The sequence below is a fragment of the Malania oleifera genome, chromosome 13 (assembly GCF_029873635.1).
Source record: "Malania oleifera isolate guangnan ecotype guangnan chromosome 13, ASM2987363v1, whole genome shotgun sequence".
In the NCBI taxonomy this organism is placed as follows: Eukaryota; Viridiplantae; Streptophyta; class Magnoliopsida; order Santalales; family Ximeniaceae; genus Malania; species Malania oleifera.
The window spans coordinates 79,261,964-79,334,039 of NC_080429.1; the positions used below are offsets into that span (position 1 = coordinate 79,261,964).

Below are 72,076 nucleotides of genomic sequence, written 5' to 3' on the forward strand. Positions count from 1 at the left end.
AAAATTAAATTGATCCTGAAGCTTCCCAGCTTTAGGATCCTTTACATATATATATATATATATATATTATGATAATATATTATATTATATTAACATATATTAATATGTTATATTATATATTTTAATTAATGATTATTATTATTTAATTAAACATTCAATTTAGTTAATTATTTAATTAAATTAAATTAAATTTTAATTTAATCTTTTAATTTTATTGCTGAATTCGTGAAATAGTGTTTGACGTGCCAACAGATAAAGGCTAAGTACCAAAGACCGGTAGGGTAGATGCAGCCACTTTACATCCCTGAGTGGAAATGAGATCATGTTTCCATGGACTTCGTGACAAGGCTACCACCAGCGTGGCAGGGACCAAACGCTATATGGGTGGTTATAGATCGGTTGACGATGACTGTTCACTTTATCCTTATCAAAGTCAACTATTCTATGGACAAACAAGCAGAGTTATACATTCAGGAGATAGTGCGCTCCCATGGTGTGCCAATATCTATAGTCTCAGATTGAGACCCCCGATTTACTAAACAATTTTGGAGGAGCTTTCAGGAGGCTATGGGGTCGCAATTAGCATTCAACACTACTTTTCATTCTTAGACAGATGGGCAAAAAGAAAGGACGATCCAAATACTTGAGGATATGTTGCAAGCGTGCGCGCTGAATTTTGGGGATAGTTGGACCCTGTATTTGTCGTTGGTCGAGTTTGCGTACAATAACAACTATCGGGCTAACATTGGGATGGCACTGTACGAGACTTTATATGGTAGGAGGTTCCGTTCTCCATTATATTGGGATGAAGTGGGAGAAAGGTGAGTACTGGGACTAGAGTTGGTGCAACAGACATACGATAAAGTCTGTCTTATTAAGACAGAATCAGTGCAGCTCAGAGTCGCAGAAAAGTTTCATGGATACTCGCCATCTAGAGTTAGAGTTTGACGTGGGAGATAAGGTATTTTTGAAGGTAGCTCCACTGAGAGGAGTTATGAGATTTGGGAAGAAGTGTAAGCTGAGCCCTAGGTACATTGGCCCATTTGAGATACTTGAGAGAGTGGGGTTAGTTGCCTACATGCTAACTTTACCACAAGCTTTATCTAGAATTCATGATATATTTTATGTTTCCATGTTAAGGAAATACATTCCAAACCCTTCCCACATGATAAGTTATACAGAGATAGAGCTTCAAGACTCACTGTCATATGAGGAAGCACTAGTACAAATCCTAGACAGGAAGGAACAGGAATTGTGCACTAAGAAAATTCATACCATAGAGGAAGTTTCGTGGGAGCTTAATGAGGAAATAAGACAGAAATACCCACCCTTATTTAGTAGATACAATAATTGTTGACCTTATTGGTCACGCCCAGTTTTGATTATGACAAATACTCATTGTATCTAATGAGTGTTTGAGTTTTTGTGCAGGAATCAAGAATGTTAAAATAAAGATGTGCACAAAGTCAAGTAAAGCCCGAAGACCAAAGTTTTATTCCATATTGTAATATATTTAATTGGTCTGTAATAGTAAGTAGGTACTTGGTTTGTAATAAGCTCACACACATCACATGTATGATTTACTACGTAAGCTTAAACAAACCATGAATAAGAAAAGACCTTAGGGTGCCCTTCGGTCGACCGACACCGAACTTTTTCGGTGTTTCTATTTTAGACCCAAGTGACCCTAAGACACAAACATGTACACATATGATTGTTAGGCACTTGAATAGGGCTTGTTTGTTTCAAAAAGGGACCGAAATGCACACATGATGCACTTTCGATCGATCAGCCAAGCCAGTACATTTTGTCCTCGTCGACCGAAACCGATCCGGGTCAACTATTGACCAAGGCCCTGGTCGACCGAGCCCTTACAGTTCATTTGACCCCGGTAGACCGAACCACCTGGGAGTCAACATTTTGACCTCTCGGTCGACCGACCAACTTTGTACTCTAACTACTTGGTCGACCGGAGGGTCCTCGGGAAAAATTCCCAGCTGTCTGGGGGACCGAACCAACCAGTTCAAAATGGCCTGGTCGACCGAACCTCAGAAATTTGGAAAATCGCCTTGCCCCAGTCGATTGACCACTCAGTTCAAAATACCCCTTGTTGATCGTACCACTTGAGTCCTGGTCGATCGAGACATTTCTGGTCGACCGGACCTCTCGGGTTGCCCTGATTTTTTTACCGCAGTTAATATTTTTAAATAGGGTTAAAATGCTTTAAACATCATTAAAATTTTCTAATAATACCCAATAGGTCCCCAACGGTCATATTTTCTTCCTTGCCTATATATATGAGTTCATTTGAGAAAATTAACATGGATTAGCCACTTTGATTAAGTGAAAATTCTCTGAAAATCCAAAAGCCCATACTACTCATTCTTAAGCCTCCTACACTCATACTTACCTTCTCATACAAATTAAACCCTTTGTAAGTTGATTGAGTGCTAGTCTAAATAGGTTTGCTCTCCGACTCTTGATTGATTGATTCGGTTTTTATGAGAACTAAACCTAAGTGTTCTTAGGGGGCTTTTACTAATAAGCCTATCCTAAGAAGACTTGGTAAAGCTCCTGAGTATTGCACTTGTGTTGCAATTTCTTAAGAAGCTTGTATTTGTCTTCGGGTTGCAAAATCACTTTCAAAGCATACTCAAATATCTTGTGTGATTTATATTGATATATTTGTGAAAAGATATTTGTGTTTTTGATTGTGATCTTTGTTGCAATATTCACTCACTCATATATTAAGTGCGTCGTCCTGTTAAGGCGTGTAGGTTGAGGTCAACCCAGCTAATTGACCTGGTTAAGGTTGAGGTCAGCTCTGTGTTAATTTGACCTGATTGTAAACGATGCAGCTCCACCCTTAAGTGAGCTATTAGTGAAATCCTCCTACTTGTAAGCTTGAGGCGGGGACGTAGGCACAGTTGGCCGAACCCTGATAACATATCGTGTGTTCATTTATATTTCAGCACTTTATATTTACTGCACATGTATGTTATGGGTGAATGATGCGTATGACTTAAATTCCACATTATATTTATCTACGCATTTTGAAATTGAATAGACTGACCCTAGGTTGTGTATGTACTGTTGTAGGATAGATTAACCTAAGAGAAAAAGTTTTAAATTCCAATTCACCCCCCCTCTTGGGAATACACCAATTCTAACAGTAATAGTCAGTATTGTTCAAATAACGACAATTTTATTTTATTCAGTACAGAGTGATAAATGTATAATTGTATTTTAGATTATAGGATTGATAGTATTTTGGTTTTAGGAGAATTTTTTTTATGGGTATATTTGTAATCTTCCAGAACCATGAATGTAGCCATGGTATTCCTCCGCCATAAGTGAAGGTAATTAACAAAATAAGTAACCCGTTTTCCTCAATGGATAGTGTTCAATACAGATAGCAAATTTCGAGGACGAAATTTTATAAGGAGGGGAGAATGTTGATGTAATAATCCTGAAAAAAAATTAATTAATTAATAAATTAGAATTATTAATCAATTAATTGGTTAAACATTATTAAAATAATGTATTAAATAAACAAATAAAAAGAAATAGTAGGAAAAAAATTAAGAGTAATTATTAATTAATTAATTAGTTAATTAAATATTATTAAATTGACTTAATTAAGTTAAGTAAAATGATGTATATATATATATAATAAGTATATAATATAATATTATTATAATATATAATAAAGTTAAAAAAAAAAAAAGAATGAAGAAAGCTTATGGGCGGATTTCAATTGAAATCCATGCCCAAATTGAAACTGAGAGGCCTAGACGCCTCTCCTACTCTCTGTCCACTCCTCTGTATCCGCTTTCTCTCTCTCCCCTCATTCTTGACGGATATTCGACTGATCGGGAAACCGAAGGTGCCATTGACTTCCTAGTTTCGCCTCCGACATTTCTACTAGAGCAGATTTGTCATGGGAGCGGTATAGACACCATTCCTGGGAGAAGGTAACTTTTCCTTAGTTTCTCAATTTCTTGTTAAATCTGCTATTAAATCGACGATCAGGTACCACCACGGGGTCCTAGTCGTGATCGTCGTCATTTTAACATAAGTAAATTTCCAATTGAGGTTTTCTAGGCCCCACTCCAAAGTGAGAGTGGTATTTAAAAATTTTGGTAAATTAGTTATATTTGAGGATATAACCATTTATTTGGTATCTAAGGGCCTAAGAAATATTAAAATAATATTTTATTTAGGATTGATTTAATGAAATTAGGATTTTTGATTCAGGGTCTGGGTGAGTACCGCAGGTATTTTTCGGGGTCCCTGTTGGCGTAGTTTAAGAAATTAGGTAAGGGAAGATTATATATTAAATTAGATTTTATGAAATTAAAGGTAATAATTTATGTCATATTATATGTATGTTTTGGTGTGAATTATTAAAATGTCAACCATGTAAAACTATGATTTCTGAGCCTAGGACCCCTTATTTAGTTATGTATTTATGGAAATGAACTGAAGAAAGTGAAAGGAATTTTCTGGATAATTATGTAAGGAATGAAAATTGTATTTGCAGCATATAAATGTTAAATGTGGGTTGACCTATTTTATAGGAATATGTATAAATTTTGCTGTTAAATTGTGTGACATGAGATTCTGTGCAAATATATGTTAAATGTATGAGATATAGGTTAAGTAAATAAAGTATTGAGAATAAAATATGTTATGAACTATGTTGCTTGTGTATGCTAAATGCAACTATGTAAATGTAAGACAGCTGAAAGACAATCATGTTAGCAGATCTAGCACATTTCTACGTAGACTAACTAATGATAGGTAAAAGGAGCTGTAGTAATGACAGCTAAAAGAAGCTATAGACTAATTGATGATAGCTAAAGACCAGCTGTAGTACGAAGGAAATGAAATGAAAATGTTATGCAATGAAAATGAAATGAAAATGACAAATGTGAATGATGTAATGTAGAAGACCATGTAAAGTGAAATGCAATGCGATGTTTAAGTTATGAACATGAATAGAAAAATATAATTGATTAATGAAAAAGAGAATAATGTATTATGATATCAGAAGTACCTATGTACGTAGAATATGTTATGATTGGGCGAGGCGTACTCTTCGCCTGAGGGCTTGCTGAGAAAGGCGAGTGTACTAGTAGCTTCAGATGTAGCAGTAGTTGCATAACGTACTGGGGCAGAGGGAACATACTTGTATGGGCGGGTAAATTTCCCTATCCTTATGGCTCTTGTTGGTAAGCTATTGTTAAATTGTGTGAGTACGAGATCAATCTAATACTTGAAGGCTTACTGAGAAGGGTGAGTGCCCTGATATGCTTTAGTTGTGACCTTAAGGTTGCCTAGTATCAGAGCAGAAGGGTGCTACTTGTATGAGCGGGTAATCACCCCTATCCTTGGGTAATCTCGTGGATTAAACCTTTGCATGTGATTGGTAGGTTCAGAGAATGATTTCAATATTATATTAATGGTTTGCAAATGATATTAAAATGATATTTATATACCTCATATTAGCCACACACTATTTTAATATATTGTTTCTTCCCTTATTGAGATGTGTCTCACCCGAATATAAATGTATCTTTTTCAAGATTTCCTCGAGATCAAGCTTAGAGAGCTCGATGTTTTGTAGCATTTTTGGAAAATAGAAAGAGAGAAGGGTATATATTTTTATGTTAATTTTTAGATGTATAGATTTATGTTTTTTTGTCTTATGTTTTGAGTTTTCTGAGATAGGAATGATTGTGAATACTAGATGTTTTTGGGGATATTTATATATGTTGAATACAGATGGATGTATGATGTATGTTAGAATGTAGATGGATGTAAAAAACTCTGGTATTATATTTGTTGGAAGATTATAGTTATGTTTTCCGTTGCATAAATGATATTAGAATGTGGATTATCAGGTAAATGAATGGATTAGTAGCACTCCGGGCCCACGTAGAGGGTCAGGGCATTACAGATGGTATCAGAGCAATGTCCAGTCGGAAGTGTGATTAGAATCACATCGCCTGGATATGGAAATATTAGAGTATTAGGCTAGAGATGATTTATACCAGAGTATAAGATTGAGTTGCGATAAAGGTAGGAATGGGTAGATTTAGATACCATTAGGAATTCTGAGTTGTGTTTCGTAAGTTTGGGGGCAGAAATCCCTTGATGGTCTTCTGTGTTTTTCTAAAGAAGTAGCTAGCTTTAGAAAATCATGGTAAATCCATCAATGGTGATGTTTCCGAGTTGAGAAATTAGAACTTGGAATTTGAACTCAAAAGTTAGGTTGATTGATTTGTAGGGGAAAATCTTTGAAGGAGAATAATTTAAGTGATGTGATTTAATGGTTTGTGGTCAAGTTGGGTGTTTGATATTTAAATTGGAATATATGGAAATGTGCGGTATGAGGTCGGTTAGTTGATTTCAGAAGTTAAAGAAATGATTGATTAACTAGCAAAATTTCGAGGACAAAATTTCTTAAAGGAGGGAAGAATGTAATAACTCGGGAAAAAAATTAATTAATTAATAAATTAAAATTATTAATCAATTAATTAGTTAAAAATTATTAAATTAATGTATTAAATAAACAAATAAAAATAAATAGTAGGAAAAAATTAAGAGTAATTATTAATTAATTAATTAGTTAATTAAATATTATTAAATTGAATTAATTAAGTTAAGTAAAATGATGGTTATATATATATACATATATATATATATATATATATATATAAGTATATAATATAATATTATTATAATATATAATAAAGTTAAAAAAAAAAGAAGAAAGAAAAACAAAGAATAAAGAAAGCTTATGGGCGAATTTCAATTGAAATCCATGCCCAAATTGAAACTGAGAGGCCCAGACGGCTCTCCCACTCTCCGTCCACTCCTTCGTCTCCTCTCTCTCTCTCACCCCTCATTCTCGATGGATATTCGACCAATCGGGAAACGGAAGGTGCCATTGGATTTCTAATTTCGCCACCGACATTTCTACTGAAGCGAATTTGTCGTGGGAGCGGCATAAGCACAATTCTTGGGGTAAGGTAAATTTTCCCTAATTTCTCAATTTCTTGTTAAATTGATGATCAGGTACCACCATGGGGTCCTAGTCGCAATCGTCACCATTTTTACATGAGTAAATTTTCAATTGAGGTTTTCTAGGCCCCACTCCAAAGTGAGAGTGGTATTTGAGAAATTTGGTAAATTGATTATATTTGAGGGTATAACCATTTATTTGGTATTTAAGGGTCTAGAAAATATTAAAATAATATTTTATTTAGGATTGATTTAATGAAATTAGGATTTTTGATTCAGGGTCCGGGTGAGTACCGCATGTATTTTTCGGGGTCCCTGTTGGCGTAGTTCAAGAAACCAGGTAAGGAAAAATTATATATTAAGTCAAATTTTATGAAATTAAAGGTAATAATTTATGTTATATTATATGTATGTTTTGGTGTGAATTATTAAAATGTCAACCATGTAAAACTATGATTTCTGAGCCTAGGACCCCTTATTTAGTTATGTATTTGTGGAAATGAATTGAAAAAAGTAAAAGGAATTTTCTGGATAATTATGTAAGGAATAGAAATTGTATTTTCAGTATATAAATGTTAAATGTGGGTTGACCTATTTTATAGGAATATGTGTGAATTTTACTATTAAATTGTGTGGCATGAGATTTTGTGCAAATATATGTTAAATGTATTAGATGGAGGCTAAGTAAGTAAAGTATTGAGAATAAAATATGTTATGAACTATATTGCTTGTGTATGCTAAATGCAACCATGTAAATGTAAGACAGCTGAAAGACAGCCATGTTAGCAGATCTAGCACGTTTCTACGTAGACTAACTGATGATAGCTAAAAGGAGCTATAGTAATGACAACTAAATGGAGATGTAGACTAACTGATGATGGCTAAAGACCAGATGTAGTACGGAGGAAATGAAATGAAAATGTTATGTAATGGCAATGAAACGATAATGGAATGAAAATGACAAATGTGAACGATGTAATGTAGAAGATCACGTAAAGTGAAATGCAATGCAATGTTTAAGCTATGAACATAAACAGAAAAGTATAATTGATTAATGACAAAGAGAATAATGTATTATGATATCAGAAGTACCTATGTACGTAGAACATGTTATGATTGGGCGAAGCGTACTCTTTGCCTGAGAGCTTGCTAAGAAAGGCAAGTGCACTAGTAGCTTCAGATGTGACAGTGGCTGCATAACGTACTAGGGCAGAGAGAACCTACTTATATGTGCGGGTAGATTTATCTATCCTTAAGGCCTTTTCCGGTAAACTATTGTTGAATTGTGTGAGTACGAGATCAATCTAATACTTGAGGGCTTACTGAGAAAGGTGAGTGCCCTGAAATGCTTTAGTTGTGACCTTAGGGTTGCCTAGTATCAGAGCAGAGAGGTGATACTTGCATGGGCGGGTAATCACCCCTATCGTTGGGTAATCTCATAGATTAAACCTTTGTATGTGATTGGTAGGTTTAGATAATGATTTTAGTATTAAATTAATGGTTTGCAAATGATATTAAAATGATATTTATATACTTCATATTAGCCACACACTGTTTTAATATATTGTTTCTTCCCTTACTGAGATGTGTCTTACCCGAATATAAATGTATCTTTTTCAGGATTTCCTCGAGATCGAACTTAGAGAGCTTGAGGTTTTGTAGCATTTTTGGAAAATAGAAAGAGAGAAGGGTATATATTTTTATGCTAATTTTTAGATGTATAAATTTATGTTTTTTTGTATTATGTTTTGAGTTTTCTGAGATAGGAATGATTGTGAATACTGGATGTTTTTGGGGATATTTATATATTTTGAATACATGTGGATGTATGATGTATGTTAGAATATAGATGGATGTAGAAAACTTTGGTATTATATTTTTTGGAAGATTATAGTTATGTTTTCCGTTGCATAAATGATATTAGAATGTGGATTATCAGGTAAATGAATGGATTAGTAGCACTCCGGGTAGACATAGAGGGTCGGGGTGTTACAATAGAGATCTGAAGAATTATAGTAATTAAATAATAAAAGAAAAGAGAGAAAAAGAAAAATTTCAAAAGGGACTCATAGGCTCTCCTCGACATGGACACGTGTCTCATTGACGGAAACTTTCCGAAAGGGGTTTACTAGAGCTTAAAGTTCGTTGATAAGGGTTACAAGTTCCTCGACGAACTCCCTTCATGGACTCGTCAACGAGGTGACATGTCTCGTCAATGAATCCGCATTTTATAAATATGCTTAACCTGGGTTTGCAGCGAGAAATTCATGCAAAAGTTCTCTCTCTCTCTCTCTCTCTCTCTCTCTCTCTCTCTCTCTCTCTCTTTTTCTCTCTCTCTCTAAAAACCGTTCCTCTCACCTTCTCTCTAGATTTATGGCTCCATTTCTCCCCGTTTCGACGATCAGAAGCTGCCAAGCTACTTTTGGGAAGATTCTGTTCAAGTTTACTGGAGTAGATTGTTGGTTAGGCCAACTTGGACACCATCCCAAAACCAGGGTAAGTTGATTATTTGGGTATTTTCAGTATTACCAGGCTTATTTGAGTTTATTATGTGTTGTATGGGAATATACTGGTGTTTTGTGGAGTAAAACTAGAGTATTATATTTTCAGGATTAGGGTGTTTTTGGGACCCTGCAGATATGGGTTGAGGACCCCAGCGGGTATCTTTCCAAGAGTTTATGTAAATTATTGTTTAGAAATGCTGGATATATGGAGTTGGGGAAAATATGAATGTGATAATTATTATGATAAATTTAGTTATGTGACTGGGGATTATATGGGTGTTATTTCAGGTGTTGAAAATTATAAACGCCGCATGCATGAAATTATAAATAGTATTTAAAGCCTAGATAGTTAGGTAAAGGGAATACATGTTATGCCATAGGTAAAGGGAATACATGTTATGCTGGTCTTATTAGACATTCTATCAGTATAATATAGTATTTGATCAGAGTATGAAAATTATACAGTTTTATAGAACATATTTATTGAGTTTTATTGAATTGTGTGGCATGAGAAATACTGGAATATTATAGAACATGTTATACAGTTTTACAGAAGCATGATTAGATAGCCTACAGAGTTATGAAACATAGCTTATACAATTTTATATACAGAGCTACAACTATACATAATTATACAGAAATACAGTTTATACGATATACAATATTTTACAAAATCATGCCTAAACAGTATTTTACTGAGTGATTATACAGTGTTTTTGTTACCATGATATACAGAATATAGAACCATGACTATAAATAAATATACAAAACCATGATTATACAGAATTTTATAGAACCATGATATACAGAAATACAGTTTATACATAGCATAGAGCCATGACATACATAATATAGAATTACAGCTACAGAATATACAGATATATAGTTATTATAGTGCCATGGCTATATAGTTGATACAGAATCATGGTTATACAGAAATACATAATCATGGTAAAATAACTAAATTTATATAGAAATATTATCATATAGTATTAGACCCTGATGGAACACAACAGTTTATAGAGCACGGTACCGTTGCGATACAGTATAGATAGTGCAACCATACATCTCAAATAGAGTATGGTACAACCGATTGTGCCCTTGAGTAGAGTTGTTAGCTCCTTGGCGTCTGGACTAGGTGGAGCAGGCCTTTCGTGCTATAGGCATTTAGATATGTATACAGTTAGGCTAGCACTGGAGGGCCAACCAGTGTTTAGCCCTGCCTACGGGCCGCACAATCTAGTCATAAGAGGGTAAGTCATGACGTATAGCCATTAAGGGGGAAGTTCACAGATATATGGTTATATATAGTACACACATAAAACAAAGATAACATATTATAGATAGAAGTACTTTTAAATAGATAACTCAAAAAATTTTCATATTCTATATGATATAAGCATGTGTTATTATACAAATGTTTTTCTTGATGTATACCGTATACAGTATTAATTAAATGATATGTTGCCAACTAACTCATATGTCACACATTGGTAATAACATGTTTTTCCTCACTAAGAGGTGTCTCACCCCAAAATTATTAAATATTTCAGGTAATCTAGAGAGGCAAGCAGGGCCGACTCAAAGGTAAAGTTGGTGTAGAGTCGGCGTAGTCTTTGGGGTGAGTTTTGGGCTAGTTTGTGGAGCCCACAGTATTTTGGGATTTTTGGGAAATGTTATGTATATGTGTGTATGTGTACAACTAGGTTTATAGTACTCTGGTATTGTATTTTGGAATATGTTGGATATGTATGTATTTCTGCTGCTTAGGTGTTATATAAAATGCACAAGATACCACGGTCCCACTTCGGGCCTTGATGATGTCAGCTATGCTTGTGCAAGGTATCAGAAATCATATATTAATATATAAAGGAAAAAAAAATGGATGGAAATTTCAGGTCGTTACATTAATAATCCAATTCACCCCCCTCATGGGACTACACCTTAACTTTCAGGTTTTAGTAAAGAAGTGGGCTTGGGGGGGTTAACTTTGGAAATTGGGCTGATTCAAAGATGAAATTGGGTTCAGTGGGGGTCAAATTTGGGCTTAGGTTATGAAATAGGCTTGCATTGCGGGTTAACAGGGATTGGATAAAAAGTTTTTGGGTTTTCAAAACAGTGGGTTCGATTTTGAAACCTGAAGGGAGGTATCTGCATTCATACTTGCACAACTATCACATAGATTGAACAATTTTAGGAGTAGGATTTTAGTCTTTTACCCTCTTACTCTCCTCCTCCGGTTTTCTTTTCCAACTTCCTGGGTCTGTCTGGGTGTCTAGTTGAAGCCCTGAGTCTCTGAATGGATTGCTCCTTCTTTTGAATTGCTGTTCCTTTGTTCTGTTCTCTCCAACTCTCTACAGAGTTCCTACAAAGCTTCCTTCCCTAACTCCCTCTTTTCTCAATCTCAACAAGGATTTCTTGTTGATTGTCTCTAAATTTCTGCAACGTGGCTCTATGCTCTTTTTTTCATATGGGCAGAACCTCCCCTCTATTTTATAATTTCTTTTTATCTCAATTCTTGCAGGGTCTCTATACTATTTGTGGGGGTGTGGTGCATTGGGCGAGCCTCCCTATTTATAGGGAGGCTTGGAGGGTATTTGGCGCCAAAAATCCCCTATCCTAACAGAATTCCCTTGAGCTGGCGCGGGAATATTTCCTTAACAGTTTTATTCTTGCTTATGTGATTTTACTTTCTAAGATTTTTTTTTTAGTGGATTTTCTATTGCTAACCAACTGTGTGATTTTTTGTGCACAGGTAAACCTGGTAATCCATGTGGCAGCTAGGGAGTGGAGGGCAAGACATCTTCCTCTTTTTGCATTTCCTTTTAATTTCTTTGTTTTTTGTAATTTCCCTTTTTTGCTGTATTTTGATGTACCCACGTCACTTTTGTCCTGCAACATATTTTTGTACCATCTTTAATTTCCCTACTTTCATTTACTTTGCACTGTTATTTTCTGTTTCTTATATTTTCGCATCCCCTCATGTGCATGTGTCCCTCTCCTCCTTTTGCAATAAAATGTGACATCATGTCTGTTTTTTCCCTTTTTGAATTTTGACTAGCAACTCAATTCCATACTTGACCATCTTGACCTTATGAAGCGACTGGTTAACAAAATGTGACCTTAAGACCTCCCTGGTTTTAAAATTAACACTCACTCTAGCAATTAAAAGGCTAAGCTCAAAACTCTTGACAAACTACAATTTTAACTTAAGATTCAACTTAATAATTTCTTGACTCAAAATTTGGAAAACCTAGTTTTAGTAAATGGACTAAATTTTGAAAACTATAGAATTGAAGAAAATACTTTTCAAGACTAATATTAAGGACTCAATTTTTTTGGATTTCAGGACTTAATATAAAAGCAATTACGGGGGGCACCAATAGAACAACCTGATTTTAAAATGAAAGTTAAAATGGATTTAAAATAGAAAGACAATTTTGGAATAAACCAAGACTAACATGACTTAATAGAAAAATGAAAAAAAAACTAATTTTGAAATTAAGTAATAGTTAAGGAACCCTATTCTAACAGGGATCAATGATTGACTCAAATTTGGATCATAATGCCCAACCCAAGGAAAATGCGTTAAAAAATTTGGTCTTGACGAATAATTTTACGGTTAGAAAGACTCTTACTAGGATTAAAAAAAATCTGACAACTCATGGCGGACTCATAAAAATTGTAAACTTCGGTTGTCATCAAAGGGACTCAAATTTGGACACTACGGGGGCTTTGGGTCTTAATTTTAAAACTCAGGATCACGCAGGTTTCAGAGTCGAACTTTGTTCTTGGGAGGGTCTGGTTAAAATTGGGGTGAAATTTTGGACAACAAATTATTGTACTTCAGCCTACAATTTCTACTACTACTAATTATGAGTTTTAATTTATTACGTAAATAATTGGAAAAAATATACTTACGCTCGCTAAACTATATCATCCATAAGAAATGTCCCCTTAAATTTTAAAAAAGTGACACTTACATCCCCAAACAATAAGTTGCAAAATACCCCTTCTGTTAGTAAAACACTGTTGAGTCTAGCGGATTAGTATAATCTATATGTCACATGAATGATTGGTAATATTTTTAGACAAATATTACCTTTATAGGTCTAAGGAATATTATTATTAATAAATTCTACCTTATACAAGAATGTTGCAAAGATGCCCCTAAAGAAAAAGACAAAAAAATTATTTTGTGCTTTAAGGACCAAAAAAGAAAAAGAAAAAGAAAACAAATGAAATAACTTGTTAAAACATAGAAAAGATTAATTGAATTGTAGGAATAAAAAAATGAGATATAATTTTGAGAAACTGAATAATTAATTCTATAAAATAAAAATATACTACATCGGGCAACATAATATACATGAATAAAAAAGCATATACTATATATTGCAATCTTTACCTATTCAAATAACATATATCTTATTGATCGATGTAGGGTGGGTATGGTTGGCCTAGTCCTATGGTCAACCCTCAAGCAAACACATACACGTAAACACTTTAGTTTAAGAATTGAATCAACCAAACATAAACATCTTAAATTATGTTACAATTCACATGTTGCAAGACTTTTGAAGATGTGTATGATTTTATCTAAAAATTAAGTCCCAAGTGTTCGTTTATCAAAGAATCAAGTTTTATGCTGAAAGATGTTATTTCAAAATCCAAGAATGCAAGTTCTACGTTAACAATGCAATATTCCAACGATTGATATTAGTAAGTAAAAATATTTAAATCTAAGGAATCAAGTGGGCTCCTCTAATATGGGATTCTAGACTTCAAGCAATGGTTCTCACAATAAAACAAGGATTCAAAATAAGTAACGAATTTACCACAAGAGAATCTTTGGATGATTTGACGTTATTCAACACGAATTTAGACCACGTCAAAAGTCCTTCGAACAAGCTTTGAAACACCAAAATAAAAGTAGCTATGGGGTGTAGGGCGAGGAGGTCGTGTGGGTGTATAAGGGGGAGGCCATATGGGTGTTTAGAGGGGAGGTTGTGTGGGTGAGAGAGTGAGGAGGGGGTGATGGTGGTATTGGATAGAGTGGTCTCTCACCACTTGATCTTGGGCAAGAACAATGTAGTCTCATGCTACGCAATCACAAGATTGGAAAAGAAACTTCAAGTTTTAACAATGAAGTTTTCTTTTTAATATTAAAAAATATAGGCTGCCCTAGAGTTCTTACAATAAGAAGAATTTAAAGATTAGCATGGGAGACAACACATTGAACATTCTCACAACTCACACACAAGCATGAGAGACAAAACATTAAACACTCTTACTTATTCTAGCACAATTAATACTTTCCAACTTACTATACACAAACTTATGCTTAGTTGCCTTAAACTATTACAATTCAAATTGGAGACCCAAACATGTGCCAAAAGGGAGGCCAAAACCGTGTGGCCTATAGAGCATAAAATTGTGAGGGGCCCACATGGCCATGTGAGGCCCACGTGGGTCTTGGGCTTCATCTTACTTTAACATTTTCACTTGGGTCTTCATGCACTTAATAGACTTCAAGATTAATTATTTAAGTTTTCAAATCTTCAATCCACGAGTCCACAAAATGTCCAAGTGCCAAATTAAATGCCCATGCAAAATATAAAGTCCAACATAGAATATTATCTTCAAGAATACATCTACAAATAATAAAGTCTTCAAAAGTCTTTCATCAAAATGTAGATGATCTTTAAATAATTCCATGTGTACCTACAAAACAATTATGAGTAATAGTGGACATCGGAAGGTCATCCATGTGTTACCATATTGGCAAAGGAGATAGTCAAAGCATGTTGTTTCCCATCACTTATGAAATTACATTTTTAATTACTACCCAAAAATTAATAAAACCATTGGTTGAATTTTGAGGAATAGAATGTTGAGTAGTTGAAGTATATATAAATGATATTTGAAACTTGGCAATAGATGTTCTATTATAATATTATAAATTAACAACATTTGTGCACTATTTTAAAATCATTGATTTGACTTTCAACCACAAGAGTGCTTTTTCTGGAACTTTTACTCAAAAAAAATAAAAATAAAGAAGAACATCCTCGTATTAAGGTTCCAAAAGTTATAAAGATTAAGAAATAAAAAATAAAAATTTGAGACTTTTTTCTAGAGTATGTAGTGAACTAAGTGAAGTGACATTCAAGAGAAGAAATATCATATTGATAAACATGTGAATGTAAAAGAATGTTAATTAAAAGAAAAGGTTTAATATATTTTTAATATTTTAATTATCAGATGTTAACTCCATTATCCCCTTAATAATTTAGGGAATATTAGTGACATTTTTAAAAATTTTGAGAAAATATTTGTAATAAAATGTATAATTTAGAGAGCTCAAATGTGTTTTTTTCCTAATTTATTTTTATTTATGAATATTAGTATACCCATTGTGCTCAATATTGTAATAATTTCTAACACTTTCTTCACTAGAATTATGGTGTGTGAACAATTTGATTTTATACAAATATATGTGACATGATTTTAGTGAAGGGGCAACTTGTGGGACCTAATTAGACTTTTCTTTTTTCTTAAAGCACTGGTTTTGGTTTTAAAATTTCCATAAAATACAATAAGCAATTCATAAATGTTGGCTTAGGATCGAAAAACTATATATATATATATATATATATATATATATATATATTCAAATAATTGAAGTAACAAATCACACTATGTTGAAAAATTAAAATCTACTTTAGGTTGATCATAGTAATGACATTCTCTAATTAAACTATTGTGTCGGGGAAAGACTACCTTCACAATCATGCAGCTTGCCAAACAAGATACAATTCATCAATTCCAAACTTACACATGAGTAACATTGCATTATTCTAAATTAAAGTACCCAATAATTAACTACTAAAATTGAGATACGTACGTAGAACAACTTAATTCAAGGGGAATCACAACTTGGAGCAGTCGGTGGTAGAGGTGAGCATAATTCGGTGAAAACCGAATTAACCGGATTAACCGGCCGAAATTGACCGGTTCAGGTCGGGTAAAAAATCCGGTTCAGTTGGTTCGGTTAAAAATCTATAAATTTTCGGTTAATCGGTTTCGGTTAACGGTTAAAAAAATATCGGTTAACCAATTAACCGAATTACTAATACTTTATATTTTTAATATAATTTATAATAGGGCAGTTGGGGCCGTCGGCGTCGGGCTCGGGCGACTTGGGCGACTCGGTTTCTCAATTTCTCTGCACTCTGCCGAGTACCGATCTGCCCCGCACGGCGCACAGCCACAGGCCGGAACTCTCAGGCCTCTCCATCGGAGTCATCGACTCATCGGATCACCTCTCGGAGAGTCGGAGTCAACAAATCCCCTCTGGCCTCTTTGTCGTCTTCGGCAGCTCGGTGCCTCGGCTCTCCAGAGTCCTCAGCGTCTCAGACTCTTAGCCACCGGCCCACCAGCTCGCCGTGCAAACCCGGACGGCCGGACCCTAGTAACTTAGTAAGTCTTCCTCTTCTCCTCCTCCTCGAGTCCTCGGTTCCTCCTCCTCCTCCTCTTCTTCTTCTTCTTCTTCTTCCAATTTTGTATAATAATCAATTTTAAATAAAATCGGTTAAAATCAGTTTAAATGGTTAATCGAATTACCCGTTCGGGTAATTCAGTCGGGTCCGGTTCGGTTTCTGTGACCAATTCGGTCGGTTCGGTTAATGCTTTTATTTAACCAAATTTTTCAGTTAATTCGGTTAATTACCCGAATTTGACCGAACCGACCGTTTGCTCTCCCCTAGCCGGTGGGCTTAAACAACACCGTCCTGGCATCCAAATCATACCCCACCAGAAAATTCATCTGCGCCAAGTTCCCGAATATCGCCAGCGACGAAGTCGAAACAAAACTCAAGCACACCGTGTCCTTTGCCAGCCTCATAAACGTGTTCAAGGCATTCAACTTCACGTCGGCGCCGGCGAAGTGTACTGTTATCACCGGCACATCAATGTCCTTCTCACTCTTGTAGCACAGCAGCCCTTCCGTATTCTCCAGCGGTTCCAAATCAATCGACGCCTTCACCGCGTTCTCAAAATTCTCGTACATCTCCTCAGGCAAAAACGTGAAAGTCGTACCGGAGTCTATGATTATGTTCCCCTCCTCCCCCGCCGTCAAGATCGAATTCGAAACGAAGTACACCTTTTCGCTTCCCACGCTGATGGATTCCAAAGTCAGGTAGTAGTAAGTGTCCGGTGACTTCGAAACCAAGTCGGTGGAAACAGTCCCGACGCCGGAGACGGCCGCGTCGGCACCGAAGTTCATTTTGCTGGACCCTTTCGAGCAGATGGGCATGAGGCAGTACGAGAACTTGCCGCCGATAATGGAGCTCATCTGGGCGATGGCAGAGTAAGAGCCTCCGCCGAGGCCGACGATGCCCGACCCGTTCTCGTCGAAAGTACCGTTGTTGTTGTACCCGCACCCGAATATGGTGTTGGGCAGCGAAACCGGTTTCCCGCCGGCGGTGCCCACGTTGACGGTGTCGGTGGAGAGGACGCCGATGTTGTAGGACTGGTCGCCGTACTGGGTGGAGTACTCGCAGCCGTTGCTGGTGCCGCACCGGTGGGAGTTGTAGTTCGTGCAGGCGGTGGTGATGCATGAGATGGTTTTGTACGTGGAGGAGTTTTTGGGGGAGAAGAGCGGCGCGTTTTGCTTGTAGCAGTTTGTGCATGGGGCGCACTGCGTCCGGATGAGGTCGCTACCGGTGTCCGCGATTGCGAGGATTTGGGTTGGCGGCGTGCCGATGGATATGTTGAGGAGGTAATCACCGTTGTTGGGGGTGACCTGGGAGAGTCTGCCGCCGTTGGAGGTGGCCAGCGGCTTCGAGACCGCTGCGGCGAAGCGGTTGGCGCGCTCGATGGAGCGGCGCAGGGCAGCGTGGACGCGGGCATAGGGAGTTTCGGAGGGTTTGTAGAAGGGAGATTGCGGCGAGTCGCGCCGGATGAGGTCGACTACAAAGCCACCAGTCGCCGTGGCGGCTTCCGTGAGAGAGGCGGCGGAGATCATTAGGATGAAGAGAGCTGCTATGATTGCTTTGGACTCCATGCTGGGTAGCTATAGAAGCCAGCAAGCGAGGGTTGAAGAAGAAGATGATGATATGAGTCCAGCCACATATTCTCAAATCTAAAAGGTGCAAGACCCCAAGACACCTTTCTAGATTGAGGATTGGAAAATGGTTAGACGTGGTCCAACGAAGAACACAATGAGAAAAGTTTGAAAATTCAGTCTTCCACTTGCTGCAAAACAGAAGCCTATCTAGTCTACTAGCCACTGCTCTGGCCCCCAACAATAAACCAAGTAAAGGGAGCATTCCCCGAAAAGAATCAACCTCCCTCTTGTAAATTCTTTTCTATTAGTGATATGAAAAAAATTAGAAAGTAGAATTAGATACAATAAAGGAGAACAAAATCTAATTTCGTTTTCACTTGATTTTGTTACTTTTCTATCAACCAAATGAGTAGTAAGTGATTCATGTATTAGGAATATTCAACCATGCATTGGTTTTTATCCAGAGTCTCAAGCTCACTGTTTATGTAACATTTAAAAAAATTATTTAATTTTCTTTGTTTATGTATTCACAATCTTCAGTGCATGAATATGTGCATATATATATATATATATATATATAGAGAGAGAGAGAGAGAGAGAGAGAGAGAGAGAGAGAGAGAGAGAGAGAGAGGAGGCCATCTGGCCGTGATAAAATTAAAGCTAGTAATTAAGTAAATGAGGTATTTTCTTCTTTTTCTCCTTATTATTATTATTATTATTATTGCCTTTAAAAGCAAGTTTATAAATATTACTAAGAAAAATAATGAACTTTTATGAATTTAATCCAATAGAACTCACAATTGGATTATGCACGCACACACACATGCGCATATATATATAGCAGCAATTTATTTTAATAAATTCATGAATAATTTTCTTTGAATAAGAAATTCCTTTACATACTAAAGAATGATAATCTGGAAATTAGATAAATTATAGTTGTAATTTCATAATTAAAGAGAGAGGCACAATATCCTCTCCACCTCTTCTGAGTTACCATATTAATTATTACTCTTTGTAATTAGTTATTGATTCATAAGTTCATATCTATTTATACATTATAATAAATTATTAAGATGTCTTTATTATGAAATACCCAAATAATTTTTTTTTCATTCTCTATTTTTTTTTTTAAAAAAAAAAACACGTGTTTAGTAATTTTACTTCTATTTTATTTTATTTTATAATTTTCTAATTATTTAAGTGTGCAACTTACTAGTAGCAAAGGTATCATAAGGTCATTGAGCATTTTGTTTGGGACCCCCAAATTTGTTCTAATGTTAACATTATTTATGATGTCATCTCTTCCCATACTCTTTTCTCTCAATGACGATTGACTTTCCCATTATCTCAAAAGTAAATGAAATTGTATTTTAAAAAGTAAAATAAATGTAATTTAATTCTTTCTTTTTCAAGTTTCAATGTCTCATGACCATTTGACATAATTCTTGAAAGTTGAAATTGACTATCTTTAAATATTCTATTGACTATTACAGTGCCCCTCCCCCATATGGTTTCAAGCGCTCTCTCTCAGTCATTCTTGTCTCTAACTTTCTATTACTCTCATCTTTTTATCTCTTTCTCTCTCACTCTCTCTGCTATTTTCTTTCCACTTCAACGTTTTCGATTCTCTAATTTTTTGTGATTTTGCATCTCAAAAAATTAGAAAAATTAATTTTAAATAAAAATAAAAATAAAACTAAATATAAAGAAATTATAATTAAAACATTCGCTTAGGGTCCCATATTGTGAAGAGCTGACCCTGGCAAAGGTTATCAAATCTTGGAGACCGGATGTTAAGTACTTGCTACATGGTTAAAGGCAGGAAATTCGGTTTTAGGAAAATAAATTATTGTGCTTTAGTCTATAATTTCTACTATTACAAATTATAGGTTTTAGTTTATTGTATAATTCATTGGAGAAAATACACTCGATAACATCTCCTAAACTATATAATTAACTTACTATTGCTAACCAACTATGTGATTTTTTGTGCGCAGGTAAACTTGGTGATCCAGGTGGCAGCTAGGGAGTGGAGGGCAAGGCATCTTCCTCTTTTTCCATTTCCTTTTAATTTCTTTGTTTTTTGTAATTTCCGTGTTTTGCTGTATTTTGATGTACCCCCGTCCCTTTTGTCCTGCAACATATTTTTGTATCATCTTTAATTTCTCTGTTACTTTCATTTACTTTGCACTATTATTTTTTGTGAGAAATTTGGTAAATTGATTATATTTGAGGGTATAATCATTTATTTGATATTTAAGGGCCTAAGAAATATTACAATAATATTTTATTTAGGATTGATTTAATGAAATTAGGATTTTTGGTTCAGGGTCTGGGTGAGCGCCGCAGGTATTTTTCAGGGTCCCTGTTGGCGTAATTCAAGAAATGAGGTAAGAGAAAATTATATATTAAATCAGATTTTATGAAATTAAAGGTAATAATTTATGTTATATTATATGTATGTTTTGGTGTGAATTATTAAAATGCCAACCATGTAAAACTATTATTTCTGAGCCTAGGACCCCTTATTTAGTTATGTATTTGTGGAAATGAATTGAAAAAAGTGAAAGGAATTTTCTGGATAATTATGTAAGGAATGAAAATTGTATTTTCAGCATATAAATGTTAAATGTGGGTTGACCTATTTTACAGGAATATGTATGAATTTTACTGTTAAATTGTGTGACATGAGATTCTTTACAATTATATGTTAAATGTATGAGATGCAAACTAAATAAGGAAAGTATTGAGAATAAAATATGTTATGAACTATGTTACTTGTGTATGCTAAATGCAACCATGTAAATTGTTAAGGGAATATTTCCTTAATAGTTTTATTCTTGCACATGTGATTTTACTTTCTAAGATTTTTTTTTTTGGATTTTCTATTGTTAACCAATTGTGTGATTTTTTGTGCGCAGGTAAACCTAGTGATCCAGGTGGCAGCTAGGGAGTGGAAGGCAAGACATCTTCCTCTTTTTCCATTTCCTTTTAATTTCTTTGTTTTTTGTAATTTCCCTCTTTTGCTGTATTTTGATGTACTCCCGTCCCTTTTGTCCTGCAACATATTTTTTTTACCATCTTTAATTTCCCTGTTACTTTCATTTACTTTGCACTGTTATTTTTTGTTTCTTATATTTTTGCATCCCCTCATGTGCATGTGTCCCTCTCCTCCTTTTGCAATCAAATGTGACATCATGTCTGCCTTTTCCCTTTCTGAATTTTGACTGGCAACTCAACTCCATACTTGACCATCTTGACCTTACGAAGCGACTCGTTAACAAAATGTGACCTTAAGACCTCCCTAGTTTTAAAATTAACACTCACTCTAGCAATGAAAAGGCTAAGCTCAAAACTCTTGACAAACTACAATTTTAACTTAAGATTCAACTTAATAATTTCTGGACTTAAAATTTGGAAAACCTAGTTTTAGTAAATAATGGACTAAATTTTGAAAACTATAGAATTGAAGAAAATACTTTTCAAGACTAATATTAAGGACTCAAATTTTTTGGATTTCAAGACTTAATATGAAAGCAATTACCCGGGGGGGGGGGACCAATAGAACAACCTGATTTTAAAATGAAAGTTAAAATGGATTTAAAATAGAAATACGATTCTGGAGTAAACCAAGACTAACAGGACTTAATAGAAAAATGAAAGAAAAACTAATTTTGAAATTAAGTAATAGTTAAGGAACCCTACTCTAACAGGGACCAATTATTGACTCAGATTTGGATCATAACACCCAGCCAAAGGAAAATGTGTTAAAAAATTAGTGGGTCTTGACGATTAATTTTACTGCTAGAAAGACTCTTACTAGGATTAAAAAAAATCTGACAACTCATGGCGGACTCATAAAAATTGTAAACTTCGGTTGTCATCAAAGGGACTCAAATTTGGACACTACGGGGGTTTCGGGTCTTAATTTTAAACTTTGTTAATATCGGGTCTTCTTGGGAGGGTCTGGTTAAAATTGGGGTGACATTTTGGACAACAAATTATTGTACTTCAGCCTACAATTTCCACTACTACAAATTATGAGTTTTAATTTATTACGTAATTAATTGGAAAAAATATACTTACGCTCGCTAAACTATATCATCTATAAGAAATGTCCCCTTAAATTTTAAAAAAGTGACACTTACATCCCCAAACAATAAGTTGCAAAATACCCCTTCTGTTAGTAAAACACTGTTGAGTCTAGCGAATTAGTAAAATCTATATGCCACATGAATGATTGGTAATATTTTTAGACAAATATTACCTTTATAGGTCTAAGGAATATTATTATTAATAAATTCTACCTTATACATGAATGTTGCAAAGATGCCCCTAAAGAAAAAGACAAAAAAATTATTTTGTGCTCTAATGACCAAAAAATAAAAAGAAAAAAAAAACAAAAGAAATAACTTGTTAAAACATAGAAAAGATTAATTGAATTGTAGGAATAAAAAAATGAGATATAATTTTGAGAAACTGAATAATTAATTTTGTAAAATAAAAATATACTATATCGGGCAACATAATATACATTAATAAATAAGCATATACTATATATTGCAATCTTTACCTATTCAAATAACATATATCTTATTGATCGATGTAGGACGGGTATGGTTGGCCTAGTCCTACGGTCAACCCTCAAGTAAGCACATACACGTAAGTACTTTAATTTAAGAATTCAATCCACCAAACATAAACATCTTAAATTATACTACGATTCACATGTTGCAAGACTTTTGAAAATGTGCATGATTTTATCTAGAAATTAAGTCTCAAGTGTTCGTTTATCAAAAAATCAAGTTTTATGCTGAAAGATGTTATTTCAAAATCCAAGAATGCAAGTTCTATGTTAGCAATGCAATATTCCTACGATTGATATTAGTAAGTAAAAATATTGAAATCTAAGGAATCAAGTGGGCTCCTCTAATATGGGATTCTAGGCTTTAAGTAATGATTCTCATTATAAAACAAGGATTCAAAATAAGTAACGAATTTACCCAAGAGAATCTTTGGATGATTTGACGTTATTCAACACGAGTTTAGACCATGTCAGAAGTCTTTCGAACAAGCTTTGAAACACCAAAATGAAAGTAGCTATGGGTTGTAGGGCGAGGAGGTTGTGTGGGTATATAAGGGGGAGGCCATATGGGTGTTTAGAGGGGAGGCTGTGTGGGAGAGAGAGTGAGGAGGGGGTGATGGTGGTGTTGGATAGAGTGGTCTCTCACCACTTGATCTCAGATGAGAACGATGTAGTCTCATGCTACTCAATCACAAGATTGGAAAAAAACTTCGAGTTTTAACAATGAAGTTTTCTTTTTAATATTAAAAAATATAAGCTGCCCTAGAGTTCTTACAATAAGAAGAATTTAAAGACCAGCATGAGAGACAACACATTGAACATTCTCACAACTCACACACAAGCATGGGAGACAAAACATTAAACACTCTTACTAATTCTAGCACAATTAATACTTTCCAACTTACTATACATACACTCATGCTTAGTTGCCTCAAACTATTACAATTCAAATTGGAGACCCAAACATGTGCCAAAAGGGAGGCCAAAACTGTGTGGCCTATAAAGCATAAAATCGTGAGGGGCCCACATGGCCGTGGGTCTTGGGCTTCATCTTACTTTAACATTTTCACTTGGGTCTTCATGCACTTAATAGACTTCAAGATTAATTATTTAAGTCTTCAAATCTTCAATCCATGAGTCCACAAAATGTCAAGTGCCAAATTAAATGCCCATGCAAAATATAAAGTCCAATATAAAATATTATCTTCAAGAATGCATCTACAAATAATAAAGTCTTCAAAAGTCTTTCATCAAAATGTAGGTGATCTTTAAGTAATTTCATGTGTACTTACAAAACAATTATGAGTAATAGTGGATATCGAGAGATCATCCATGTGTCACCATATCAGCAAAGGAGATAGTCAAAACATGTTGTTTTCCATCACTTATGAAATTACATTTTTAATTACTACCCAAAAATTAATAAAACCATTGGTTGAATTTTAAGGAATAGAATATTGAGTAGTTGAAGTACATATAAATGATATTTGAAACTTCACAATAAATGTTCTATTATAATATTATAAATCAACAACATTTGTGCACGCATTTTAAAATCATTGATTTGACTTTCAATACCTTATTTTGGGAATTATACTTACATTTTTATTTTTGATTTATTGATTTCCAAACACAAGAGTGCTTTTTCTAGAACTTTTACTCAAAAAAAATGAAAATAAAAATAAAGAAGAACATCCTTCGTATTAAGGTTCCAAAAGTTATAAAGATTAAGAAATAAAAAATAAAAATTTGAGACTTTTCTCTAGAGAATGTAGTGAACTAAGTGAAGTGACATTCAAGAGAAGAAATATCATATTGATAAACATGTGAATGTAAAAGAATGTTAATTAAAAAAAAAGGGTTAATATATTTTTAATATTTTAATTATCAGATGTTAACTCCATTATCCCCTTAATAATTTAGGAGATATTAATGACATTTTTAAAAATTTTAAGAAAATATTTGTAATTAAAGGTATAGTTTAGAGAGTGCAAGTGTATTTTTTCCTAATTTATTTTTATTTATGAATATTAGTATACCCATTGTGCTCAATATTGTAATAGTTTTTAACACTTTTTTCACTAAAATTATGGTGTGTGAACAATTTGACTTTACACAAATAAATGTGACACGGTTTTAGTAAAGGGACAACTTGTGGCACTGGTTTTGATTTTAAAATTCCCATAAACTACAGTAAGCAATTCATAAATGTTGGTTTAGGATCGAAAAACTATATATATATATATATATATATATATATATATAAATTTTCAAATATTTAAAGGAACAAACACACTATGCTGAAAAATTAAAATCTACTTTAAGTTGATTTCTCTAGTTAAACTATTGTGTCCGGGAAAGACTACCTTCACAATCATGCAGCTTGCCAAACAAGTTACAATTCATCAATTCCAAACTTACACATGAGTAACATTGCATTATTCTAAATTAAAGTACCCAATAAATTAACTACTAAAGTTGAGGTACGTACGTAGAACAACTTAATTCAAGGGGAATCACAACTTGGAGCAGTCGGTGGGCTTAAACGACACCGTCCTGGCATCCAAATCATACCCCACCAGAAAATTCATCTGCGCCAAGTTCCCGAATATCGCCAGCGACGAACTCGAAACAAAACTCAAGCACACCGTGTCCTCCGCCGTCCTCACAAACGTGTTCACGCTATTCAACTCCACGTCTGCGCCAGCAAAGTGCGCCGTTATCACAGGCACATCAATGTCCTTCTCGCTCTTGTAGCACAGCAGCCCTTCCGTACCCTCCAGCGGATCCAAATCAATCGACGCCTTCACCGCCTTCTCAAAATTCTCGTACATCTCCTCCGGCAAAAACGTCAAAGTCGTACCGGAGTCTATGATTATGTTCCCCTCCTCCTCCGCCGCCACCGCCGCTGCATTCGAAACGAAGTCCACCTTTTCGCTTCCCACGCTGATGGATTCCAAAGTCAGGTAGTAGTATGTGTCCGGCGTTTTCGAAACAATGGCGGTGGACACCGTCCCGCTGCCGGAGACCGCCGCGTCGGAGCCGAAGTTCATTTTGCTGGACCCTTTGGAGCCGATGGGCAGGAGGCAGTACGAGAACTTGCCGCCGATAATGGAGTTCATCTGGGCGATGGCAGAGTAAGAGCCTCCGCCGAGGCCGACTATGCCCGACCCGTTCTCGTCGAAAGTACCGTTGTTGTTGTACCCGCACCCGAATATGGTGTTGGGCAGCGAAACCGGTTTCCCGCCGGCGGTGCCCACGTTGACGGTGTCGGTGGAGAGGACGCCGATGGTGTAGGACTGGTCGCCGTACTGGGCGGAGTACTCGCAGCCGTTGCTGGTGCCGCACAGGTGGGAGTTGTAGTTCGTGCAGGCGGTGGCGGTGCATGAGATGGTTTTGTACGTGGAGGAGTTTTTGGGGGAGAAGAGCGGCGCTTTTTGCTTGTAGCAGTTTGTGCATGGGGAGCACTGCGTCCAGATGAGGTCGCTACCTGTGTCGGCGATTGCCAGGATTTGGGTCGGCGGCGTGCCGATGGATATGTTGAGGAGGTACTCACCGTTGTTGGGGGTGACCTGGGAGAGTCTGCCGCCGTTGGAGGTGGCCAGCGGCTTCGAGACCGCTGCGGCGAAGCGGTTGGCGCGCTCGATGGAGCGGCGCAGGGCAGCGCGGACGCGGGCATAGGGAGTTTCGGAGGGTTTGTAGAAGGGAGATTGCGGCGAGTCGCGCCGGATGAGGTCGACGGCGAAGCCACCAGTCGCCGTGGCGGCTTCCGTGAGAGAAGCGGCGGAGATCATTAGGAAGAAGAGAGCTGCTGTGATTGCCTTGGACTCCATGCTGGGTAGCTATAGAAACCAGCAGAGCGAGGGTTGAAGAAGAAGATGATGATATGAGCCCACGACGTGCATGAATATGTGCATATATATAGAATGAGAGAGAGGAGGCCATCTCGCCGTGACAAAATTAAAGCTAGTAATTAAGTAAATAAGGCATTTTCTTCTTTTTCTCCTTATTATTATTATTGCCTTTAAAAACAAGTTTTTAAATATTACTAAGAAAAGTAATAAACTTTTAAGAATTTTATCCTAAGAATCTCTCGTAAAGACACAGCAATTGAACTCACAATTGGATTCCACATGCACGAACACACACATACGTATATATATAGCAGCAATTTATTTTAATAAATTCATGAATAATTTTCTTTGAATAAGAAATTCCTTTACATACTAAAGAATGATAGATCTGGAAATTAGATAAATTCTAGTTGTAATTTCATAATTAAAGAGATAGGCGCAATATCCTCTCCAGCTGGTCTGAGTTACCATATTAATTATTACTCATTAGTTATTGATTCATAAGTTCATATCTATTTATACATTATAATAACTTACTAAGATCTCTTTATTATGAAATACCCAAATAATTTTTTTTTTCATTCTCTATTTTTTTTTAAAAAAAAAAACACTTGTTTAGTAATTTTACTTCTATTTTCTTTTATTTTATAATTTTCTAATTATTTAAGTGTGCAACTTACTAGTAGCAAAGGTATCATAAGGCCATTGAGCATTTTGCTTGGGACCCCCAAATTTGTTCTAATGTTAACATTATTTATGATGTCATCTCTTCACATACTCTTTTCTCTCCCTGATGATTGACTTTCCCATTATCTCAAAAGTAAATGAAATTGTATTTTGAAAGTAAAATAAATGTAATTTAATTCTTTCTTTTTCAAGTCTCAATGTCTCATGACCATTTGACACAACTCTTGAAAGTTGAAATTGACTATCTTTAAATATTCTATTGACTATTACACTGCCCCTCTCTCACATGGTTTCAAGCTCTCTCTCTCTCTCTCTCTCTCTCTCTCTCTCTCTCTCTCCTCTCTAACTCTCTATTACTCATCTTTTTCTCTTTTTCTCTCTCACTCTCTCTGATATTTTCTTCCCACTTCAATGTTTCGATTCTCTAATTTTCTATAATTTTGCATCTCAAAAAATTAGAAAAATTAATTTTAAATAAAAATAAAAATAAAACTAAATATAAAGAGATTCTAATTAAAACATTCGCTTAGGACCCCATATTGTGAAGAGTTGACCTTAGCAAAGGTTATCAAATCTTGGAGACTTGATGTTGAGTACTTGTTACATGGTTAAAGGCAGAAAATTCGATTTTAGGAAAATAAATTACTGTGCTTCAGTCTGTAATTTCTACTATTACAAATTACAAGTTTTAATCTATTGCATAATTCATTGGAGAAAATACACTCGATAACATCTCCTAAACTATATTATTAACTTTCTAAAAATACTGACTTCAACTTCTAAAAAATGATACTTATATCTCCCAAATTATCTTCATGACCGCAAAATATCTGTTCCTTAACAAACAATCTAATGGATAATTATAATCTATATGCCCCATGAATGGTTAGTAATATTTTTTAGGCAAAATTACCTTTATAGGTTTAAGGAATATTATCGTTAATAAATTCTACCATACAAGTGTGGCTAAGATACCCATAAGGAAAAAAAATAAACAAAGAAAAAAATATTGCTTTGTGCTTAAATGTCAAAAAAAAAAAAAAAAAATGACATGTCAAAACATCTAAAAAATGATTGAATTGTAAAAATAAAAAATTGAGATAAAATTATAAGGAATTGAATAATTAATTATATAAAATAAAAAATATACTATATCTACATTATACAGTTAGTATAATATATATATACTATGTATTACATTCTTTACCTATTCAAATAACATATATTTTATGAAATCATCTTTTACTACAAAAAAATAAAAAAAATAATTTAAGCTTAATAAAAAGAAATAATTTTTTCTTGTTTATAAAATTTTAATAGAATTTATACATAATATATATAAGTGATATTTAAGACTTCAAAATTGTTGTTCTATTATAATATTATAAGTTATTATCATTTGATCTTAAAGTTAAAATTATTGATTTTACTTTGAATATCTTACGGTGGTTTCCAACCATAAGAGTGGTTTCTTATTTTATTTTATTTCTAAAATTTTAATTCAAAACAAAGCAGAGTGGGGACCCCATAATCGAAAAATTCAACAAGTGGCTGACATTTTGGAAGGCCAACTATCTCTCAGTGACTATTGCTACAAAACTTGATGGCTTATATATGATGGGTGGAGATGACTCACTCAATCATTGGTTGTAATTAAAACTCAGTGAGGGTTGCACACAAATACACTCAATTGATTTCAATCTGAAAAAAAAAATATTACAGAGGAATTCTAAATACACAAACTCTCTTCTCACTAGTTATTCACTCTCTTTACACCACACATTACATTACACACACACACACACACACACACACACACACACATCTATTTATAGCAATTACTAGGATAGCCAATAAGTTTGCAATCACCTCTTGATGAATAAAGAATGTAAATCCATTCATGCTTTTTCTTTCATCAAGATCTCTTCCCCAATCACTATTTGAGTAGCCAATAAGTTTGCAATCACCTCTTGATGAATAAAATATACCATCAGTGATGGTACCCTTGACAAAGCGGAGTATCCTCTTCACTGCATTCAGATGGGACTAGTCAGGAGTCTCCACGTACCTGCTGACAAGTCCAACTCCATAGAGTATGTTTGGTTTGGTGTATGTCAAATACCTCAAGCTTCCAACTAGAATTTCAAATATGTGGGATCAACATCTCCTTGCTCATTCTTGCTTAACTCCAATCCTATTTCAATTGGAGTTGTCACAGGATTGCATTTGTCCATTCCAAGTTTCTTCAGTACTTCTCTTGCATAGTGGCTTTGGAGATGAAGATTCTGTTCTTACATTGCACGACTTCCATGCCAAGAAAATGAGTCATCTGGACAATATCCGTCATTTCGAATTCTTTGAGCATGCTCCTCTTGAAAGCAGAAAACATATCTGGATTATTGCTTGTAAAGATTAGATCATCAACATATAGGCAGACAATCAGCATGCTCCCGTCCGTCTCCATCTTAATGTATAGCGTATGCTCGTAGGGACACTTCTGAATTCCCTTCTTCTAGAAATAATCATCAATAATAGAGTGCTTTCTTCATCTTGTACACTCTATCTTCTTTTTACTTCTTCACATATCCAGGTGGTTGATCGATATAGATCTCTTCTTCCAGAAAACCATTCAGAAATGATGATTTTACGTCTAATTGGTAAATCTTCCATCCATTTTGTGCTGATAGTGAAATTAGTAATCTGATGGTTTCAAGCTTGGCAACGGGGGCAAAGATTTTTCCAAAATCAATCCCTTCTTTATGCTTGTAGCCCCTAGCTACAAGTCTTGCTTTGTATCTCTGAATTTCTCCTTGAGCGTTCTTCTTGGTCTTGTAGACCCATTTCACACCAATAGTTTTGCGGCCCTTCGGGAGATTTGTCAACTCCCAAGTTTTTTTCTTCTCGATGGATTGAATCTCCTCATCCATCGCTTTTCTCCATTTGTCTTTTTCATTACCCTCTTCAAAGTTGATCGGGTCGCTAGCCAACAATAGACAATATAGTGCAACATACTCTTCTATTGTATCTGTAGTTTCATATAGGTCAACTAGATTATGAGCTCCTTTAGGCCTCATGTATGAGATTTCACACTCAATTGGTGATGAAGCTTAATTCCTCTATGGTAAACCGTGTGGAGGTGTCTGCAGCTCGGGAACTTGTGTTTCGATAGCCACTTCTCTTGGAAGATTCAACTGTCAAGCGTCAATTCTGCATCTTTGGAAGATTCAACTTGGCCCCACTTCCAGGATTCATTTTCTTCAAAAATGACATCCCTATTGTGAATAACTTTCTTGTTGATAGGATTGTATAGTCGATATCCCATGGTGCTATCGCTGTATTTAACAAGGATATATTTCTCTCATTTATCTTCCAACTTTGTCCTTCTTGCCTTTGGGATCTTGGCGTAGGCTATGGAACCAAACACCCTAAGTTGACTTGCAACGACCTGAAGAATAATGGTATTTAAATAATAAAGAGGGAGAAAAATGGAAACATGAACAGAAGGAGGTTGTGAATAACTTTCGCTCGCGTTCGTCAACGACATTGCATTTTGGGGATAATAATAATTTTAGGAAAGTTGCCAAGCTTTGTCGACGAACACAAGATTTCGTTGACGAAGGTCTTCAGGATTTCATCGACAAACACAAGGTTTCGTCGACGAGAAAATACCGAGAGACAGTTTGGGCTGCTCTGAATTTTGTCGATGAATACAGGGTTTCGTCAACGAATTTACTAAAGGATTTATCGACGAAGTGACGTGTCTTGTCGACGAATGTGGCACTATAAATAGCTAAAAACCAGATATTTATCATAATTCAATGCCCCTCTCTCTCTCCTCTCTTTCTCTACGTCTCCCTCTCCCTTCTCTCTTCAATTCTGGCCCCATAAGTTGCCGAATTGACAATCCAAAGCTACCATGACGTTCCTGGCGAAGTTCTCTACAAGTCCGCCAGAGCGGATCGTCGGGAAAATAAAGTTGGATTCCATCCCAAATCCAAGATAAGACTTTCTACTCAACATTTAGATTTTTGACAGTTGAGAAAATTGTTATACGCTTAGAAATACTGAACTTTAGTTCTGGGGAATATTGTTTTCAGGGTATTGAGTTAGGAACCTTGCGAGTGCGGGGAAGATTTTCTTAGGGGCTTTTCAGGAATCAGGTAAGGGGATAAACTAAGCTAGTTTTGTTTTGAAAAAATGCATATATATATATATATATGTAGCATTTGATTTACGAAAAATAAATATATTTATATATGAGTTATATTTGGGAAAATACTGCTAAAATGATGGTATATTGAATATGTGAAAAATCGGTTAGTGTGGCATGAGTATAAATGATATGAATTACTGTTTTCTAGAAATATGATTATGATACGGAAAATCGGAGAATGGGCCGTGATTTTGATATATGTATTTTTCAGTGTACGGGGTGTGATTTTGATATGTTTGCTAGCGTACGAGCTGTGCTATGATATGCTTTCCAGCGTACGGGCTGTGCTATGATATGTTTGCCGACGTATGGGCCGAGCTATGGATGTGATTTGCCAGCGTACGGGCTGTGCTATGATATATTTGCCAGCGTACTAGCCGAACTATGGATGTGGTTGCCAGCGTATGGGCTGTGCTATGATTTACCGGCGTACGAGCCAAGCTATGATAAAATGTGTAATACCGGAGTACGAGCCGATGATTTTCATGATATACGTATATATGTAAAATGATATGATAGATTTGATAATTAATGATATGAGATATTCATGTATCATAGTTTCAGTATATATTATATGATATCAGAATTTGGTTGGCTTGGTCTAGGCTAGCACTTGCACGGTACCGTTGCTATATGTCCATGGTCTTCGTGATCATGATATTTGTGTTAACGCTGATGTAAGGAGTGGTGTGAGATTGGATTATCGATGTGGTTTATAAGAAGTGTGTGTGATCGCCCCTGGTGTACGGACCAGGCCAAGCAGACCCATTGGACTTACAAATTGTACGTTTGACCTTGCAATGGTCGGCCAATCATTGTCAAGTCCCGCCTTTGGGCCACACAACCCCAGTCATGTGGGGGTAATACAGGACAACAACCAACTACCCTACCAGGGATGTTTTTGTGTTATTATTATTATTATATGAGATGAGATATGTTTATGAAAATACAGTATATTCTGCCATTTGTTGATATATATATACATATATATATATATATATATATATATGTTTTTCCAGATTTGACAAAACAGTACTAAATATGATATGTATGGTATATGTAGAACACAAAATACTCATGTTGCCACACATTGGTATTAGTTTATTTCCTTTACTGAGAGGTGTCTCACCCCTAAATTTTACAAACTTTTCAGGAGCCCCAGATAGGAGAGCGAGAAAAGCCCCGCTGATATAGTACTGTTATCTGCCCTTTCTGAAAGGTAAGTTTTTGTAGGGACATTTAGATTTTGTGGGAAATGTCCCTAGATCTGATTTTTGGGATGTATATACTGAGATATAGTGATTGTAGTAACTCTGGTATTGTGATGTATAATATGATGAGATGTTTATGATTGTATGTTTCCAGCTGCTTAGGCTTCTGCTATATGTTCTGATATATCTCTGGTACCCATGGGTCTAGGTGGATTATGATATGCTAAGATGGGTGAATTTTATTTTATTATTATTGAAAAAAGATGTGGAAATTAAGCAGGTCGTGACAGTTTGGTATCAGAGTCTAGGTTGTTAGGTTCTGTAGACTTTAGAATGCAGCGAAAACAATACTAGAGTTTAGGAGATGATTTAAGGTTGTTCTACAGTCTAGAGGTAGAACTTTCATGATACTTTCTATGTTTTTCCTAGGGTGATGATTTCAGGAAAATCATAGTAAGCTATTGTTGGGTTGTGTTCATAGAATATAGGACTGGGGATTAGAAATGAGTTAGAAATGTTGAGATAAGTGGTGAGGATAGGTGGGTAAATTATGAGGATAGAATTTCTAAGTTGTGTTTGTCGTTTCGAAGATGGACCCAGGAGGAAATAGTGCCCATGTCAGTGGCAGTGATGGAGCAGGATCATCAGGTGCAGCTGAGACCGACTCTGACGCGGTATTACGTAGCGTGGCTCAGTAGGTTATGGCTGAGATCGCTAAGAGCTCAAGGGAGCATAGTGGTCCATTTGCAGGCCATGAGTGCACTATAGAGAAATTTACAAAGATGAATCCTCTGGCGTTCTCAGGTGGAGTTGATCCTATAACCGCTGAGAACTGGATGTAAGAGATTGAGAAAATCTTGACTGTGTTGCAGTGTACTGAGGAGCAGAAGGTCCTCTTTGCCACCTACAGACTGACAGGAGAAGCCGAGAGGTGGTGGACTGCGGTGAGACTATTAGAGCAGCAAAGGGTGACTCTGATAGCTATGACATGGAACCAGTTTAAAGATTTGTTTTTGATAGGTATTTTCCAGCTACTGTCAGGGAGGCTAAGGTAGAAGTGTTCCTAAGTCTGAAGCAGGGACAGCTATCTATCTAGCTAATATGCAGCATGTTTCATCGAGCTCTCTCATTTTGCCTCGTATATTGTTCCTGATGAGGTGAAGAAGACGAGGCAGCTTGAGAGAGGCTTGAGGCGGAGCATATTTAAGCAGGTGGTGGTACTGCGGATCCAGGATTTTACAGAGTTAGTCGACAGGGTGGCCTTGGCAGAGATTGGTGAGTGACTTGATGCAGAGGAGCAGGGACAGAGGAAGAGATCTACATCTACCGGCTACCAGTAGGGTTATAGACCGGGCCAGTGGAGGAGAGGAAATCATGGCAGAGAGTGGAGACAGGAGATGGGAGGACGTGAGGTGCAGATAGGGTAGGGTCCTCTAGTTTGTCAGACTTGTGGTAGAAGGCACTGGGGAGAGTGTCGAGTTGGTGGTGTGATGTGCTATCGCTGCGGTAGATCAGGGCATATGGTGCAAGACTGTCCTACCCCACTAGATGCAGTTTTGGTGTGCTATCGCTACAGTAGATTGGGGCACATGGTACGAGACTGCCCTACCCCAAAAAATGCAGTTCTAGCTCCTAGACCATGCTAGGGAGGTAATCAGGCGCCACATAGGGGCCAGCAGAGGAATACGGCTCCAGCAAAGGTGTTTACTTTGACGTCGGTGAGGCTGAGACGTTAGGTGACGTGGTGACAGGTATGGTTATTATGTTTTCTTTTAAAGTTATTGCATTGTTTGATTCAAGAGCTACACACTCGTTCGTGTCTTCAGGGTGTGTTAACTAAAACACAGTCATTAGATGTCGAATTGTTAGTATCTACACCGACTGGGTCGGTAGTGAGGTGTAGTAGGGTGCTCCGAGGTTGTCCAGTTGATATTCAAGGAAAGACTTTGTCTGCTGATCTGATGGTGTTAGACATGCACGAGTTTGATGTTATATTTGGCATGGATTGGCTAGCACCTAATTTTGCCAGCATAGATTGCCGAGCACGAGAAGTGATATTCAGATCTCCGGGAAAAGCATAATTCAAGTTCATAGGGTCGCGAGTGCAATCCTCGCCTCAGCTAGTTTCAACTATTCAGGCCAAGAGACTACTATTAAGTGGTTGTCAGGGGTTTGTGGTGGTTGTGAAGGAGATGTCAGAGAATGAATTGAAACTTACTAGCACGCATGTAGTAAAGGAGTATATAGATGTTTTCCCAGATGAGTTACCAGGCTTACCACCCGATCGTGAGGTAGATTTTTCTATTGATCTACCTTCTGGTACAGTGTTGATTTCTAAAGTACCTTATCGAATGGCGCTAGTAGAATTGGAAGAATTGAAGAATCAGTTGCAAGATCTACTTGATAAGGGTTTCATACGACCCAATGTATCTCCGTGGGGAGTTCCAGTTTTATTTGTGAAAAAGAAAGACGGGACTTTGAGGATGTGTATAGACTATAGAGAAATTAATAAAGTGACGATTAAGAACAAGTATCCTCTACCTCGTATTGATGATTTGTTTGACCAGCTCCAGAGTAAACGGGTGTATTCGAAGATTGACATTAGATCCAACTACCATCAAGTAAAAGTGAAAACAGAAGACGTCTCGAGGATGGCCTTCAAGACTAGGTACGGGCATTACAAGTTTCTTGTTATGCCATTTGATTTGACGAATGCTCCTGCAGTATTTATGGACTTGATGAACAGAGTCTTCCACTAATATTTAGACCAGTTTGTTGTTGTTTTTATTGATGATGTACTAGTCTATTTGAGGAGCTATGAGGAGCATGAGACGCACCTGAGGTTGGTTTTGTAGACACTTCGGGAAAAGAAGTTGTACGCCAAATTAGTAAATGTGATTTCTGGCTTGAGAAGGTCGTGTTTTTGGGGCATGTTGTATCTGGAGATGGTATTTCCGTGGATCCTAGTAAGATTGAGGCGGTAGTGAATTGGGCTAGACCGAGGAACATCTTGGAGATTAGGAGTTTCTTGGGGCTAGCTGGCTATTATCGCCGTTTCGTTGAGGAATTCTCAGCTTTGTTAGGACCTTTGACACGACTGATGAGGAAGAATGTTAGATTTGAGTGGGACGATAGTTGTGAGCGGAGTTTTCAAGAGCTGAAGCAGAGGTTAGTCCCAGCGCCTGTATTGACCATCCCATCTGGGGGTGAGGGGTATACCATTTACAGTGATGCGTCCTTGAAGGGACTTGACTGTGTATTGATGCAGTATGGTAGGGTAGTGGCGTATGCATCTAGACAATTGAAAGAATATAAAAAGAACTACTCTACACATGATCTTGAATTGGCTGCAGTGGTACACGCATTGAAAATTTGGAGGCATTACTTGTATGACGAGCAGTGTGAGATCTTCTCCGACCATAAAAGCTTAAAGTATTTCTTCACGCATAAGGAACTGAAAATGAGGCAGAGAAGGTGGTTGGAATTAATTAAAGATTTTGATTACACTATCAGTTACCAGCTAGGGAAAGCGAATGTGGTAGCTGATGCGTTGAGCAGGAAATCCATGGAACCAGCGTTGGCGGCTATGGAGATCTAGAATCCGATCATGATGGATCTGGAGAGACTCGACATAGAATTGATAGAGAGTGATCTTCCAGTGTGTATTGCCAGCCTAGTAGTACAACCTACTCAGTAGGAAAGAATTAAAGCCGCCCTGAAAGAAGGCTCAAAATTAGTAGAGGTGATGGACATAGTGCAGAGTGGTCAGGGGGAGGAATTTAGTATTGCAGATGATGGAGCTTTGTGGTTCTGTACCAGATTATGCGTTCCTGCCGATACTGAGATCACGAAGACCATTCTAAAGGAGGCTCACAGATCTTTGTATACAGTTCATCCCTATAGCACGAAGATGTACAGAGATCTGCGAGAGTCGTACTGGTGGAGTGGTATGAAGAGAGAGATCGCCGAGTATGTAGCCCAGTGTTTGATGTGCCAGCAGGTAAAAGCTAAGCACTAGAGGCTGCAGGGCAGTTGTAACCATTATTTATCCCAGAGTGGAAGTGGGATCATATATCTATGGACTTTGTGTCAGGACTGCCAACAACATTACATGGCCAGAATGCCATCTAGGTGATTGTCGACCATTTGACGAAAACCACCCACTTTGTACCTATCAAGATTAGCTACTTTTTTAGTCATTTAGCGGAGATCTACATTCAGGAGATAGTTCGTTCTCATGGGGTGCCAGTATCAATTGTGTCAGATCGAGACCCGTGATTCACGTCACAATTTTGGAGGAGTTTGTAGGAGGCTCTGGGGTCTCAGTTATTGTTTAGTACGACATTCCATCCTCAGTCAGACAGGAAGATTGAGAGGACGAAACAGATACTAGAGGATATGCTCCGTGCATGCGTATTAGAATTTGGGGGTAGTTGGACTCAGTTCATTCCATTAGTAGAATTTGCGTATAATAATAGTTATCAGTCCAGTATTGGCATGACACCGTTTGAGGCTCTATACGGTAGGAGATGTTGATCTCCTTTATTTTGGGATGAAGTGGATGAGCGGCGAGTAGTGGGGCCAGAGCTTGTGCAGCAAGTGAGTGATAAGGTTCGGCTTTTCAAGGACAGGATTAGTGCAGCTCAGAGCCGACAGAAAAGTTATGCTGATAATCGCCACAGGAATTTGGAATTTGATGTGGGCAATCATGTGCTTTTGAAGATGGCTTCGATGAAAGGGGTTATGCGATTTGGGAAGAAGGGTAAACTTAGTCCTAGGTTTATCGGTCCATTTGAGATTCTAGATAAAGTGGGACCGGTAGCCCACAGGCTAGCTTTGCCACCTGTATTTTCCAAGATCCATGACGTATTCCATGTTGCTATGTTGAGGAAATACTTCCCAGATCCTTCTCATATCACTAGTTATGATGAATTATAGCTTAGTGATTCACTGGTATATAAGGAGGTACCAATACAAATTCTGGATAGGAAAGTACAGGAGTTACGTGACAAGAAGATTCCTCAGGTAAAAGTTTTGTGAAGAAATCATGTGGTAGAAGAGGCTTCTTGGGAATCCGAGGAGCATATGAGGCAGAAGTATCTGCATCTATTCCAAGAAGTTTTATTGAATTAAATGTAAGTAGTTAGGTGGTTTTATTTTGCAGGTACATGTAATGGTTAATTAGTGTAATATTTTAGTTTTGGGAGAAAATTTTATTTTGTATATGTAATCTCCCAAGACTCGGAATGTAACCACGGTATTCCTCCACCACAAGTGAGGGTAGATAATAAAATAAGTAGACCCTTTTCTTGTTAAGGGATGATGAGTTACGTGAATAGTATATTTTGAGGACAAAATTTTATAAGGAGGGGAGAATGTAATGATCTAAAGAATAATGGTGTTTAAATAATAAAGAAGGAGAGAAATGGAAACATGAACAGAAGGAGGTTGTGAATGACTTTCGCTCTGCGTTCGTTGACGACATTGCATTTTGGGATAATAATAATTTTAGGAAAGTTGCCAAGCTTCGTCAATGAACACAGGATTTCGTCAATGAAGATCTTCAGGATTTCATTGATGAACACAAGGTTTCATCGATGAGAAATACAGAGAGACGGTTTAGGCTGCTCTAAATTTCATCGACAAATACAAGGCTTCGTCGATGAATTTACTGAAGGATTCATTGACGAATCTGGCCCTATAAATAGCTAAAAACTGGATTTTTATCATAATTCAATGCCCTTCACTCTTTCCTCTCTCTCTCTCTCTCTCTCTCTCTCTCTCTCTCTCTCTCTCTCTCTCTCTACGTCTCCTTCTCCCTTCTCTTTTTGATTCCGGCCCCATCAGTCGCCGGATTGACGATCTGAAGCTACCACGATGTTCCTGGCGGAGTTCTCTACAAGTCTGCCGGAGTGGATCGTCGAGAAAATGAAGTTGGATTCCATCCCAAATCTAGGGTAAGGCTTTCTACTCAACATTTGGATTTTTGATAGTTGAGAAAAGTGTTATACGCTTAGAAATACATAACTTTAGTTCTAGAGAATATTGTTTTCAGGGTGTTGAGTTGGAAACTTTGCGGGTGCGGGAAAGATTTTCTTAGGGGCTTTTTAGAAATCAGGTAAGGGAATAAACTAAGCTAGTTTTGTTTTGAGAAAATGCATGTATATATATATATATATATGTAGCATTTGATTTACGGAAAATAAATATATTTATACATGAGTTATATTTGGGAAAATACTGCTAAAATGAAGGTATATTGAATATGTGAAAAATCTGTTAGTGTGGCATGAGTATAAATGATATGAATTACTGTTTTCTGGAAATGTGATTATGATACGGAAAACCGGCGAATGGGTTGTGATTTTGATATATATATTTTATGGTGTACGGCCGTGATTTTGATATGTTTGTTAGCGTACGAGCTATTCTATGATATGCTTGCTAGAGTACGGGCTGTGCTATGATATGTTTGCTGGCGTTTGGGTTGAGCTATGGATGTGATTGCCAGCGTACAGGTTGTACTATGATTTGTTGGCGTACGGGCCGAGCTATGATAAAATGTGTAATACCGGAGTACGAGCCTATGATTTTCATGATATAAGTATATATGCAAAATGATATGATAGATTTGATAATTAATGATATGAGATATCCATGTATCACAGTTTCAGTATATATTATATGATATCAAAACCTGGTTGGCTTGGTGTAGGCTAGCACTTGCATGGTACCGTTGCTATGTGTCAATGGTCTTCGTGATTATGATATTTGTGTTAACGCCGTTGTACGGAGTAGTGTGAGATTGGATGATCGATGTGGTCTATAAAAATGCAGTATGTTCTACGATGTGTTGATATATATATATATATATATATATATATATATGTTTTTCTAGATTTGACAAAACAGTATTGAATATAATATGTATGGTATATGTAGAACATGGAATACTCATGTTGTCACACACTGGTAATAATTTATTTCCCTTACTGAGAAGTGTCTCACCCTTAAATTTTACAAACTTTTCAGGAGCTCTGGATAAGAGAGCGGGAAAAGCCCTGCTGATATAGTACTGTTATCTTCCCTTTCTGAAGGGTAAGTTTTTGTAGGGACATTTAGATTTTGTGGGAAATGTCCCTAGATCTAATTTTTGGGATGTATATACTGAGATATAGTGATTGTAGTAACTCTGGTATTATGATGTATGATATGATGAGATGTTTATGATTGTATGTTTCCTGCTGCTTAGGCTTCTGCTATATGTTCTGATATATCTTTGGTACCCACGGGTCCAGGTGGATTATGATATGTTGAAATGGGTGAATTTTATTTCATTATTATTGAAAAAAAAAAATGTGAAAATTAAGCAAGTCGTGACATGACTAACACTGGGCTTGTGAGTACTCTAGGCTTCATGTGGCGGCTTTATGTCAAGACTCTTCGTAGGACACTAGTTAAAAAGATAAACTGCACATGATACTGCTTCTGCCCAAAAACTCTTGGGCACATTCTTATCCTTTAATATGCTCCTGGCTATGTTAAGGATCATGCGGTTCTTCCTCTTAGTTGCACCGTTCAACTGGGGAGTGTAGGTCGATGTGAACTATTTTTGAATCCCTTGTTACCTAAAGAATTCTAAGAAAGTTTCATCCTTGTACTCTCCTCCTTGGTCTTATCGAAGTGACTTGATGCGATAGCCACTCTATTTCTCCACAAGGGCTTTGAACTCTTTGAACTTCTTGAACACCTCTGACTTCCTTTTCAAGAATTAGACCCAAGTCTTCCTACTGTAATCATCAATGAAGGTAAGGAAGTATCGGTTCTGTCTATTTGAAAATGACCTCAATGGACCACACACGCTTGTGTGAACTAGCTGGAGTGGCATGGTAAATCTCCAGTCGTCTTGCTTTCCAAAGCTATTTATGTGTTGCTTGCTCAGAACACAACTTTCACATATCACATTTGGGTAGTGGATATTGGGTAAGCCTTTCACCATCTTCTTGCTTCCCAACTGTTTCAAACTTTCAAAGTTAAGATGTTTGTGCCTAAGATTCCATAGCCAGTCTTTGTATTTGATGATAGCGCTTAAACACCTTGGTGTATTATGTTGAATGGCGAGCGAAAACATTCAAATTTTTGCCATTTGTACTCGAGTAATGAGCTTACCTCGAGCGTCTATTATCACCATCTGCTTATCTTTGAGGCTAATTCGGTAATCTTTCTCCACAAGCTATTTGAGACTAAGTATATTAGTCCTCATGGTTGGCACATAGTATACGTTAGAGATAAAAGCATGGTCTCCATCCTTCCTCTTGATTAGGACATTTCCCTTTCCTCGAACTAGGACTTTAGAGAGGTCACCAAATGATATCTCTCCTTGAACATTATCATCAAGTTCATTAAATAAGTTCTTTCTACCAGTCATGTGATTGCTGGATCTAGAGTCAAGGTACCAAACATTTTGATCTTGGTGCATTGAACTGTGTGCCATCAACATCAACAATTCTCCTTCGATTTTCTCCTTTTTTGCAAAGTTAGAATTTTCATTTACTTCGTGATTTTGAGGATTACCTCTACACTTATTGCCGTAGTGTCTGTACTTGTGGTAGTTGTAGCACTGAACGTTTCTCTTGTCTACGTTTGGGCTGTTATTGTATCCCTATCTTCTTCCTTGTCCTTTGCCTCGTGGGACATCATTTTTTTGATTGTGTCCTTCTCTAGTGGGACCTCTTCCGCCTCTGCCAACTTCTATGGAGTCAAAATTTCCAAAATATCTTCCACAAAATCCTCAGCCTCGTCCTCTTCCTCGCTGTGATGTTCCCCCTTTATCGTATCTATCTATAGTGAGAGGCAACTTTATTTAGAGGGCTTGCTATAGTGCTTTATCTTCACTCCTTCTGTTGACTTTTTTCTTATGGGCTTGGAGTGAGCCAACAAGTTTTTCTATGGACATCGTTTATAGTATTTTGTTTCTTCCATGGTCACAGCTATATAATCAAAATTTGGATCCAAATATCATAAAATTTTCTCAAAAATTCTCTCGTCGTTGAAAGTGTCTCCATTTCTTCTCAATTGATTTGATGCTACCATAACTCATGTATAGTAATCAGTAATAGATTCAATAGACTTCATTTTTAAAGATTCAAAATCACCTCGCAATGTTTGAAGATGAATTTTCTTCACTTTGTCTACACCTTTGTGTGTTTGATGGAGAGAGTCCCAAACTTCTTTAGAGGTCTTGGTGGAGGCGATGATTTCGAGCATGGCCTCATCAAGGCCTTAGTAGATAATGGACTTCGCCTTGCAATCCTTCTTTCAATCGGCTCGAAAGATCATTCTTTAAGCATCAGACATAGTTGCTTTGGATTCTTTTGATGAGCTTTCTCTGTACCCATCGTCAATGATGTCCATGACATCCTGAGCACCTAGAAGGGCTCTCATTTGAATAGACTAGTTGTCATAATTCTCCCGTGTCAACTTTAGAATGACCGCTTGGGTAGCACCGTTCGTCATCAGGTTTAATATATCAAAAAATAGAGTGATAAAGATTGATTTTGGAAAATCTGATGCCACTAATGTGTTCAGAAGGTCTAAAACCTTAGGAACTGGTTTTGGATTACAAAGAACCGATTTAAAAATCACTAAACCGGCTAAAAAACAATTATGGACCGGTTTGACTTAGACCGATTTTTCTTAACGGAGATAAACGACATTAGTTCTTACCGTTAGTCCACGTGGTGGATTCTACACGTGCCACGTGTCGGCAACTGGACGTGGGTCGGTAGCCGGGTCGGGTCATGCTCGTAGGGCCGGTTCTGGGTTACTGGTTGTTGGGCCGAGTGGTGGATCCGGTTTCCGAGGTGGATCTCACCAATCGGGCAAAGAAGACACTTGCAGGCGTGTGTGGAGCGTGATGTCGGCGGTTAGTGTCCTTGCCGGCGCGTGTGGAGGATGTTGTTTCATTTTTCAGCATGTGTGGGGGATCTAGGACTCCGTTTGAGACATGGTTTCCACCTTTGGACTCGTCTCGATGAGAATTTCACAATGGTATACTCAATTTTGGATTTTGAGCAACTTCAAATCTGGGAAAAATTTTGAATTTCTCCTCTATTCACCTCTATTTGGTGAATTCTGGAAAACCTAAATCTTTGATACCACTGATAGGTAGAGGGGACTCACTCAATCACTGGTTGTGATTAAAACTCAGTGAGAATTGCACACAATTATACTTAATTGATTTCAATCTGAAAAAAAAATATTACAAAGGAATTCTAAATACACAAACTCTCTTCTCACTGGTTATTCATTCTCTTTACACCAAGCATTACATTACACACACGCACGCACACACACACACACACACACACACACACACACACACACACATCTATTTATAGCAATTGCTAGAATAGTATAATCAGCAATGGTGGGCTGGTTGGTGGTCGATTCTCCGTTGCAATTTCAACAACAGTGGGCTAGGGTTGGTGGAGTTGCTGCCATCAAATTTTGCTGTCACTGTCAAGCTTAGTTTTAATCTTCAACAATATGGTGAGAAGTGACTAACCTATTCATATATTCCCTTGTAAAATGGAGTAGGCTCTATCCAACAACTAATTAAGAAGAGTGGTTTGGTGATAAAAAAAACTTGCGATCCTTCAATAAAGCATTACTTTGCAAATGGCAATGGAAATTTAACCATGAAAAATGGTCATTTGCAGCAAATACAACATTCCAAAGGAATCTTAAGAACTTTCCCTTTGTAAATCCTTGCATGGCTATGAAGTATGGGAAGGCATATTATTGGCAAGTAAAGAATTTTGGGAAGTGGCTGGAATAAATATTGGTGATGAGACTCATACTTTATGTTGGATAGATAAATGGGGAGCAAAAGTTTCCTTGAGTGTGTTATATTCACACCTCTATAAGACTACCACTTCCAAAAAGGCAAAAGTCTCTGACATCTTCAAGGGGGATTAAGGGCATCAGCTCTGGGATATAACTTTCTCTAGAACACTGAGGGGGCTCAAAAGAGGCATCTGTGCCAACACTATTGGGAGTCGTATATTCAAATTAGGTACCTAGTGTAGGGAAAGATTTTTGTGTTTGTCCCCTGATAGGTAACAAAAGTTTTATGATCAAAACAATATACAATTACTTGCTTAACAAAAATGTGAGAGTACAACATTATTTACAAATTCATCAGATGATTTACAATAGTTTTTTAGCCTTCTAAAATCTCATTATTCCTTTAGCACTATTCAATTAATAGAATCCTTACTTATGACAATTTACAGACTGGAGGTTGGATCATGAATTCGTATTGCATTCTTTGTAAATCGATCAGAAGGTCAAACAACAAACCATATGCTTTTATATTGTAATTTCAGTATCCTTATATGATTTAGGCTCTTCAAGATCCTTAATTTATATTGGATCATGCCATAATCAGTCTACGATAAATGGAGACAAACTAGATTCAAAGGCACATTGAAGTACGTACCTTAAATTTTCTATTCTAGCAACAACCTTATGGGGGATCTAGAAGGATATAAATTGATGTGAACCTGTGAGATCGGAATCCCTTAAACCCACAAAAAATTGAAAACTTATCAAGTCAAGATGATCTAGACCCATTGAAATCTTGTTTCAAGAACCTAGATTTGGTGAGAATGCCACAAAGGTCTAGCCTTTGATAAGTTCTTAGTTCATTCAAGAACAAGTAGAGAAAACTAAAAATTCTCTATAAAGAAAAATTCATTCACGTTCAACTTATGGAGAATGTGGCTACAAGTCTGTTTTTAAACCTCTCTATGAAGCCCTAGGGCCAACTAAGGCCTACAACAATTAAAATACATGGGTTAAACATCTTAAGCCCAAAACACCCTAAATTACACCCCTAAAACAAATAAAAGAAGCCCACCTAATAAATTAAATAGGCCCAAATATAGAAACATAAAATAGGCCCACACGCCTATACTTAATGAAATAAAGAGTCTACACTAAACCACTAGGCTATGCCGCCTCCCTCTTTAGCTTGTATCACATGGACTAAAGCTGATTCTTCTTCTTTCAAACCCATCTTGAATGTTGGGGTCTTGCTTGATAAATTTGCAAACTCAGCCCAAGTGGATTACTCAAATCCTTACATTGCCTTCTTAATCTTCTTAGCTCTTGACCTTGTGATTGGCCCATCTGGAACTTGCAAGGGATCTTTAAGATTCGGTCCACTATGGTGCCCATCATTCCCTCTCTCCTCAAAAGGATTCGACCTCGAATCGTTACCTACATCAAAGGAAGAAAGATCAAAAACATTGAAAGTAGCAGAGATATTATACTCACTTGGAAGATCCACTTTGTAAGCATTATCATTAATTTTTTCAAGGATTTGGAAAGGTCCATCTCCTTGAGGATGCAATTTAGTCCTTCTATGGGTTGGGAATCTTTCTTTCCGTATGTGAATCCAAACCCAATCTCCTAGTTCAAAGATGACACGCCTTCACCCTCTATTGTCTTGGGAAGCAAACTTTTCATTCTTCTGCACAAGTTCAAAGATGACATGCCTTCGTCTTTTATTGTCTTGGGAAGCAAACTTTTCATTCTTCTGCACAATTTGAAGTCGTACTTGTTGAATTTTTGAGTCTGATCCCATTTTGATAATGACAAATCTTAACTATCTCATTTGTGTGTTTAGTTTTTGAACATATTTACTTTTTAGAAAGAACATATGGTAAAGGTAAAATGGAAGCCATGAGGTACTTATAGAACACATCATGTGGCCCATTCCATGGCAAATTGAAGAGTAAAGGGTGAAAACACGTAATTTTTAAATTGTATTGTATTGAGTTTCAATTGTAAATGCATGACTTACCTAATTTGATTTGAAGCTCAATAACGACCTTACATTGATCCTAGGAAATCAATTTTTCATGGAAAACCTTTCACTTAAAAAATTAAAACTTATACAAAAGGTTTGAAATGATTTTGAAGTTAAATCAGGGCTTAAATCTCATTTTTTCTAAAGGGGCCAGTCGACCGGCTCATAAGCCCGATCAACCAAAGTCAAAGAATGACTGAAGCTCAATTTTTATAAGGGGCCTAGTCGACCAGATCATAAGCTTGGTCTATAGGTATTCATGCAAAGATGATCTGGCAGATCAGATCATTAGCCCGGTAGACTAGATTATCAGCTTGGCAGACTGAATTGCGCTAAAAGGAAAATCGCGCATTGGTCGGTCGACTGGAACTCTCAGGTTAAGGATATTTTTGAGTAGAAAATGACCATAAAATTCAAATTATATTATTATTATTATTATTATTATTATTATTATTATAATACCCAATGACCATAAAGGCTATAAATACTAAGCCCAAACCCTTTTGCAAATACTTTTGTACATATTACTTCATACTCTTACATTGTTGGGCATTTACTTTACATACTTTCTCAAATCAAAGCTCTCTTATACTCATTTATTGCAAAAAATATTTTAAGAGAAAACCCTAGCTTCTCCTACTCTTGGTTTTGAAAATTATTTTTGGAGAAATCATTTATTGCTCTTGAATCTTTGAAGAAGCATTTATTTTCACATCAAAGATTAACTACTCTCTTCTACTCTCATTTATTTCAAAAATATTTTTGAGAGAAACACCCAAACTCTACTGAGCTTAAATCTTATCTTGTGAGAGTGCATTAGGGTTTTCATTGTACAAACTAGCTTATTGAAGAAGCATTTTATTGAACACAAAAATATTTATTCACATTCGTATTTTTCGCGGTTCGGGTTTTGAACCGTAACAAACAAGAGCATATCGTTTGGATAGGTAGCTCTACCTACAAGGAGTGGTGTAACGACTATCTCTACCCGATTGAAGGAGTGTTTATTGGAAATCCTCAAGCGGTTGCCTTGAGGAGAGGACATAGGCAGGAATATCCGAACCTAGTAAAAATATCGGTGTTTGCTTTCTCTATCCCTACTCTCATTTAATTTTTGTATTTGCTTGTTTAAATATTTTTAGCATTTGAGATTGATTGTATGTTTAAATATATGTAGTATTTGATATTGATTGAGAAACCCTAAAACTTCAGGTTGTGTTTTAAAAATAGAGCAAAAGTTGACCTAGATTTTTAAAATATCCAATTCACCTCCCTCTTAGGATTACACAAAAAATCACAATTGGTATCAAAGCCTTGTTACAAAAAGCTTAAACGAATCTCTTAAAGATCACATGAATCACCTTGGTGTATCCCCTTTTGGTGAGGGACAATCATCTTCATGCCCTTCAATCTTTTGTGGTGTTAACGACACGTTTTGGAAACAAAGAATGATAATTTTTCTTCAAAATATAAATTGGAGAGTGTGGAGGGTTGTAGCAAAAGGAGACTATATACCTATGGCAACTGTTGAAGGTAAAAGTGTTCCTAAATCTGAGGATGATTTTAGTGAAGAGGATATGAAGTTTGTACAAGTAAATGCTAGTGCCATGAATGCTTTAACTATGCTTTAGATGCAAATGAATTTAATAGAATCATAGCTTGTAAAAATGCTAAAGAGATTTGTGATAAACTAGAGATCACGTATGAGGAAACTAAGGATGGTCCTATAGACATGCTTACTAGTGAATATGAAACTTTCAAAATGACTCCTAATGAATCTATACAATCCATGTACACTAGATTCACACACATCACAAATTCTTTAAAAGCTCTTGGAAAAACATATCCTAGTTATGAAATGATCAGCAAGGTACTCAGAGGACTACCTCCAATCTGGGAGCCAAAAGCAACAACTATAGCTGAAGGGAGGAATTTGAAAGAAATGACGTTGGACGAGCTCATTGGCTCCCTCATCACATACAAAATGGCGATCAACGATAGGATAAATGAGCAAAGTAGAACAAAGAAAGTCATGGCTCTTAAAGCTTTTGCAAGTGGCTCCAGTGAAGAAAGTGATGAGGAGTCTGATGAGGACATGGCCTTACTGACTAAAAAGTTCAGCAAGTTCTTTAAGAAGAACATAAGATCTACTAGAAAATATCGGGGATTGAGAATAGAAAAAGGTGAGTCAAGTAAGAGAGAATAGAAGTCAGATCCTCTGACATGCTACACTTGCAAGAAGGTTGGCCACATCAAGCCGGAGTGTCCATTGCTTAAGTAGGACTCCAAAAAGAAAAAGAAGGCCATGAAAGCTGTCACTTGGGACAAACCAAGTTCCAGCAGTTTTAAAAGAGACTAGCAAAAATGAAGTAACAAATCTGTGCCTAATGACATATAGCGATCATGAGGTATGCTTCAGGATGTCCCCTCCATGGATAAATGGTACATGGACAGTGGATGCTCGAGACATATGATGGGTGATAAAGTAAAGTTCGCATCCATTATGCCAAAAGATGGAGGATACGTCACCTTTGGAGACAATGTCAAGGGAAAAATCATCGGAGTCAATAAGGTCGGTAAGGAACCCTCTCTCTTTGTAGAAGGTTTGAAGCATAACTTGTTAAGCATTAGTCAATTGTGTGATAAAGGGTATAGAGTTACTTTTGAACATGATAAATGCATTCTTGAAAATTCATCTAAGCATAAAATACTCTTTACTGCTGATCTTCATGAGAATGTTTACACTATCAGCTTTGACAACTTAGCCTCAAAAGATGTAAAATGTTTTTTTGCAATTAATGAGGCTAATTGGCTTTGGCATAGGAGATTAGGACATGCTAGTATGGACTTGCTTTCAAAGCTAGTGAAAGGAGAATTAGTTAAAGGCCTACCTAAGATAGAATTTGTAAAAGACAGAATTTGTGATGCCTGTCAACTGGGCAAACAAACCAAGTCTAGTTATAAAAAGAAGAAATTAATCTCCACCAGTAGGCCACTCCAGATGCTTTACTTAGACTTATTCAGTCAAAATCAAGTTCTGAGTCTAGGAGGTAAATCCTATGCATTTGTCATTGTTGACGATCACTCTAGGTTCGTATGAGTTTAATTTCTAGCATCTAAGAATGACGCATGTGAAAGACTTGCCAAATTATTTAGAAAAATCAAAAATGAAAAGGGCTATAAAATCACACATATCCGTAGTGATAGAGGAAGAGAGTTTAAAAATAAGGATATGGAAAACTTTTGTGATTTACATGGCATATCTCATAACTTTTCAGCACCTAGAACTCCACAACAAAATGGAGTATGTTGGCCTAACATGACTTACTAATCTTGTTTTGATGATAACAAATAAAAGGTAATTTAACATGTTTTGTTGAAAGTGATGGTACTTCAGGAAACATGTGTTTAAGTTAAAGTTCAAAGTTATCAAAAATCTCATTGCAAGAATACATGAAAAAGAAATGAAAGCTCAAAGAACATATTCCAAAGACATCTTGATGAAATCTTAGAGAATTGATGGAAGCTTAGAGAATTCGAGTTTAGAGGCAAGATGGACTACACAAATAACAAGCATGAAGACTCCAAACTTAGAATAGAATTAAATCTTAAGAGAGTCTCTATGTAAATACTTCATTCAAATGATAATTTGATTGAATTGAAGCTCATTAGGAAACTCATTGATGTAGAGACCATGTTTGGAAAAATCCCAAAAAATATTTTTCAAAAGTCTTAAATTATTTTGGGGAAAGCAAAATAGCAAAAAGAAATTGGAAACAAAATGAAAAATCACATTTTTTGGTCTTTACAGGCGTCTAACACATTTGACCTAGTCGATTGACTCCTTGCTAAGTTTGAAATTTTTAGTATTTTAATGAATCCAGGTGATTTACGCGTCAAAACTGTGTAATTGGGCACTTTAACCCGGGCTTTATGGCTTATATTTTTAATTAAATGTCCAATTACGTCCAATATTTTAATAAAGTGCCGAATTTATCATTTTTGAGTTTTATTACATAATTTATGATTTTTTGGTAATTTTTTTATCGTAGAAAAATTCCTAGGAACCAAAATTGGTACTTGTTCATAAATCGTGTATAACTTTTCCGTATGAGCTCCGATCGAGACGATTCAAATTTTTGGAGAAATAGGGAAGAATTATCTACAATTTACATGTTTTGATTTTTGAGAAAAAGGGGCTCTAGAAGGGTCAAATTTTGTGGTGAACAGAGAACAAAAGAAAAAGAAAAGAAAAAAAAAAAAAGAAAAGAAAAAAAAGATAATAATCAAGTTGTGATGTGACCTGGTGTCACGAGCTAAGCTTGTTCAGGGCATTATGCTTGCTTGTGACTGCTTATCTCGTGTGCTTAGGATGGGTTTCCATCATGTGAATACTAGTGTAGGGTTAATTTCTGCTAGTAGAGTCTTTGTAAGCCAAATAAGGCAGTATGACTCCTCGGTCACTTTGATGTTTCCTAGTGCCAGGATGATAATTACATAAAAACCTCTTTAGGGGAGGGTGAGTGTTCATCAGTCATTGTAAAACTCACTAGCAATTGTCAACGTGCTTAGCCAACTTGCCTCCCCCGCTAAGTACAACATGTCAACGGAGGATTTGTTAATGAATTACGTTTGCTTCAATGTTTACTACTTGGTTGCCACGGCTTTCATGAATTGATTATTATTTCCGCTGCTATCTGATTGAATGTTAATGAAAGTGCTTTGTGGATGAATGTTGGTAAACGATAGGCTGGCTAGTTCAGCAAGAGTGCTTTAGCTAGCGCCGCACGGCCCTTCACAACGGTGTGAAAAGAGTCGAACCGTGACATTTGGTATCAGAGCCAAGTCGGTGACACTTGGTGAGAGCCCAAGGTTGAGTTGCTACGTGAATTCGATTGCCTTCGTTGATGGATTTGGGAAGCTTTGGTAAGTGACCATGACACCAAACAATGCTGAGAGGATCGGCATGCTGGAAGCACAGGTTGAGGAAACAACCAACACTACGGCCGCGGAGGTGGCCCAGATGAGAGAACTTGTTGATGAAGTGATGGGATCACAAAAACGTCAAGCAGGTTTGATAGGCGACATGTCAGAGGACTTTCACCACACTGTGGAAACTTTGCAAGCCCGGATGGTAGATCTGGATGCAAAGGTAAATGTAATGGTTCTTGCTATAGGGAACTCCAACACTCTAGGAGTTAGCAAAACCAAGGTGCCAGAACCCCGTACGTATGGGGGTGCCCGAGATGCCAAGGAGTTAGAGAACTTCTTTTTTGATATGGAGCTGTACTTTCGTGTTGTGAGGATGGCCTCAGAATAGGAAAAAGTGGATACTGCAACCATGTACTTAGTTGGTGATGCCAAACTGTGGTGGTGTACCAAGTACAGAGAAATTGAAAATGGAAACTGTGTAATTGATAGTTGGGCAGACTTGAGGAGAGAGCTCAAGGCCCATTTCTTTCCTGAGAACGTTGAGTATAATGCAAGGAGAAAACTGAGAGATCTCAAGCATACGGGGTCAATCAACGAATATGTGAAACAATTTTCTGCTTTAATGTTGGATATTCGGGATATGTCGGAGAAGGGCAAGTTATTCTATTTTCTTGAGGGGATGAAACCATGGGCAAGGACTGAACTTCATAGACAAAGGGTTCAAGACTTGTCAACTGCACAAGCGGCTGCAAAACGCTTGACAGACTACGCTGGTGATGAGACCACTTTGTCCAAACAGTCTGGCGGAGAGGGAAACAATGGAAAGTCTTTTAGGAATGGCAAACCCAAGAGTGGGGGAGCCGACTCTAAATCATCAACCTCATAGGAAGCTTCGTCGTATCAAGGGTTCAACACACCCAATGGAAAGGGAAAAGGTAAAATTGAGTGTTTCTTGTGTCGAGGTCCTCATAGAGTTTTTGAGTGCCCTCACAAAGCATCACTTAATGCCTTACAGGCTTCCATTGTAGAACAGGCAGTGGAAGATGATGGGGAAGAGGATGATGCCCCGAGGGTGGGTTCAGTGTGGTTAGTGAACGCATTGGAAAAACAGGCAAAAACACCGAAAGTTACACGAGCAAAAGGGTTAATGTTTGTGGACTTGAGGATAAATGGGAAGAGTACTCGCGCTATGGTGGATATGGGAGCTACTCATAATTTTGTTTAGCAGTTGGAAGCGGGGAGACTCAACTTATCCTTAGAGAAGGATACAGGACACATGAAAGCAGTTAACTCTATAGCCCAGCCTACTCGGGGAGTAGCCAAGCAAGTGGCTATAAAGCTTGGACAGTGGGAAGGTCATGCGAATTTCACAGCGGTGCCATTGGATGACTATCCGCTTATTCTAGGAATGGAGTTCCTAATGGGGACAAGGGCAGTGCTGATGCGTTCGGCTGGTTCCCTGTGTCTGATGGGAGATCACTCGTGCATGGTGCAAGTCGTTGCAATGGAAGGAGACAATGGGAAGTCCCTTTCAGCCATACAACTCAATTAAGGATTGGGTCAGGGTGAGCAGACACGTCTAGCCACAGTGGTGGTAGACAAAGAAGTAGGCCAAGAGCTGGAGCCTACGACCATCCAAGCGGTGTTGGATGAGGATAAGGAGGTGTTTCCGAATAAGCTACCTCAAAATTTGCCTTCATGACGGACTGTGGAGCAAGAGATTGAGTTGTTATTAGGAGTAAAACCACTTGCTAAAGGGCCATGTTGGATTGCGCCTCGTGAGATAGTAGAGTTGGGGAAATAGCTTGACGAAGTGGAAGCGGGATGTGTTCGCCCTTCCAAAACACCGTTGGGAGCATCGGTGTTGTTTCAGAGGAAACATGAAGAGCATCTATGGAAGGTGTTCGACAGGCTGAGGGGAAACAGTCTGAATGTGAGAAGGAGAATTTCTCTTTCGTTCGACGGAGCAACAAATTCCTTGGTCAAGTCGTTGAACAAGGTCGTATCCAGAAGGGTATGGAGAAGGTAAGGTTGATTCAAGAATGGAAGATCCCCACAACAGTGAAGGAGTTGCATTCCTTTCTTGGCCTTACTAGATACTGCAGGAAGTTCGTTGAGGGGTATTCACGGAGAATGACTCCAATGACAAGACTACTGGGGAGGTATTATTAGCCGCACACGTGGGATGATGTCGTTAATTATACGAAAACTTGTCTCACTTTCCAACAAGACAAAAGGGAGCGGAAGAAGTATGGTACTTTCATGGCCGCACCAAAGTACTGTTCGGCAGAGGGGACGACACAATTGTTCCTTGTGACTATTGTGAGATATTGGGGTGTTCCCCAAGGTATTATTTGTGACCAAGATTTAATGTTCACTGACAACTTCTTAACAGAATTTTTCAGGATATTCAGGTCACACCTTGACTTCTCTTCGAGTTATCATCGACAGAAAGACAAATAGATGAAGAGATTCAGAGAGCTGCTAGATGAGTACTTGTGCCATTGTGTCAACGACAACTAGAAGAATGGCGTGCAACTACTTGATGTGGCTCCGTTCTGTGGCAACGCCCAAAGGTGCTCAACAATCAACAAGAGCCCTTTTGAGCTTGTTACAGGCCAGCTGCCGCTATTACCTCTCACAGTGGGCGAGTCGTACAAATGAAAGAGTCTTAGGGCGTACATCTTCACCAGTGAAGGGAGACAGAATGCAGACTTTGCCCAAGCCTATCTGGAGAAAGCTTCTAAGCAGATAAAGAAGTGGGCTAATCAGGAGAGAAGACCGCAGTTTCATGTCAACTGCCTCAAGCCATTCAACGCCAACACCAACAACCTAAGCAGAAGTCAGTCAAACAGTGCAGAGTTGAAGACAGTTCAACCTGACAGACATGATGTTGAAGAGATCCTTGTAGATAGAAACTTCATATTCTCAAGGAAGAAGCGGCAGAAGTTCCTAGTGAAGTGGAAGTGCCTAGATGACAAAGAAATCAGCTGGATTTCTGCGGAAGATTTGAAGTCATTCGCGGACAAAGTTGAAGTGTACCTACCGCCAAAAGTCTACGAGGCCGTCGACCGCATAAGTGGGGGAGAATGTCACGAGCTAAGCTTGTTCAGGGCATTATGCTTGCCTGTGACTGCTTATCTCGTGTGCTTAGGATGAGTTTCCATCATGTAAATACTAGTGTAGGGTTAATTTCTGCTAGTAGAGTCTTTGTAAGCGAAATAAGGCAGTATGACTCCTCGTTCACTTTGATGTTTCCTAGTGCTAGGATGATAATTACATAAAAACCTCTTTTGGGGAGGGTGAGTGTTCCTTAGTCATTGTAAAACTCACTAGCAATTGTCAACGTGCTTAGCCTACTTGCCTCCCTCGCTAAGTACAACATGTCAACGGAGGATTTGTTAATGAATTACGTTTGTTTCAATGTTTACTGCTTGGTTGCCACGACTTTCATGAATTGATTATTATTTCCGCTGCTATCTGATTGAATGTTAATGAAAGTGCTTTATGGATGAATGTTGGTAAACGATAGGTTGGCTAGTTAAGCAAGAGTGCTTTAGCTAGTGTCGCACGGCCTTTCACAATGGTGTGAAAAAAGTCGGACCGTGACACGTGGCCATGCATGGCCAGGTCGGGTTGGACTTCATCCAGGTTCTTAGGGCATCCACACAACCCCCTTTAAAATCCTTTTCTACTTCTCCTTCTTTTCTTGGCCATAGCCCCCGAGGGTTTCCCTGCGCATCCCTTCCCTTCTCTCCCTAACTCTCTCACCTTTCTTCCTTGCTCTCTCTCTTATTCTCATTGTCTCTCTTCCTTAGTTCATTCTCTTCTCCTCTTCCCTCTTACTCTCTCTTTACTTCTTTCCTTTGTTCTAGCAATTCCTCTGCTCTGGGTTCCACAGGAGAACTGATCTCACGAGCGTTGTATCAAGTGCCACAAATGGTATGATGGCGAATACCAGCTGTTTGGGGGTAACTGTTACAATCGTGGCCAATCGGGCCACAAAGCCTGATATTGTCGTACGCAGATGACGGGTATGCCTGCACCAAGTCAGAACCGAGGGAATAATCAGGTGTCTTGGGGAAACATAGCTCAGGAGAGGGTGTACTTGCTTACTCCAGTGGATGCAGAACACGCTGGCAACGTGGTGATAGGTACCATGTTACTACTTTTAAATAAAGATGTTGTTTTATTCGATTCAAGAGCAATCCACTTCTTTATATCTGCAAATTTTGTGAAACTGTGTGGGGCTGAAACCCAAGTTATGGATGAGGGGTTGTCTATGGCTACACCCTCTGGGAGTGTGGTAATCTGTAGGAAGGTGTTAGAGAACTGCCTAGTGGTAGTTCAGGGAAGGTTGCTATCGATGAATCTGGTAGTATATGACATGTTTGGTTTTGATGTTATACTAGGGATGGATTGGTTATCTTCCAGTTTTGCTGTGATTGATTGTAGTAGGAAAGTGGTGGTGTTCAAACCTTTTGGAGAAATGAAGTATAAGTTTGTAGGATTGTGTATGCATTCGACGCTAGAGATTTCGTTGGCAATGCAGGTGAGAAGGTTACTCTTGGACGGTTGTCAGGCGTACCTAGCTTGTGTGAAGGAACCACCTCGGGATGATCTGAACCTCGAAGATATCCGAGTGTTTAATGAATTTCCGGATGTATTCCCAGAAGACTTACCCGGTTTACCTCCTAATCATGAGGTGGAGTTCATTATTGAATTGCTTCCAACCAAGGCACCGATTTTTAAAGCTCAATACTAGATGGCTCCAGCTAAACTTAGAGAGTTGAAGGAGAAGTTGCAGGAACTACTGAATAAGGGCTTTATCAGACCTAGTGTTTCGCCCCAGGGAGCTCCAGTATTATTCGTGAAGAAGAAGGACGGGTCAATGCGAATGTGCATTGATTAACATGAAATCAATAAGGTAACAGTGAAGAACCAATACTCATTGCCTTGTATAGATGATCTATTTGACCAACTGTAGGGAACACATGTCTTTTTGAAGATTAATTTACAGTCAGGGTATCATTACGTAAAAGTTAGGATTAAGGATGTTGTGAAGACTTCCTTCCAAACCAGATATGGTCACTATGAGTTTCTGGTCATGCCATTTGGGTTGACTAATGCTCTAGCGGTATTTATGGACCTAATGAACAGGGTTTCCATGAGTACCTTGATTAGTTTGTAGTGGTATTCATCGACAATATTCTGGTATATTCTAAGAGTTCGAAAGAACGTGAAAACCATCTGAGGTTGGTGCTTTAGATACTACGAGAAAAGAAGTTGTATGCCAAGTTGAAGAAATGTGAGTTCTGGTTGAAGCAAGTCACATTTCTTAGCCATGTCGTGTCGAGAGGTGTATTGAGGTTTGGAACCAGACTGTGTGTTCCAAACGATGAGGGGATAAGGAGGACGATTCTGGAGGAGGTGCATCGTTCTTTGTATACGGTACATCCGAGTAGCATTAAGATGTATTGGGATTTGCATGAATATTTCTGGTGGAGTGGAATGAAAAGGGAGATTGCTCGATTTGTGGAGCAATGTCTGATGATTCAGTAGATAAAGGCTGAACATCAAAGGCCGGCAGGACTAGTGCAGCCATTGAGCATCCGAGGGTGGAAATAGGAGCATATCTCCATGGACTTTGTGACCAAGTTACCACCAGAAATTCATGAGCAGAATGCAATCTGGGTGATCATGGACATGTTGACTAAATTTACTTACTTTGTACCGATGAAGGTTGGTTATTCTTTGAGTAGGCTAGTAGATCTATATGTGCAAGATATAGTTAGAATGCACGAGGTACCAGTGTCCATAGTTTCAGATCGAGACCCGAGATTCACTTCTCAATTCTAGAAGAGCTTACAGGAAGCACTAGGGATGAAACTTACTTTTAATACAACGTTCTACCCCCAGACTGATGGATAGTTAGAGAGGATGATACATATCTTGGAGGGTATGTTACGGGCTTGTGTGTTAGATTTTAGCAGTAGTTAGATTCAGTTTCTACCGTTAGTGGAATTTGCCTATAACAATAGCTTCCAAGCTAGTATTGGGATGACACCGTTCGATGCATTGTATGGTTGGAGGTGTCGGTCTCCTCTGTATTGGGATAAGGTCGGTGAATGGCAGATATTGAGTCTTGAACTTGTATAGTAGGCTTTTGAGAAGGTTAGGTTGATTAGGGATAGAATTAAATCAACTCAGAGTTGGCAGAAGAGTTACGCGAATGTGCGCCATCGTGAGTTGGAATTCGAGGTGGGGGGTAAGATATTCCTGAGAATCGCTCCGTTGAAAGGGTTGATGAGATTCAGGAAGAAATTCAAACTGAGCCCGAGGTATATTGGACCATTTGAGGTACTTGAATGAGTGAGTCTGACAGCCTACAAGATTGCACTACCCCTAGCACTCTCTCGGATCCACGATGTATTCCACTTATCCATGTTGAGAAGGTACATGCAGGATCCATCACATGCGATTAGTTACGAATCCTTAGAGATTGGGGATGCTTTGGCATATGAAGAGATACCTGTTCAGATTTTGGACCCGAAAGTTCGGAAGCTGCATACGAAGGAGATATAGTTAGTGAAAGTACTATGGTGAAATCACGCGGTTGAAGAGGCTTCTTGGGAATTGGAAATGGAAATACGCCAGAAATATCCACATTTTTTTATGAGCAATGTTTACAGGTACAGTTTAGGTAAGTATGTGATGTATCTGTTGTTTAGATTGTTAATGTGTGGTTAGTCTCTAGGAGGGTTTTGTGATAAATGTGAACTCCCGAGACCCTATGTATGTAACCATGGTATTCCTCCACCATAAGTGAGGGTATGTAATATATTTGAGACGGGGCTGCTATGTGGGTGGCCGTCGGCTCTTCCTAGAGTCAGGTATACATTTTGGTATGTTGATGAGTTATTGAGTGAGAGACTTCAAATTTTGAGGACATAATTTGTAAGGAGGGGAGGTTGTAAGAACTCGACCCAAGATATATGGATTAAATAAATAATAGAGAGAAGGGAAATTAAAAGGAGAAAAATAGCAGGGCTTGTCAACGAGGCTCCTATTCTTGTCGACAAAGTCCCTTCTACAACTCAACGATGAAATTCAAAGGTTCGTCGATGAGGGGATGCCAAGAGATTTTAGGAATTCTGAAATCTCAGGCTTGTCGATGAGGCCACTCTATCATTGACGATCTCCTTTCTTATGCTCGTCGACGAGGGCCGGGTCAAACAAGTTATAAATATCTATTTTTTGCTTAGTTGAGAAGAAAACTAAGATTCTCTCTCTCTCTCTCTCTCTCTCTCTCTCTCTCTCTCTCTCTCTCCAGGATTGCGGGCTATTTGTTACCTGAATCTATGATCCGACATTACCACGTGGATCAAGAGGAGAATCTCTACGGTTATAGTGGATCGAAATTTTGTTTCGAGGATTTTTGGGTTTTATTCTAAAATCGAGGTAAGGGTTCGATTTCATTTTTGGTTCGGTAGATATGTTGTAGATAGGATTATATTGAAGTTGTGTTCTTTGATTTTTAGGTTTTGGAAACTTGGTTTGCTGTTTAGGAGCCATATATTTTGTGTTTTTGTTTTTGGGGAAAGGTAAGAGGTTTTTTTAGATATCAGTTATTTTTATAATCCGAATTGGTAAAACTATGGTTTATAATTATACGAATGTTTTGGCTACTTATTTGGGAAAATTTATCGAGTGAAATCACGTGACTTTCGAGTTTATAGTTTTTGGGAAAATTAAGGGTTTTGGGTATCTTCTCCATTTCTGTTAGAAAACTATATATTTGGTTAAACTGTAATATAGAGATGACCGTACTTTTGATTATGTTAAATTGTATTTTTTTTGGAATACTTGATATGAGATTGTTTGTTTACCCAAATAAGTGTGGAATGAGCTGATATATATTGAATGATATGTTTTGTGAAAAAGCGTGCCAATTAACTACCGTAGGCTGTGAATGATGTGTTTTGTGAAAAAGCATGTCGATTAACTACCATAAGCTGTGTGTAATTGAAATGAGATACAGGAACGTGAGTTCCAAAATGTTCCAGGTTTTGTGAAAATGCCGAGTTGGGATAAAATCGAAGGCCTAGGGCAACTGAGGCATGCTGGTTAACAACCAAAGGCTAAGATATGAAGCGTTCTGGAATAATACTATAGACAGCGAAGTCGATTAACTACCATAGGCTTAGATATTCGACTTGAGGCCGAGGGTGTGCAATACCACCTATGATTCCAGTTGGTCACTGAAGGGTATAAGTTTGTACCATGTTTGCACTGGTTGAATGCTATGGGGCTTAGGCTACGCTACGTTACCAGGGCGCCGTGTCATGCGGCCAGCTTCGGCCGAAGAGTATGATGACACTAGACCAAGGTGTTTTGATGAGATGTATATTGGAACTGTTTTGTGAAAATACTAAAATTGTGAAATGTTTATGTTTTACTTTTGAAATAATACTCACGTGCCACACAGTGATATAACCTGTTTCTCCCTTACTGAGAGGTGTCTCACCCTTATCATACAAATGTTTTTCAGGTCCTTTGAGTAGCCGACCCTAGCGTTCTAGCGTTTTAGGAACATGGGTGTTGGTTAGCACTGTCTAGGTACTTATGTAAGTACTGAATCATGGCCGAGGCATCATTTTAGGTTATGTGGATACTCGGAGATTATGTTTTGTATTATGGGTCTAGATCCTAATGTTGTATAGACTTTGATATGGTTTTATGAATGTATTAGGTTGAATTTTTCTGCTGCGTATATATTGTGTATGTGATGATGGATAAAGTATACGTGAACCCTATGGGGTTGGACCTTTATATTGTGTAGTGTCACGAATGTTGTATGATACAAGGATAGGTTAAGTTACTAAATCACACCCTAGGTCCCATTTTCGGGTTCCGGGCGTGACACATGGGTTGCTCGTTCTATTTTATCTTTAACTCATCCAAATTCTAATATGTGGTGTCAAGCACACTAGCGAGGTTAGCCAATATATCACCTGATATATATCCGATTTTGCTTCCCAAATAATATCAAGAATTGTTTTCATCTGCCCACTACTACGAAGATAGTCTCATAATGACCCTGCTAAAATATAGTCATCTTCACGAGCAACCCACCCATGCGCGTAGCCAATGAAAGGAGGGAGAAGATTCAAGGTGCCCAAAACATGTACTATGATTATTATTGTCATATATATTTTTATATATATAAATTTTTTATTAGTAGATGTTTAAAATAAATGTACAATTTGTTCCCCTTACTATACAATGTTAGTAACTTGAACTAAATGATCCAAAATACACTAAAACTACATTGGTTGATGGAAAGTGGACAGTTAAAAGGTCACTAATGGTCTCATCAAATGTGATGAGGATGTGCTTTAAGCTAACTAGGGGTTAATAAAGTCTCGAAATTTGTGATAATAATCTAATCAATTAATATCTTACTTTGTTTAATTGCTTGTGTGAATGTTTATCTTTTCAACAGATCTTGTGAATAGAAAATAATGGATATTCTTTTTTGTGTTGTCTTGTAAAGGGGGTTTAGTGGTCAAAATGAAACTACAAATTAACTCCTTATTGTTCTCTATGGTATAAGGTTGACTTCTTTTTTCGGTGATTCTAGTGTTGGAAGTGCTACCTACCATGATATTTATAGTTCAAATGTCAAGAATAAGTGAAGCTTGTCTCTATCTATAAAGCAAGATTTAGATATGGGAGGGGAAACTTCACTTATGAATAGAATCATTGGCTATGACCATTTCGTGTTAATTGACAATTTGGAGAAAGACTTGTCCCCAAGAATAGTTGCTGAATTCATACATAAGCAAACTACCATATCAACACAAGTTTGCATTTTCCCAAGCCTTTCTTTAGAAACATATACGAAGGGAATCATTATGTTGGATTCTAAAGAGAACCTAGAGAAATTTTGGGAATTTTTGGAGAATCCAAATCACATTATAACATCTTCAATAAGAAGGTATCAACTCAATGCATTATTATTGTTGATTATACAGTGTCCACTTTGTCTTCTAGTTCTGTAACGAATTATATTGGATTTGGAGTAATTGCTTTCATTAGAACTTATATTTCCTTTGTCAGTTAGCTTTCATTATTTTGTTCATTTTTTGCAGGCCGTGGGTGATAACTGAAAAGATACCAAGGCAGGGATTGTTTAAACTATTAATTAGGAACCTAAAACCGAAGTCCTTGGTAAATACTTTCATTTTTATTTTTGATATTTTTTTAGGAAATATCATCAATTATAAAAGTGAGATTTTGTGCTACTGTTAGAGCTCTGTTGTGAAATTGCATAATTGATTTTATGATTCTCATCTTGCAGTAGGAATTAAAAAACACAAATGCTATAATTGACGAAGAATTAAAGCTCTGCCACTCAGGAACTATAGAATACAGGATAGCTAAGGAGCTAAGGGATTTATTCATGAAGTTTGGAGATCATAAAAAATGACTGCACAAGAGGCTTGCAATGGAAGAGAGAAAAATCCTGAACCCGTTTGCCCCATAAGTTCTTGTAGACTTTAGATGTGTTCTTGGATGACCACTCAAATAAGTAAGAGAAAATTTGTGTCTCATTTTTGCAAACTGAGTGAATGATTAAATTTCTTTGATGGATGATTTATATTTTGTATGCACTATTATTTGAGCTATTGGATTGCATGCCTTATCTAGAATGCCACTTGCATGACTGATGCAGTGAATTATGTTTTGTATGCTATAGAAATCTATTAGGCTATCTGGTATACTCTCTTTGATTTATAGATTTGGGAAATGTTCTATTTATAGACGACATGCTATCGAAATTTAATTAATTTTTTTCCAAAATAATCAAAGCCAAAAAATCAAGTGCTAAATGTTTATAAAATGATGCATGGTTAAATTGTTATCGAAAGGATGAGTGAATGCTAAATGAAGATTGATTTTCATCCTAAATTGAAAATGCATGCATAAGAATGTATGTAAAGGAGCTGAGCACCATTCTTAGAAACAGAGCATAAAGAACCCATTTACATCATGTGCTTTACTTTTTGAATATTAAGGCTCTTCCGAAAACCCTAAACATTGTATCCGACTCTTAACGTTTTATGGTTAAATATGGATTGTTCTTGGATTATGAACACAAAATCATGCCTTAATATAGTATGTACATATATGTTCAAACATTGTATACTAGCTAGCTAATTTCTTGTAAAACTATTATTTTGTAAGGTTTGCGGCTGTCAGAACACTACGATGATGCTAGACACTACAGTCGAACAATTTGTATATTTAAATATGAATTTGTACTTGTATGTATTTTAATTTTGAACAATTTGTATTTTAAATTTTAATAATTTATGAATGTTTTAGTAATTTTGGTTTCATTTTATGTATGCTAAAATGTAATTACACGTTTTATAGGAATTTAAAAAAAAAATAAAATTTTTCAAAGCATTAGTGACGTACGGTTTGCAAAACCATTACTAATAATGGGAAGATGAAATATGAGTGACGATTTAGAACCCGACACTATAGAATCAATATTATAGGGCCAAAATCGTCACTAAATGCCAAATATTAGTGAGGGTTTCACAATTGTAGTTACTAATACTTAATTATTAGTAGCGGTTTTAATAACCGTCACTAAAAAACGTACCATTAGTGACAATTATTAGATCTGCCACTAATACAAACACTTTAATGACGAATTTGAACCGACAACATCTATAATTTATAGTAATGGTCATAGACTATTATTAACGGTTTGAATTGTCACTAGTATTTAAAGAACTGTGACTAATAGTATTAGTGATAACTTTTTTATTATTAGTGACGGTTTAAAACCGTCACTAGTAATCTTATTTCTTGTAGTGAATTTCTAACACTTTCTCAACTAGAACTATGGCTTGTGAACAATTTGACTTTACACAAGTATATGTGACACGATTTTAGTGAAGGGGGAACTTGTGTCACCTAATTAGGTTTTTTTTTTCTTAAAACATTGGTTTTAGTTTTAAAATCCCCATAAAATATAATAAGCAATTCATAAATGTTGGCTTAGGCCAGAAAACCTGCTTTTTTTTCTTTCAAGTATTTGAAAAGATAAATTACACAGTACTAAAAAATTAAAATGTATGCGAGGTCGATCATAGCAACGATATTAGCCACATGATTACTTACTATCGTAACAATTTCTTACACATAATAAAGTGATCATTCTCTAATTAAACTAATATTTTCAGAAAATAAAAAAAGACCCTCACAATTCCAAAGTTACACATTAGTGACATTGCATTATTCTAAATTAAAGTGCCCACAAATTAAAACACAGCTTATTTTGTATTTCTCAATACATGTAGTATAATAGTTGTAGTAACTACTAAATTAAGGTACGTGGGGAATCACAACTTGGAGCAGTCGGTGGGCTTAAACGACACCGTCCTGGCATCCAAATCATACCCCACCAGAAAATTCATCTGCGCCAAGTTCCCGAATATCGCCAGCGACGAACTCGAAACAAAACTCAAGCACACCGTGTCCTTTGCCAGCCTCACAAACGTGTTCACGGCATTCAACTTCACGTCGGCGCCGGCGAAGTGTACTGTTATCACCGGCACATCAATGTCCTTCTCACTCTTGTAGCACAGCAGCCCTTCCGTATTCTCCAGCGGTTCCAAATCAATCGACGCCTTCACCGCGTTCTCAAAATTCTCGTACATCTCCTCCGGCAAAAACGTGAAAGTCGTACCGGAGTCTATGATTATGTTCCCCTCCTCCCCCGCCGTCAAGATCGAATTCGAAACGAAGTACACCTTTTCGCTTCCCACGCTGATGGATTCCAAAGTCAGGTAGTAGTAAGTGTCCGGCGACTTCGAAACCAAGTCGGTGGAAACAGTCCCGACGCCAGAGACGGCCGCGTCGGCACCGAAGTTCATTTTGCTGGACCCTTTCGAGCCGATGGGCAGGAGGCAGTACGAGAACTTGCCGCCGACAATGGAGCTCATCTGGGCGATGGCAGAGTAAGAGCCTCCGCCGAGGCCGACGATGCCCGACCCGTTCTCGTCGAAAGTACCGTTGTTGTTGTACCCGCACCCGAATATGGTGTTCGGCAGCGAAACCGGTTTCCCGCTTGCGGTGCCCACGTTGACGGTGTCGGTGGAGAGGACGCCGATGGTGTAGGACTGGTCGCCGTACTGGGCGGAGTACTCGCAGCGGTTGCTGGTGCCGCACTGGTGGGAGTCCCAGTTCGTGCAGGCGGTGGCGGTGCATGAGATGATTTTGTACGTGGAGGAGTTTTTGGGGGAGAAGAACGGCGCTTTTTGCTTGTAGCAGTTTGTGCATGGGGCGCACTGCGTCCAGATGAGGTCGCTGCCGGTGTCGGCGATTGCGAGGATTTGGGTCGGCGGCGTGCCGATGGATATGTTGAGGAGGTACTCGCCGTTGTTGGGGGTGACCTGGGAGGGTCTGCCGCCGTCGGAAGTGGCCAGCGGCTTCGAGACCGCTGCGGCGAAGATGTTGGCGCGGTTGATGGAGCGGCGCAGGGCAGCGCGGACGCGGGCATAGGGAGTTTCGGAGGGCTTATAGAAGGGAGATTGCGGCGAGTCGCGGCGGATGAGATCGACGGAGAAGCCACTAATCGTCGTGGCGGCTTCCGAGGGAGAGGCGGCGGAGATCATTATGATGAAGAGAGCTGCTGTGATTGCCCTGGCCTCCATGCTGGGTAGCTATGGAAACCAGAGCGAGGGTTGAAGAAGAAGAAGATGACGATGATGTGAGTCTACGACGTGCATGAATATGTGCATATATATAGATGGAGAGAGAGAGAGATAAGAGGCCATCTGGCCGTGATAAAATTAAAGCTAGTAATTAAGTAAATAAGGTATTTTTTTCTTTTTCTCCTCATTATTATTGCCTTTAAAAGCAAGTTTATAAATATTACTAAGAAAAGTAATAAACTTTTAAGAATTTTATCCTAAGAATCTCTCGTAAAGACACATCAATTGAACTCACAATTGGATTCCACACGCGCACACACACACACGTACGCATATATATATATATATATATATATAGCAACAATTTATTTTAGGGCTCTCTTGTGTTGTGGGTGGTGTTCCTTGGTGTTCGGCGTATCTTTATTGGTTGGTCATTTTATCAGTTGGTTCCTTCATTGGTTAATCCGATTTCCACGCCACGATAATACCTCTGGAACATCCTTTTGCGTTTAGAATTGCGCAATCTGTTTGACTATTTTTCCAAACTGACTTGTGTCCTTTTTCTTGAAAGCACACAATGTCCGGTTTCTAAATTTTCGTCATTTGCTTTATTCTTCTTCTCTTCGAATAGTTCAATCCTCTAACATTCCATGAGATAATTTTGATATTTATGAGCATACCGCAATTGTATCCCTTGACTCAGTCCTAAACTCAATTTCTGTAAATAGTTAGAAAAGCTCCAACTGCAGTCCTCCTATCAAACCCCGACTTTCTTATTGATTTCCATGACCTTTTTTATGATCCATCATTATTCCTTGTTTTGTTTGTGTTTAAATTAAATCCCAAAAAATCCATAATTAAATCACAATTATAGTTGTTTGGAAGATTTACTTATTTAATTGTAGGGTTCTCATCTGTTTCGGAGATGTTGATGGTCCTTATATTGGGAAGAGTTATTTTGTATTTTCTTTGATTTGAGAGGATGATTTAACCTTGATTTTATCTGTTGTTTTGTTCAGAGAATTCAAGCATCTTGCTTGGATTCTCTTTTTTTAATGATATTACCTATTTCAAAAAAATAAATTCATGAATAATTTACTTGAATAAGAAATTCGTTTACATATCAAAGAATGATAATTCTTGAAATTAGATAAAATCCTAGTTGTAGTTTCATAATTAAAGAGGCGTGTGCAATATCCTCTCCTGGTCTAAGTTACCATATTAATTTTTATGTTTGTAATTAGTTATTGATTCATAAGTTCATATCTATTTATACATTATAATAAATTATTATGATCTCTTTGTTATTAAATACCCAAACATGATTTTTTTCATTCTTTAATTTTTTTTTTAAAAAACGTGTTTAGTCATTTTACTTCTTTATTTTCTTTCATTTTATAATTTTTCTAATTATTTAAATGTAACACCCCAAACCCTTAAACCCGGGTTCAGCACGTTATATCTGATAAAATTCTGATAATTCATAATCCATAATATACGCAACGGAAAACATAAACATAATCTTCATATAACAGAACACCAGAGTTTACTAATTCTAACTATAATCCATAATAAATCATTCATCACCTGCATTTTCATAAATCTACACAACTCCCAAAATATTTCAGTATTTTCACAATCATTCCTTACTCAACAGCCTTAAAACATAAAGACGTTAAAATATAAATATTTACATTCTCCAAAATTAACATAGAAATATACCATTTTCTTTTTCTATTTCCTAATAATGCTATAAAAACCTCGAACTCTCAAAGTTTGATCTCGAGGAAATCCTGAAAAAGATAAATTCATATTCGGGTGAGACACATCTTAGTAAGGGAAGAAACAATATATTAAACATGACGTGTGGCTAACATGATGTATATAGATATCATTTTAAATACATTTGCAAATCATTATCATAACATTAAAACCATTTTCTGAACCTAAACACTCACATGCAGAGATTTACCCACGAGATTACCAAAGGATAAGGGTGATTACCTACCCGTACAAGTAGCACCTCTCTGCTCTAATACTTAGGTAACCCTAAAGTCACAATTAAAACATACCAGAACACTCACCTTACTTAGTAAACCCTCAAGTGTAAGATTAATTTCGTACTCACATAATTCAACAATAGTTTACCGGCAAAGATCCTAAGGATAGGGAAATCTATCCGTCCATACAAGTAGGTTCCCTTTGCCCTAGTACGTTATGCGGCTATTGCCACATCTATAACTACTAGTGCACTCGCCTTACTCAGTAAGCCCTCAAGAGAAAGGTACGCATCGGTCAATCGTAACATGTTCTACGTACATACATACTTCTAATATCATAATACATCATTCTCTCTATCATTATGCAATCATACACATATGTTCATATTCATAACTTAACATTGCATTGCATTTCACTTTAAGCGACTATTTTCCATTTGTATCATTCACGTTTCACATTTCATTTCATTACATTGTCATTTCATTTCATAATGTTTTTATTTCATTCCTTCGTATTATAGTTAGTCTTTAGCCATCATCAGTTAGTCCACATAGAAATGCGCTAGAATCTGCTAACACAACTTCTTTTAGCTGTCATCAGTTAGTCCACATAGAAATGAGCTAGATTTGTTAACATGACTATCTTTCAGTTGTCTTACATTTACATGGTTGCATTTAACATACACAGTCAACATTGTCCATATCACATTTTATTCATAATGTCTTACTTAGTCTGCATCTCATACATTTAACATATATTTATACAGAATCTCATGCTACACAGTTTAATAGTAAAAATTCATATATATTCCTGTAAAATAGGTCAACCCACATTTAACATTTATATGCTGAAAATACATTTCTTTTCTTGCATAATTCATCAAAATTCACTTTTCACTTTCATTCATTTTCTTTCACATATACATAACTACATAAACAATCCTAGGCTCAGGAAACATATTTTTATATGGTTAGCATTTTATAATTCACAGCAAAACATACATATAATATAACATAAATTATTACCTTTAATTTCATAAAATATGATTTAATATATAATTTCCCCTTACCTGATTTTTTGAACTACACCAACAGGGACCCTAAAAAATACATGCGGCGCTCACCTGGACCCTGAATCAAAAATCCTAATTCCATTAAATCAACCCTAAATAAAATATTATTTTAATATTTTCTAAACCCATAAATTTTAAATAAATAAATATACTCTTAAATATAGTCAAATTACCAAATTTCTCAAATCTTACTTTCTCTTTGGAGTGAGGTCTAAAAAACCCCAATTAGAACTTTACTTATGTTAAAATGACGACGATCACGACTAAGACACCATGGTGGTGTCTGATCGTTGATTTAACAACAGATTTAAAAAGAAATTGAGAAATTAGGGAAAATATACCTTTCCCCAAGAGTGGTGCTTATGCCACTCCCACGATAAATCCGCTCTAGTAGAAATGTCGGTGGCGGAGTTAGAAATTCAGCGGCACCTTCCGTTTCCCGATCGGTCAAGTATCTACTGAGAAATTAAGAAGAGAGGGACGGAGACGAAGGAGAGTGACGCAGAGCTCTCTCTGCGATTCAATGCTCAGAAGCTTCAGGTAAGCTTCTTATCAATTTCTTTCTTTCTTTCTTTTTTTTTTTTTTTACTTACTTTACATATAACATAATAATATTATATTATACTATATGCGTGTGTATATATATACTTTAACCATTATATATATGTATATCATATTATTTATTTAATACATCAGATTTAATAATACTTAATTAATTAATTAATTCATAATAATAAATTTTTTAAAATTTTTATTTATTTATTTATTTATTTTATTTAATAATATTAATTAATTAATTAATTAATAATTACTCTTAATTTTTTTTCATACCATTTCTTTTTATTTGTTTATTTAATACGTTAATTTAATAATGCTTAATAGTTTTAATTAATTAATATTTTTTCTCGGGTTATTACATTCTTCTCTCCTTTTGAAAATTCCGTCCTCGAAATTTCTTTACTAATCAATCATCCATAACCTCATAAACTCAAACCTGCCCCCTTGACAACATCTGCCTCATTGAGGACCATCATATAAACATGTGCTGGTCTACTTCTGCCTAGTAGCATCTGCTGGTTTCCCTCGATACCATAACCTCTGAAATCAACTAACCTAACCATCAAGTTCAAATCCCAAGTTCGAATTTCTCTGATCGGAAACATCACCATTTATGGATTTACCATGATTTTCTAAAACTAACTACTTCTTCAGAAAAACACAGAAGACCATTAAGGGATTTCTGCCCCCAAACTTACGAAACAGAACTCAAAATTCCTAACGGTATCTTAATCTACCTATTCCTACCCTTATTACAACTCAATCTTATACTCTGGTATAAATCATCCCTAACCTAATACTCTAATATCTCCATATCCAGGCGATGTGAAATTAATCACACTTCTGGATGGACATTACTCTGATACCATAATGTAACATCCCGAACCCTTAAACCCGGGTTCAGCGCGTTATACCTCATAAAATCCTGATAATCCATAATATATGCAGCGGAAAACATAAATATAATCTTCATATAACAGAACACCAGAGTTTACTAATTCTATCTAGAATCCATAATAAATCATTCATCACCCGTATTTCCATAAATCTACATAACTCCTAATACATTTCAGTATTTTCACAATCATTCCTAATTTAATAGTCTTAAGACATAAAACATAAATATTTACATTCCCTAAAATTAACATAAAAATATACTTTTTTCTTTTTCTATTTCCCAATAATGCTATAAAAACCTCGAGCTCTCAAAGCTCGATCTCGAGGAAATCCTAAAAAAGATAAATTCATATTCGGGTGAGACACATCTCAGTAAGGGAAGAAATAATATATTAAACACAGCGTGTGGCTAATATGAGGTATATAGATATTATTTTAAATACATTTGCAAATTATTATCATAACATTAAAACCATTTTCTGAACCTAAACAATCAAATGCAGAAATTTGCCCACGAGATTACCCAAAGATAGGAGTGATTACCCGCCCATACAAGTAGTACCCCGCGCTGATACTTAGGTAACCCTAAGGTCACAATTAAAACATACCAGAGTACTCACCTTACTCAATAAGCCCTCAAGTGTAAGATTAATCTCGTACTCACACAATTCAACAATAGTTTACCGATAAAGGCCCTAAGGATAGGAAAATCTACCCGCCCATACAAGTAGGTTCCCTCTGCCCTAGTACATTATGCAGCTACTGCCACATCTGTAGCTACTAGTGCACTCGCTTTACTCAGTAAGCCCTTAGGCGAAAGGTACGCCTCGCCCAATCGTAATATGTTCTACGTACATACATACTTCTAATATCATAATACATCATTCTTTTTATCATTATACAATCATACACATCTGTTAATATTCATAACTTAACATTGCAGTGTATTTCACTTTAAGTGACTCTTTCCCATTTGTATCATTCATGTTTCATATTTCATTTCATTGCATTGTCATTCCATTGTCATTTTATTTCATAACGTTTTCATTTCATTCCTTCGTACTACAGTTGGTCTTTAGCCATCATTAGTTAGTCCACATAAAAATGCGCTAGAGTCTGCTAACCCAACTCTTTTTAGCTGTCATCAGTTAGTTCACATAAAAATGAATTAGATCTGCTAACATGGCTGTCTTTCAGCTGTCTTACATTTACATGGTTGCATTTAACATACATAGGCAACATTATCCATATCACATTTTATTCATAATGTCTTACTTAGTCTGCATCTCATACATTTAACGTATATTTGCACGGAATCTCATGCCACACAATTTAACAGTAAAAATTCATACATATTCCTGTAAAATAGGCCAACCCACATTTAACATTTATATGTTAAAAATACATTTCTTTTCTTTACATAATTCCTCAGAAATCACTTTTCACTTTCATTCATTTACTTTCACATATACATAACTACATAAACAATCCTAAGCTCAGGAAACATATTTTTACACTGTTGGAATTTTATAATTCACACCAAAACATACATATAATATAACATAAATTAGTACCTTTAATTTCATAAAATCTGATTTAATATATAATTTCTCCTTACCTGATTTCTTGAACTATGCTAACAGGGACCTCGAAAAATACCTGCGGCGCTCACCCTGACCCTGAATCAAAAATCCTAATTCCATTAAATCAATCCTAAATAAAATATTATTTTAATATTTTCTAAGCTCATAAATTTTAAATAAATAAATATACCCTTAAATATAATCAAATTACCAAAATTTTCAAATCTCACTTTCGCTTTGGAGTGAGGTTTAGAAAACCCCAATTGAAACTTTACTTATGTCAAAATGACAACAATCACGACTAAGACACTATGGTGGTGTCTGATCGTCGATTTAACAGAAGATTTAATAAAAAACTAAGAAATTAGGGAAAATATACCTTTCCCTAGGAGTGGTGCTTACGCCGCTCCCACAACAAATCCGTTCTAATAGAAATGTCAGTGGCGGAATTAGAAATCCAGTGGCAACTTTCGTTTCCCGATTGGTTAAGTATCCGTCGAGAAATTGAGAAGAGAGGGGCGGAGACGAAGGAGAGTTCAATGCTTAGAAGCTTCAGGTAAGCTTCTTATCCCTTTCTTTTTTTTTTTTTTTTTACTTACTTTACATATAACATAATAATATTATATATATATATATATATATATATATGTTATTGTTAATAAATTCTACTATGTGAGTGCAGCAAAGATAGCCGTAAAAAAAACAAAAAACAAAAAATTTCTTTGTGCTCAATTGTCAAAAAAACAAAAAAACAAAAAACAAAAAAAAATGACATGTTAAAACATATAAAAAATATTGAATTGTAAGAATTAAAAATTGAGATAAAATTATAAGTAATTGAATAATTAATTATATAAAGTAAAAATACACTATATCAGCATTGCACAGTTGGTATAATATATATTAATAAAATAGTATATACTATCTATTGCATTCTTTACCTATTCAAATAACATATATCTTCTGAAATCACCTTTTACCACAAATAATAATAATAATAATAATAATAATAATAATAATAATAAAAGAAATAACTTAAGCTTAATAAAAAGAAATATTTTTTTCTTATTTATAAAATTTTAATACATTTTATACATAGTATATATAAGTGATATTTGAGACTTCAAAATTGTTCTATTATAATATTATAAATTAGTATCATTTGATCTTGAAGTTTAAAATCATTGATTTACTTTAAATATCTTACGAGTGGCTTTGAAACATAAGAGTGGTTATTTTATTTTATTTTTTATTTTTTAAAATA

At 36.8% G+C, this 72,076-nt stretch overlaps 4 protein-coding genes across 4 annotated transcripts; 1 reads left to right on the top strand and 3 right to left on the bottom strand.

The window, feature by feature from the left end:
• Window positions 1–17,298: 17,298 nt before the first annotated feature.
• LOC131145924 (aspartic proteinase CDR1-like) lies at window positions 17,299–18,600 on the bottom strand. The gene has a single exon (XM_058095099.1). The coding sequence runs from the start codon at window positions 18,598–18,600 to the stop codon at window positions 17,299–17,301; it is 1,302 nt and encodes a 433-aa protein (XP_057951082.1).
• Window positions 18,601–25,707: 7,107 nt separating this feature from the next.
• On the bottom strand, window positions 25,708–27,024 carry LOC131145925 (aspartic proteinase CDR1-like). Its single transcript, XM_058095100.1, has one exon. It carries the CDS (start codon window positions 27,022–27,024, stop codon window positions 25,708–25,710), a length of 1,317 nt encoding a protein of 438 aa, XP_057951083.1.
• Window positions 27,025–54,992: 27,968 nt separating this feature from the next.
• Window positions 54,993–61,137, top strand: LOC131145926 (uncharacterized). Its single transcript, XM_058095101.1, has 2 exons — window positions 54,993–55,517; window positions 61,120–61,137. The coding sequence occupies exons 1-2, from the start codon at window positions 54,993–54,995 to the stop codon at window positions 61,135–61,137; spliced, it is 543 nt and encodes a 180-aa protein (XP_057951084.1).
• Window positions 61,138–63,387: 2,250 nt separating this feature from the next.
• On the bottom strand, window positions 63,388–64,701 carry LOC131145928 (aspartic proteinase CDR1-like). Its single transcript, XM_058095102.1, has one exon. It carries the CDS (start codon window positions 64,699–64,701, stop codon window positions 63,388–63,390), a length of 1,314 nt encoding a protein of 437 aa, XP_057951085.1.
• Window positions 64,702–72,076: the final 7,375 nt, after the last annotated feature.

Coding starts and splice junctions, on each gene's coding strand:
- LOC131145924 (XM_058095099.1), bottom strand. CDS start 18,600: ATGGAGTCCAAAGCAATCATAGCAGCTCTCTTCATCCTAATGATCTCC.
- LOC131145925 (XM_058095100.1), bottom strand. CDS start 27,024: ATGGAGTCCAAGGCAATCACAGCAGCTCTCTTCTTCCTAATGATCTCC.
- LOC131145926 (XM_058095101.1), top strand. CDS start 54,993: ATGACGGGTATGCCTGCACCAAGTCAGAACCGAGGGAATAATCAGGTG.
- LOC131145928 (XM_058095102.1), bottom strand. CDS start 64,701: ATGGAGGCCAGGGCAATCACAGCAGCTCTCTTCATCATAATGATCTCC.